Source organism: Passer montanus, unplaced genomic scaffold (genome assembly GCF_014805655.1).
Source record: "Passer montanus isolate IOZ18808 unplaced genomic scaffold, ASM1480565v1 scaffold36, whole genome shotgun sequence".
NCBI classification, from domain to species: Eukaryota; Metazoa; Chordata; class Aves; order Passeriformes; family Passeridae; genus Passer; species Passer montanus.
The window spans coordinates 5,694,230-5,755,177 of NW_024368374.1; the positions used below are offsets into that span (position 1 = coordinate 5,694,230).

The following is a 60,948-nucleotide window of genomic DNA, read 5'->3' on the forward strand; positions in this document are numbered from 1 at the left end:
AGGGGAGGGCAGAAGTTGTCTAGTAAAATTAGCAACACATTTTCCTGCCTGCCTTCCAGAGAGCGTGCCCCCTTCCAGCAAGCCAGGGTCTGCACAGCATAAATTATTGCTGTCTAAATTTGAGCCTGTGCTGTTGTTTCTGCCAAGTGTTTACTCCTGAATGCTATATTTTTTCAGCCGCAGATGACACTGGGTGACATGTGTCATCACAGTACATGCCCCTGAAAAATAGGCACTGTGAAATTGCTCTGACACTCTCCAAGACAGGCTGCTCACGTGTGCAGAGACAGGAGTCAGAAGGTCTTGGTGAAGAGACGAGTCTGTCCCACTGAGGCAAAACCAGACAATGGGCTGGGGAAGATCCCCGCTGCACGTGGCATCGAGTTTGTGGGCCACCACTGAACTCTGCTTGTAAGAATATAAGATTTCTGGGCTCCTTCTTCAGATAGCTCTGCACTGCTGCTTCCCCCATGAATGAGACCTGTCCTCCTCATGGCAGAGAGTAAAGCCACAGCTTCATCATCTGTCTCAGGCCCCATGATAACCAGAATCTGCATCAAGCGCAGCACAGTGACTGTGCACCACTAGCAGTGACTGCAAGGATGAAAGGGGTGCTGAATAAATATATGACAGCTATTTTTATTCTCCCAAAACCATGGTACCATTAATTCTTTTTGGCCACATGTCACCTACCAGCAGCAAGTCCAGAGCTCTTCAAACAGATTGGATGGTCCCTTTTTGGTCATGTTCAGACTGCTGAAAGCCCAGATCTGTGTGTGCAGTGTGATTGACAAACCAAACCAGTCGAACAGCCAGCTTTGGTTGTGTCAGGCAATAGGCTTTTATGGCTGTGGATGCAGTGGCTGTATCCTGCCATTGAAACAAAGAGCTCTGGGCTTGGCACACTCACCTGGTTCCTAATCAGCTTTGGCCTTCACTTACAGGTTTCTGTTCAACCTAAAGCACACAGATTAAAATAAACCACACATTTAAAGAGAAGGCTTTATAACCCCAATTAGGGAAAAATGTTTTACGCTGGTATCTTAAGCCCTGGCATGTCAAGGTTAGAAATGTTCTTGTTTCATTGCTCTGACAACATATGGCCAAAGTCAACAAGAGGCTGATGTGAGCATTTGATATATGGCAGCCCAGAATGATCTCATCTTTGGCAGGTCACGGGATCAGAGCATAAAACAGTCAGATATGATCAACATTAGGTACTATATCTGTGTGGAGATGTACGGGTCTGTCACCGTGACCATGGATAGAGAGCCAAAGCTGGATGAAGGTCAGGCTATTCACACGGCCAAACCTGTGACATCCTGCCCTGTGTGGTGCCACTCCTAGGAAAGCCACTTGTCCTGAAATGCCTCTCACTGCCATCAGCATTGCTGTGCTTTGCAGCTCAGGTTCACTCAGCACACCTGTCTGCTCTAAGAGCACGCAGCAAATTGAGCAGGACATCTGTGCCAGGGAACTGGCTCCTGCCATCTTCTGCTATTTTTACATGGTGGCTGTGAAAGCTTCCAAAACGAGACACATTGCCACAATTAAACTGAGCGCGTTTAATAGCAAACTCTATTGCAAATTGCAGAGTGAAGCCACTTCATATTTCCATGGGGCTTGCTAGAAAAATAGCTCCAATTAATGAGGCACATTGTAGACTTGTTTATATTCAGCTGACTCTGTTTAAGCACCAAATTATCTGTGTGTGATTATGAGGCCAAATTCACCCTGTAATTTTTCATTTAGCATTATTTTACTGCCTGGCCTGTTCTGCTGAGCTGAGGAGTCCATACTCATGGACTCACTCCCAAGCTTTAGGGGACTTTCCAGGTGTTGTACAAAGTCACAGCCTCCTGTAAATAGCCACCACTTGGTAGTATCATCTTCCAGGCTCAGAGTTAGCAGGCAGAGGTCTGGGTCACCCTTCTGGCTTGATTAACTTCTCCCTGGACTCCGTAACCAGAAATGAATCTGGAGTCATCTTGGATTGGTAAAATTAATTTCACAAGCATGAAGAAGCTCCAGGTGGAATTTGGGATTTGACATTTGGAGGGAAGGGCCTGATTTGCTTTATGACCTGCCCCATGGCATTCATGGTGCAGCAAATTCCCAATATGCCCAGGCCATCCAGGTCCCAGTGCTGTAAGTGAAACCACCATGCCATGAAAAGCATCAGAGGCTACATTTCACCCCTAATCTGGCACTGCTGTTCACAGCAACAAGTTGCATTCCCAGTGAGAGAGGCACAGGCAAATTTTTGTGTGCCCTTTGTACAGCACATGGGAGGACCTCTGGGCAGAAGCTTGTCCAGCTTGGAGTATTTTGGGACAATTCAGGCCTTGTGATGATGTTTCACTGCACTTTTTAGAACAAGCCATATCCCAGACACTCACCGCTGTGGGCACACTGGGGTTTCTGTGCAAGCCATGATGGAGCAAGGAGGAACAGAGACAGAATAGCCCTGTATTGCAATTCCAAGTTAGGACAATGTCTCCTGCCCTTGTGTAGTGCCCTCACTTGTGCCACACAAACAGCACCAACCTCAAAGCATCAAGCTTCTCTTTTCCCTCCTCTAAGCTGCTGGAAGGCAGAGCCCAGCCGCAAACCCATCCATGAGAATACCAGCATCCTGTGCATACCACAGGCACCAAGCACAGGGACAGAGACCCCTCATTTCCACAGGTACAGTTGCACAGGCTAGATATTAACAGCCTCCCCCAACTGCTCTGAAGAGGAAAAGATCACATAAAAGTGCCAACCACAGGCTGCATCTGTGTGATTCCACTTGTTGCTTGGATGCCTTTTATTTTTGGTGCCTGTCCCAGCAAGCAATCTCCCCCTATCCTATTTCTATCCCAACCCTTCAGGCACAAACTGCAAGGACAGAGTCAGGCCATGAGTACAAACAAGCCTGTACTAATAATCTGAGATGTGTGGGGCCAGGCCACACTTTTCTGAAAAACTAAAAGGTACCTGAGTGGTCCCTGGGACAATCAGGAATTGCCAGTGCAGTCCTGCAGGGCTGGGTCTGCAGATTTGCACCTCGCAGAAGGCATGGGTGGGGAGACACGTGGTGGCTTCACTGCCACTGAGCACACATCATCCCCTCCTCGGGCAAGCCTGGGCCTCTCAGCAGGGCTCAGCAGGGGACAGGCAACACTGCCTAGTGCTAAATTCAGGTCAGATCTCGAGTCTTTGCTGTTTTGTCTGTTTTGATTATAGTGGAAACACTCCCATTATGTTATACTGGTAAAATCATGTCAGATAACATTTATCATTGTTTCTTCCACAGGATTAAAGCATGGGTATTTTTTAATATTTAAGATTTTCTGCTGTATCACAATTTGTATAGTTTATCCATTTCTCTGCAGCACTAAAGTAAAACACAGGCAGATATTAGAAGACGTACCAGGAGCAAACTTACTCAGGAGCATTTCTGCAGGCAAAACACAAAAAAGTACCTCCTTTGTTTTTAAGTAAATGTATCTTAGAGACGTTTTAATGTGTGGGGAAAAAAATTCACCTCATACCCTCTCAGGTTCTACAGGTTCTGTCCATTTCCCTCTTGGAGCCATAATCCTTTCCAGTGGTAGCTAGTTGGGATGTTACAAATAAAGGATTATACCTTCAGGTGAGGCAGAGCTTCTTATGAGCTTACTGCTTAGCTATTATAGATCCTGTTCTCATGCAGAAATTACATGAACATAAGGACGTGTGCATTATTTAAGATGGAGCAGCAAGACTGCAGATGGATAGGTCTTCTAGCTGAGGAAATCCTAATTATTGTTCCTCCCGTGTAGCCATCCAGTGCTGAGGTGGGGGAAATGATGCATGGGGCATTAGATGGTCTCACAGACACACTTCTAAAACGTTCTGTCCAGCAGGGAAGCAGAAGTTATTATCAGGATATGTTTCTCATAGTCAAGTGACCGATGCTGAATTTAGGTTGATGTTTTGACAGGTTGCAGTTGTTAACCCCACAGTCAGGTTATTCCATTTGGATATTTCTGGCATGTTGCAAGATTTCAGGAAGAAAGTGCACTTACATTTTTAATGTGTATCCTGCTGACACACCACTTTTCCCTGGAGGAGAAGCAGTGCTTGAGGAGGGAAGACTAAGAAACAAGAAAAGTAATTCCACTCACTTGGATAACTCATGGATTTCATGTGCACAAGGTTAAAAAAAATTAAGTCATTGTTGTAATGTGTTTATTATTTCAGTGAGTAGCAAAATGTCATTCTAAAAATAATATCAATTTACCATGGGAAGTCACATTATTTTTATCAGGGAAATTGATAAATCAGACCTCTGTCTAATGCTTCCCCTCACAGAAAATTACAGCCTTGGAGAAGAACATTTATTGCAGAGAAAGAGCACACAATGAAGAGTTGACAGCCCAGGCTGGAGACTGAGACCGCTTTTCATGGACAAAACAATGTTTTAGCAGCACTAAACTGATTTGGACTGCATGAAAATCAAAGTAACAACATCTACAGAGCTCAATCTGCCCTTCAACCCAAAGAGTTACAAGAAGATTGCCCTTTCACCACCACACTTATCGTTGAAACATGTAATATATATAAAAACACAAACAAGAGGAATTCTCCAATGATCTGTTGTTTTCCGTCCTCTCTCCCCTGGATAGGAAGGATCTGTCACCCTGACAGCAGATGAAGCCATTCCTGGCTCTTGTTTTCTTGCATCACCTGGGCAGAAAGCCCATTGTGGCTGGTCTGCAACCACTCCTGACAGCCTCAGCCACGGCTTCTGTTTTCCATTTCCTCTCTGCAAAAGGGAAGACAGGCAGCTGTTTAGGGAGCCTTGAAAAAAATCTTGTGCAAGAATTTAAAAGTAGGGGACAGTGTGAGAGTGTGTGCATGTGTGTATCCAGGGGTTGGCCCATCTCCAGCTGGCTGATGGTACGGCCCTGGCTTTCTTCTTTGTTTCCAAGATGCAACAATAACCATAAAACCCCCAAAACCTAAATAATGCATTAATGGTGTGATTAATTTAACTTTTGTTCATGTATCCCAGTACGTGTGCAGCCTCAGAAATGTTTCACTGTGTAAATCTAAATAAAGGAGTTCTGTAATTGTGGAAGAGTACAGAAGCCCTGGTGTGAGTTCACAATAGCAAATAACACTCTGCTCTTCTACAGCTACAAACTGTAAAAAAGGAAAAAAGACATTTCATTTCAGGGAGAATTTATTGTTCTCTGAATTTTTTTCCTAAGTGCCTGAGAGCAAAATAAAATGCAAATAAGCATTTCTAGGAACACCTGAGAAAATGAGTATATGCTTCCTTGGATTCCCAAGCCCATTCCTGTTTCTGCGTGGTCCTGGATGGTGCACAGTAAAAGAAAAAATGGATTTGTACTGTGCCTGATGATCTTAGGATGGTCATTCTGAAGGCTAGGACAGCTTTTGAGAAACTATTTTCTTTAAAAAAAGTCCCAAAGAAGGCAGTAGGGAATAGTTTTTGTTTTGCTCCATTGCTTAGCTGAATTCTGGTTAATATTTAAAAAGATCAATCCAGAATCACTCAAAATTAATGTCGCTGTTCAGCTCTTCATAAGGCAGCATGAATGTTGCATCTTGTCCTTGACCTGCCGCTTTGTAAATTCACCATGAATTTACAAAACTAAACTAAATTTAATTTAGTTGAGGTCTTAGCTCTGTGTCCAGCAGAGCATGCATAACCATGCACATGGCATTTTGAGTGACACAAGGAGCCACTGCCTCAACTATAGGCACGACAGGCAAATATCTTTCAATGATGCTTTCATTTCTTCTGCTTGCAGATGATCGCTTCCTATGGTGCATTCCCCAGATCTTACTCTTATCATGTCACCAAGCTGCAAGAAGTCATCTGTCTTCTTTCAGAAGAAATCTGCAAAGAAAGACAGACACCCTAAATCCTGACTCTGGTCCTCCCACAGAGAGTGGCTGTGCTAAAGAAGCATGGTTAGACATAGCCTACCACCCAGCTGTATGTTGTGCTTTGCTGGCTTTATTGGTAGTGAGATGTCAGTGCAAAGCTCAAACACCCTCCCAAGCACTTTATTTCCTTTGCTGTGAGTTTTTATTCTGCAGAAGACCAAAGGTAGAGCAATGCTAGATAAGCTACTCAGTCTTCCTCAAGATATATTCTGGTGCTTTCACTTTCAGAGTCCATAGGAGCAGCTTGATGCCCTTGCCTTTTAATTAGTTTAAGCCAGAGGGAGCAGAGATCTGAGGTCTGGGGCTGTACCAGAGAGAATGAAAGCTGAAGAGCTGAGGCAGAGCTGCTGCCACCTGCCATAACCCCCCCTCACCATCAAGTCCCCATCAGTGTGTAAAATCAGAACCTTCGTGCAATTTTTATCAACAACTACTTGATCACCCTATTTTTGTGCAGGTTGGTGATTGTAGTGCTGTCAGGGAATGGGTGAGAGGCTAGAAGGGATCAACCTATTGCTTAAAAACAGAGTGTAACAGCTAGAAGAACTGCATTTTTTGCGGAGCTTTTTTATTCACAGACTAAAATTGTTTCACATTAAACAAGCTAGGCTAATAGATGTAGCAAATTAAATGCTAAGTCAAGCCTGCCTTGACCCACCACTGCAGCTGTGAATCTGATTTCTGCAGCCACCAGCTAGCTGGGCAGCATGAACACAGTTTGCTGGATGCCCTCATGGCTGGTGGTGCAATGTAAGCACAACACTTGGAATACAATCTACCAGTGTCTCCACGCCAGATCCCAAAACCTACTTCCTAGGCCTGCTGCCAGTGTTGTGCTATGAGTCACGAAGAGAAACAAACACAAGGAATGTCAAATTAAATAGGACGCAGTGCTTTCGCAGGATTTAAAAGCAGAGCAGTTGTGCTGTGGAGTACAAACCTCCCTGGACTCCTCTTGGACTGCTTCTCATCTTGGTAATAAGAAACATCCCTTTAATTAGTTCCACCTAATGAAATTCATAAGTCAGGGAGTGGGAGTTTTGCTCCTGGGTAGAAACCGAAAACTTCTCTTCACTTGATCTGCCCATTTTCTGCAGCAGTCATTAGCAAATTTTATCAAATCTCTGCATTAAACAGTAACAACTATTGTTCACTCAGAACACAAGTCCATTTATGAGCTGCAATATGACACATCTTGGAAACCCCAGACTGAAAGGCACTTCTGAAAAAAAAAAAAAATTAGGACTGGCAAGAAAAAATAGTTTCAAATTGTCAAGAAGAAACAATAGAGAAACTTCTACCTGATCTTTCAGGCTGCTGAGATCAGAGAAGTTCCTTTACTTTTCTGGGTTTGGGTAAAATAATTTACAGAATTTATTTGTCTTTCCTTACAATTAAGGGGTACCCATTACCTCTCCAGCTGAACCTCTGGGTTCTTCATTCTCTTTGCATTAGGGACAAGTAAAATAATACGAGGAAGCCTCAAGCTGTGCATTTGCTCCTGTGGAAATATTGACCCACAAACATCTGTTTAAATTCATTTTGGTTATGTGTCTCTCAAGACAAAGCGATATCCATGGCAACAAACAATTTCACTGCAGAAGAGGGAGCACATCCAGAAGGAGTGTGGAATCGCTCTGTTTATCGATGACTAAAAGCACAAAGTCAGGCACAACACCAATACTCTGCAGCAGACCTGGGCCTTTATCAGGACACTTTTGCAAATGTCTGTCATAGAGGACAGAGAGGGAAACTGAAGCCTTGCCTGCTGTTTTAGTTCCCAGTCTTTTTTGCAAAGAGACATGTCTCACTCTGCAGTTGTTGCTGCAATTGCCCTTCGAGAACTTTTACAGAGGAGAAGGGGACAGAGGGAGAAGATGCTCTGCTACATTTGGAGACAGCAAAAGCACAAATCACCACTAAGACAAACTGTTAGGATAGTCTGGATTTTGGTACAAACTGTTTTCAGCACCCACGGGGGCCCCTTGGTGTATCTGCGTGCTTCCCTCAGAGTGGCTGCTGACCAATACATTCCTCCTGTTCCTCCACACTGGGCCCCATAATTACAGAGCTGATTTGCAGGGCTGGTTATAGCTGCTATTATGGGAAGGTACAATGTTGGAGAACTGCAGTGTGCTGATGGGGGAAGGAAGGAGGAAGGTGGCACATGGCAGCTCATGCATGGATGCTTGCTGCACTGGAAAGTGTTGGCAGAGGAAAAGGAGGAAGGAAGCCACAGCCCTCCTAAGGTCTTCCCAAGAATCCTTCCCACTTATAAAGCTCTCTTTGATTTGGGCTGCATGGAGTAATTTTCCAGTTTAACACTCAGGGGAAAGAGCTTGAGCCACTTCTGCTCTCAGGGTCTCCTAGAGAAAGGTGCAGAGTGCACCTTGCTACGGCCCTGCAGGAGCTGATGGATTGCTTTGCAGGCTCAGTGCATTCTAAGGAGTGTCTTTCATTGCCTTGCATCCCTTCCCCTCCTGGATGCCTGATAGCATTTGCTCTGTTCTCCAGTCTCCACTACCTTGAGACAAAAAAATTCCCACCAGCATTGATCAAGGTCTTCAAGACAATTTCCTGAATTTTTGGGCTCCTGCTACCTGCAAACCAGACCCAGCACTCAGTTGTAGCCTTAGACATCTGTGGAGGCAATATGAGTTTGCCTGACAGACCCTGCTGTGGAGACACCCTGAAAGAGACCCAAGGATAGATTTTTCAAGCAATATCTCTGTGCCATAACCCATGTAAACACTACACAGCCACTTGCAAATTGTGATTGATTACAAATTACATCCACACCATCCCATCAGACCTTTTTGCCTACAGTGGTGCTGACAGGGCACTCACCAGCTTAATTTCTGAGAACCCATAAATGCAAGAGCTCTAAGGTCATAACTCTCACAGGCAAAATAAGGAACCCTTGTTTTGAGAGCCAAAGCAGCTCCATCAAGAACTCCAGGTCAAGGTCCTCAAAGGGGTACACACTGTCCCCTGAAGGTGCATGTGAGCTGAGCATACCTCCCACAGAAAACACAAAGTGTGACACTTGGTTTGTCAGGGAGAAAGGACCAGGCTAATGGTTTCTTTCAGGGAGTTGGCTTCTTACACTGCAGTTTCCTGTCCCAAAGAGAAACAGGTCCTACTTTCTGGAAGCCAAACCTCATCCACTGAGGACAGCAAATTATTTGAAAATCAACACTGCATTTAGTGTCTCTAGTTGAGATCAGGAGGAGATTTTAGCGATTAGCTTCACCTGAGTGAAAAAATTGCAGAGGCACTGCCTCCCATGCACTTGCTACCTCCAGCTGACCCTCTCATATCTACCTCCTTGCCATCACCATCCCTGGGAGAAGCCCTGTTTCTGCAGGGGTTTCCATTTCAGCAGCAGTGATGTATTATCCACCCAGGCACTGACCAGGCTCCACGCATCAGCTTATCTGCCAAGGTCTTCTTCCATGACCCTTTGTCCCTCTTTGCCTGCTGAATTTATGCTCCTCCTCTGATCTACTGCTGCATGTAGCTGAAGCAATGATGAAGGGGGTGCAGCTAAAACCACAGAGAAAAAAGCTAAACTGTCTCACTTTACCAGGATCAGGTGGGATGCAACCTTACTCTCTTTTTTGGAATGCAGCAAATATCAAGTTGATCAAAATGGCTTCAGGTACAGCATTTTTAACACTAATTTGAAAAAGCTATAAGAAAACATCCACACTGTCTTGGGAGGATGCTGGCCTGAATTTAAAGAGACCTCTAAGTGAAATGAACTCAACCACATGGGCCAGAGTGAAACTCTCTCCTTCAGTGACTCTCAGTGGAAAGATACAGTGCCAAGCTAGGGTTTTATTAGTTAACCCTTTTGATGCTTACTGCTGGAGTTATGGATTCAGATGCATATTTAGATGCTGTTGGGGTAAACACCATCTTCCTGAGTCCAGAAACTGGGGGCTGGTTGCACAACTGTCTCTTGGGTCTTTTCTTCCCAGATATAGTGGGTATTTATAAGCCATCACTCTTTCATTCACTTGCCCTTAATAGGGCAATGCATTCCCAAAGCCATCTATCAGAGCTGGGCTGGCCCTGGAGACTGTGCCATCTCCTTATTTTCCCTCCCCTCCTCTTCCACATCATGCCCTATAATGCTTCTCTTAGAGGTGGCCAAGATGCTGCTGAAGGTGACTGAATTTCAGACTACTCAGCAATCCCAGCTCCCAGGGGAGCACGAGATGCAGACTGGAGAATCCTTTTCTGTCATTGCTCCCTGGAGCTGTTAACAGCCAAGGCGTGTTTTTGCTGGATCTCAGCTCCTCTCCAGTTACATCCCCACCACCCGTGACCCTAAGCAGAAATCCCAGGCTTATAAAATTAAACAGGCCTTTCCCATGAGTCACCCTGGGACTCCATGCTTGGATGGGATCAGGGAAAAGAGCAGAGACACATCTGCTCTGGGAGCAGTGCAGAAAAAGCAGTGTACAAATACAGGCTCCAAGACTCCCTAGTCCCAGTTTTTCTCATAGCTGCGAGTCAAACCGGACACAGATATAGCACAGTAACCTATTGAACCAGATCTTGCTAGCTAACTACAGAGGAGTCTAGCAGACCATTAAAATTAAACTAAATATAGGCACACATCAAAAAAGCAGTGACTCTAAAGCTCTGTGCCTAATTCATCAGGGAGCAGAAAATCCCAGCGCATGGGATGCTCTTCAGACGATGGAACTGCGGCTCTAGTGAGACAGGAAGCTTTAACCAGATCTCCCCAGAACCGCAGGGAGGATGCTGTGCCTCTGCTTTGCTGCCAAGAAGACCCAGCTTCCTGCATGCCTGGTTATTTTCCACGCTCAGACATGTGCAAGTTCACACAGCATCCTAGGGATGTGCTACCCTTTCCAGCCTCCGGAGGCTCACTCCTGCTTTCATGGCTGCTCCTGCTGGGTAGCCCAAAGGATGAACAGTTCATTTCCCTCGAGAGCAGGAGTGTTGGTGGCAGTCAGTGATGAGCAGGACAGGCAGCCATGGACAGCTTTTGAACAGCTGGTGTCACCAGGACAACCTCCTGGTCTAACCCTGTGAAGCCACTGATGTCACTCCTGCTTTTGTCTCTCACTGAGGCAGTAAGGACACCCAACTAACAGTGCAAAGAAGGCATCTATTAACTGAGAGTTGTGCAGTGGTCTCAAGCACAGGGCCTGGCAGCAAGAACTGTCCCACCTACAGCCTTTGGCTTTCATCAGGCTCTCATGGGGGCAGAATGAACGAAGGAGACTGAGGAGAGACTCTACCAGAAATAAAACACAGGACCTTCACAGTGGTCCCACAAGGTTAAATTATTGTTTGTGTGAAGAGGTCAGAAGCACAAATGATCTCCTGGTTCAAATCCCCAACATTACGTGAGATGCAGTGCTTTGACAAGGGCTGAATTACTCCAGGAAACTTCAAAGCCATCAAAGAGCTTGTGCTGGGTGACGTTTGTGTGCAGTGCTTTGAGTGAGTTCTCTCTGCTTTCCCCAGTCACCACGCAACAGTCAATTAAAACTTCTGCTCTCTTTGTAGCCTTCAGTGCAGTACCAGATTTATTGTCCTATTTATCACCATTGACTGCCTTGGGCTGAATAATTTATTGCACTAGAGGAGATGAATTAAGTGGTAAATTCAAACTGGGTCAGAGGGATGTTGACTTGGCCTTGAGACACAGACGGGTCAGTGGGCTGATGTCTTGGCCTGCCTTGCTTAATGGGATGGAGCATCATCACCTGAACTCCCATCAAAACCTTCAGCTGCCTGCAGTGCTCCTGTCCCCTTGAACCAGAGTGGCAGCAGGCAGGTACCAGTACCCTGCATTTTCCTCCATTTTCCCCCACTTTTTTTATCTGTGCATGCTGTGGTACTTCAATTAAAAACATCATTGCAGCACCCTTATCAAAAATCTCCAATACAGAGCTGTATTTTTAGCACTTGACGTGGCACATCAGTACATCACACTGCCATTGATGTGATGCAGGGTGAGCCAAAACACCCCAAAAATTTAAAGTGGCCCACTAGCCTGAGGATTTTAGTTTTTAGTGTAGCGACAAAACAACTACTCAAGCACAGGGCTTTTTAAAGGAAATCCTGCATGTATTTCCGTCCCTAAATCCCAACAGAATCTTGTAATCCTCCACCAAGAACAGTCTGTGCTCCACGTTGCCTCCAACTTTAATGATGACAATGAATCAGTTGTTTCCCCTAGAGGAGACTCACTTTTCGCATTACTGCTGTTTTTATGCCACACCTGACTGCATAACAGAGGCTCCAGCAAGATGCTTATGCCAGGGTTCCCCCAATATTTACCATGATAGAAAGTGAAGAGCACTCCTGCAGGCAAAGAGGATGGGGGTTCTTGTCTGGCATGGCCCTGGAATATCCAATATGAGGATATTAATTTCATAAACATTGAAAATTTACATTATTTTACCAATATATATGTTCAAATACAATACACAAACGTTATTTATAGCCACTTTAAAAAATTAGTACACACAGGAAGTAAAATGCTGCTCCCTCCACACACCCTAGCTCTTGGAGAGCACCAGACTTTGATTCTGGTCATCTTGGGGTTTTCTCAGGGGGTGTCACAGAAGTTCAGACACCAGCTCTGAGCTCCCATGTGTGGGTGGCAGTCACAGGATCACAGACACCAAGTTCTTTGAAAGGGTCATCTGAAGCTGAGATGGAAATTGTGCTCCTGGCCATGAAACCAAAGGACAATAAGAGAAGATTCTTTTTCCTGTATTGTTATTTTCTCTCCATGGTGCAAGGACAGACAAATTTCATTCTCTCTTGTGAGAAAATATCTATCAACAGTATCACCTAATAACATGAAAGACCAAACAGGCACCAAAATTCAGAATTAACTTTAGAAGGGTGGGGAGAACAGCTCTACTTTTGGAAATCTGCAATAACATTTTGCTGCTATATGATGCAATCAGCTTCCCTCCAATGTTGCCTGGTACAATACTGACATCTTGCCCTTGAAAGTCAAAATCTCTTTGCTAAGGGACCAAAAGAAAATAAAGAGGGTTTAGATTTAAGCACAGCAGAATTAAGAGTTTTACAAACCGTGAACTTGCTGAGAAATGTGGTTTTAAGTAATCCCACTGCTATTTTCCAATTCAGGTTGGATTTACTAAGTAGCTCCAGCAAATGAGAAAGTGTTTACTATACTTTCCATCCCTGGCAGAGGAGGAGCAGGAGGAGGATGAGGAGGAAGTGAAGGAAGCAAAGAGCTTTGAATAACAAGAAAATTAATAAAAGTACTTGCTCAGGAGATGGGCATCCCAGTGACATGAAGCCTCCATGTGTCCCTGACCAGGAATACTCCAAACATCACCTTGACTCTCTACAGCATCCTCTGGCTTTGTTTTTTTTTTTTTTTAATTCCATTTTGCAGAGGTCTAGCCTCCCAGGCAAGAGATGCAGCCCCTCAGCAAAGCATCCTGGTCTTCTCCATCAGGAGACAAACATTCTGGCCAAGTGGAGCCACAGAGAGGCAGGAGATGGGACCAGCCAGCCCTGCATGCTCCAAGGAGGCCACTCCAAGCAGCCCTCTCTTGGGAGCCTGGGACTGGGGACTCACCTTCTCCCATGCTGAGGAGGATCTGCTCTGGTTTCTTCATTTCTGTTTTAACAGAAACAAAATGCTTTTGTCCCAAGTGAAATGAAAGGTTTCACCAAGCTAAACCAAATGTTCCACAAAAGTTATACTCTGGACAAACACAAGAAAGAAATCTCTTCTGAAATCATTATGAACAGGTGTACTTAGCATGTTTCAGGCCATTTCTGGAACTGAAAAAATATCCTTTTTTCCCAGGTCCATCCATAAGTCAATCCAGTGGGAAATCTAGTTATTTCACCCCAGCTGTTTGCCAAGGAAACAGATTTTAAAAGGCATCAGCTCTGAACAGATATCCACTAGTCAAGAGAGCATGGATCAGTATAGACAAATATTGGTGCAATTTTCTTTCAGCTTCCCCAATGCCAAAGATATACTTACACCATACAAGCACATCAGCCTGTGTTTAGAAAGAAAGATGGTGAGACTGCAGGGGGGAAGCAGGTTTAACAATTCAGTACGTGGCTTGCTGTGACAAATAGAAAACAAACTTGTTGCTTCCCTCCAACTACACATTGCACTTGTTCCAATTTCTTGTTTCTCTTTCCTCAACAAGTACCCGTATCAGTGTTTTCATTAAGACTTTAGTCAACCTGAAAGAAAATTAAATCCACTCTGGATTTCCCCTTACCCAAAACAATTGTTCCTGTGACCACTTAGGGGCTTCGATGTGTCATATACTCCCCAGTACACAAAGTTTTATTTTACTGAGCTGGTATCACTTTCATACAAAAGCTGATTCTCATACATAGTCTATACAGCTTCCTTTATGTATACAAGAAAAGATGGAAAAATTATGCCTTGCCAAGAAAGCTGCCTTGCCAAACAAGAGCCACCCCCTGAAGGGTATATTTAGAAATCAGAGGACAATTTAGGAAGAGAGTCACACAACATAAGCCAGAAGAGTAATGAAGAGTAGGGAGAGTGGGAGTTTCTTTCAGGTATTGAGCACTCCCAGACTATGCCAGTGAATACCCAGACCAACACGACTCTTTTTCACCTCACCAAGTAACAGCAAAACCCAACACTTACACAGCATTTTTCATTCATCCATCTCAAATTGCACTGCAGGGAGAGTTAAAGTGTTGAACTTAGCATCCCTCTCTGCAAATTGATGCGCAGAGCTGAAGTTCAAGGTTGCACAAGGGCAAACACTAGGGACAAATGTAGGCCATGGAGTCGTGTCAGCTGTTGCGGGTGCTGAGCTTGGACCTTCTCTTCAACACTCGATGCAGTCAATGCAGTCCATCAGCCTTGTGCAGCCCGTGGGCTCTGTCTGCTCTGTCATTTCGTTAGGGACAGTGCCTTCACAGCAAGTGTTTTTCACCAACCAGCAAATCTGAGCAGCACTTCCACTTCGGTCTGCAGAGTCCCAGCACAGCTGAGGCTGGTGAGGAACTCTGGAGATCATCCCTCCCAACTCTCACCTACAGCAGCCTGCTCAGGGCTGCATCCTGTCAGGTTTTGAATATCCCCACGGATGGACATGCCACAACATCTCTGGGCAGTCTGTGTCAGTGTTTGACCCTTCTCACAGTAAAAACATTTCTTCTGATGTTTAAAAGAAATTTCCTGTATTTCCTTCCATTAGGGGTGCTTTTGTCAAGTCTTCTCCATGGGCACTACAGAGGAAATCCTGGCTACACTTTTACTTCTCCCATCAGGTGTCTATCCATATGGATAAAAGCCCCCTGAAGCTTCTCTTCTCCAGGCTCTCTCATCTTCTCCCCACAAGGAAGATGCTCCAATCCCTTCATCACCTTTATGGGCCTGCACTGGACTTGCAGTATGTCCATGTCTCTCCTACACTGGGCAGCCCAGCACTGGACCCAGCACTCCAGAAAGACATCACCAATGCTGAACAGAAAGCATCACTTCTTCCAACCTGCTGATGACTGATCACATCCCTTTCACCCTGGCACTTCAGCAAGTGTTCAATCTACCTCATCATCCACCTACCCAACCCATACCTTATCTATAAGGATTTATAGGACACAGCATCTATAGCCTTGCCAAATCTACAGTGAGCAATATCCACTGCCCTCTCCTCAGCCAATCAAGCAAGGAATGTCTCTGTAAAAGACTAGCCAATTGCTAAAGCATTCCTCCTTCATGAAACACTGCTGGCTAAACCCAAACACCTTCTTGTATGTCAGATAGTAGGGAGAAATTCTTTGCTGTGAGGGTGGTGTGCATTAGAATAGTTTGCACAAAAGAGCTGCGGATGCTCCATCCCTGGAAGTGTTCAAGGCCAGGTGGGATAGGGCTCTGAGCAATGTTGTCTGCTGGAAGGTGTTCCTGCCCATGGCAGATGGTTGGAAGCAGCTGATCTTTAAGGCCCCTTCCAACCCAAACCATACTATGACTGTCTTTACAATGTCTGGAAATAGTTTCTAGGCTCATATGTTCCACCTTCAGTGGGGTCAGGGTGAAGCTGATGAGCCTGTAGGGCCTGAGATCCTCCTGAATTAATACTTGTTTTCTTTCCAGTCCTCATGAGCTTTCTCCAGTTGTCTTGTGCTTTCACAGATAGTCAGAAAGACGCACTATACTGGATAGACAGCTTGGAGAATGCAGCACTCCAGTGCAGACTTCTGTCTTTGACAAAACAACCAGCCCAAAGAGCCTGTATTTATTCCTCAACATTTTTCAAACATCTAAGATCTGCAAGGACTGCATGACTGTCATTCTGAATAATGCTTGCACCACATGACTTGGATTAGCAGTCACAGGAACAAGGGTAAACACGAGGGACACCCGGTTGTGACACAGAGCAGCAGAGTGCTGGCAGCAGGGCCAGCACCTCCCTTCGGTGCAGGGCTAACCAAACCACCCCTCTCCTGTGCTCTCAGTGCAAGGACTGCAACATCAACACGTAAAATCAGTTGCAAAGGTCCTCACTGACCAAGCAGTCACAGGGATTAGAAATGCACACACCACTTGTTTCCCTCACCATCCCAGGAGCAGCTGTGCTGTAGCACAAAGGATTTTGTTCACGGGTAAGGCTAAATTGCCTAAGCTGCACCTCCACAAATGAGTAGTCTTGATTTTTTTCTTCCCTCTCTCAACTCTTCTAGCTCAGTAGGTGAGATGGGTTTAAAACAAACAAAAACCAGCAAAGCCCAAGGGAACTGAATTTAAACTAGACGCCTACAACTACATTTTCAGTAGCTAAGTTATAAAATAAGAAAGATAAAAAATAAAATTTCAGAAGTGTGAAGGTTGTCACTGGAATATTTTTATCTAAAGTGAGTCACAAAGACTGAGCAGTAGGATTCTTTTTTTCTTAATAACACTGCAAAAAAAAAAAAAACTTTAAGAAACTACCACCCCAAATCAAGACAATGAGAAAGCTAAAAGCTACACAAAGCAGTGGCTCCAGCAGCATGGCAGAAACAACAGGCTCTTCTTACAGACACAGAGAGGTATTTTATTCGAGTGAACAGAACCCACCTCTGCTAACCCAGAGCAGATAAAACTGCATGGACCAGAAAAGCCTGCAGGCATTTGAGAGTACCGGAGAAGGTCATTATGGCACCTTTCCTACACAAAGGCTGAATCTAAACTACTGAGAAAGCACATCCTTGATGAGCAGGAAGGAGTATGTGAAGTCTGAATGTGGTCTGGAAGAACACAAAAAGAAAAGTGGGGGAAGAGAAAGGGACAGAGACCTTCTACCATTGACCAAGACTGCAGTTCAGGGTTTGACATCACTGCAGTGTCTGTCTCCACATGGCTGCTATATGAGTTGGCAGAAATGGCTTGTTATGAGAAAAATAGCAATTCCTCATGTATGCAACAAGTCCTAGGTTAAAACTTCTGGTTTATCCCATGTACAGATCTCCCCATAAAGAAACCTACTTCTTTCTATCTATATGAAACAGACTTTTAAAAAGACTTTTTTTCTGACAAAGTTTTTGGTTTTATGTGAAAGTTTAATATTCTTAAGTCATAGTGACAACAGTATAAAGTATTCTTGGTAAAGGTTTTGTCTTTTTAAACACAAAGTCAAAGGGTACAATCAAAGAAAGCTCTGCCATCACCTTGATAGGACACAGGGTTGTTTAAAGTGCAATTTAATAGCAAATTTAAGACATCCATTTCTCTTCCTGCAGCTGTTACTTATGCTTTCAACAGCACTGGTACCACTCCACTCTGAAACCAGGTTCTGCTTGAGTGCCAGATCTCCATGGCTGAGTGTTCTTCCTTGGTATTTTCATTGCAGTAAAACTGTAAGAGCCAGAGGCAAGTCAGTGAGATTGAGATGGCTCGTGAGATCATCATGGGAAGAATGAATCATCTGCCTTGGAAATATAAATGTTTATGATCACTGCTTCTATTCTGCACATATATCCTTGAGACACACAACTTTTACAAGGGTGTTGGTATTTATATAATTCCATAAATTTAGACAGTGCATTACAAACACAATATGCAGTTGTAGTTATAAATAGTGGAGCAGCAGGATAGAATTTTCAACTCCTTCTTGTTTCCTGTACTCCACAAATGAGATGTGTGGCACAAGTTAAGGAACTAAAGGAAAGAAAATATAGTTATTAGGCAATAAAAAAACCCCACGTGACTCTCCCTATTTCAGGTGGTGGAATGGAGGGCTAGACTTCTACCAAAGAAAAAGAAAATAAAGCCAGTCCCTGAGAGTTAACGACAACATTTAACCATGACTAAAAGACAAAGAGCAGATTCTGAAGTAGAGGTTTTGAGAATAGATTATTTTTGTGGTGTGTTTTCAGTGTCAATGTCACAAACTAACACCTGGCCTTGATAAGAAGCACTCTGACAAACAAAGGCACAATATAATCAAAAGACTAAATTTGTTTCTAAGCCTTGGCTGATCCTTCTTTTTTAGTGCTCACAAAACTATGGAAGTATGCACAAACCTATGAATAAAACCAGTCACTGGGTGCTGTAGGAGCATCATAACAATGTACCAAGGCATTCTTCCAGAAGGCCAATCAATAAATTCCCAATGTATATGCAAAAGGTAACCAGTAACTCTTGGTAAGCTTTCTAAACTTTGATAATGATATTGAGGGCTTGCTTCAGGAGTTAATTTGTCAGGCAATAACTGTAACAGAAGTTAAAACTCAGTATTGGGTACCTGAGCTCAACCAGCAACCCAGCACTGATGCAAGCAGTTATAGTATCTTTTCTTTTTAATAAATAAAACCTGTACCCTCGTTTCCATTTCTCTGCTCAATTAACAACTTAATTCAGGGAGGAAGAGGCCTCTGGTACAAGCTATACTTTTTGAGACAGGTCAGTTATATCTTCCACACTTTACACTGGCTATATTAGATTTATATTGGATATATCTTATAACAGCTGAAGTGAAACAATGTGTGCACTGCACTAGCATTTTGAAACTACACTGAAATACTTCTGGACACTCAAGATACTCCACACACACTGGACCATGACTTCACATGAAGAAAATCCATCCTTCTTGGCTCTGAGAATGGACTTGCACATGCTTCATAAGAGGGTAAGACACTCAGAACTCTGAAGCTCTAGAGCAGGGATCTGAATCTACTCTAGGGAAGGTCATACTCTGTGCCACTGCTACCTTTGTGCCATGTGGATTTGGAATTACTAGACATGTTTTCCAAGGAAACGGCCACCTAGGGCAGAACAGATCAGGAAAGTGGTTTTAACAGCTCTCAGTATGTACTTTAATGATTTTTTGTTACACTGATGTCTTTCAAAAAGCATCAGTTTAGTAGAAAATGTGCTTTACTGCCATAACAGATATCCTCTACGGTGCTCCTTCACACTGAATTGATGGGGTTTCCCACGTGTCCTCATCTGCCAACTGAGCCATCTGTGAAGTCTGATCCACAGGTTCTTTCTCACCCTGGGTTATTAATAATGCATCTTCTTGTCCTCCTTCTAACTGAAGGTCAGAGCTACAAGAACAATTAGATTCTTCAGGTTTTTCCATGGAAGGCTCTGCTGTAGGTGCAGAGGACTGTTCAGTTTCTGCTTCAGCCTGTGGTTCTGTTTTAAGGTGAAGTCCAAAGAGGTTATTTCTGATGAGGTATCGAACACACTGCAAAATCACATTCCTTTCGTGCCGGATGTCCTGGGCCAGTAACTGGAAATTAAAAAAAGGAGAAGATGATGCACATTTCCCTCTATTGCTCTGTAGCTGATACAAGCATAGCATATACTGATCTACTCAAGTGATTTCCAACATCTTTTGATTTAAACAGTCTCTCACACAGGTCCTGGACACATGGGGCTGGAGACTGCCATGCCAGAGACAATGATGTTCTCATGTCATGGACTGTGATACCAGGCCATGCATTCCAGTACATCAAGGTAGTAGGTCTATTATCATTTCTTCACACTTTGTGAGTTACACTATATCTGCAATTTAATATCCCATGCATTTTTAATTTAAACCCCCTATGAGTAAAAGATAAATACAAGGAAAGGGCATCTTTTATCAGGTACCAGACCATGGATTTAAACAGCAGTAACTGGTCTGGGCTATAATACATACACCAACCTAATTCTAGTAGCTTAATCCATGTGCTAGAGGCCTTCCTCACTGGCTTTAACCTCACTGAAGTTCACTTTGGTAGCAGGAAAAAGAAACCTATCAGCCAGAGAGCCAAATGAACCTTTTTCATTGCGAGTGTCAGCAGAACTAGTAGTATGAACAAACACAATCTGAGCCAAGAGGCTAAATCTGTAACTACCTGATCATTTGCAGGAGAGCTGTATTACACCCTGCAGGAGATTTGGCTAAGTTTGGCTTGTAATGCCACCAAGAAGCTTTTTTTTGTTGTTACAAACTTCAACGGTGGTTTAACCAGCCACTTTTAAATCTGAATATTTCTACTTAGATCACTTCCTAAGAGATGTTACCAGCAGCTGACTCCTAAAATGAGCTTTCAGGAACCTTCCATCTGAACCTGGAGATGTACTTTCGGGCAGACAAGGGACAGCATGGTGATGTTCTCTTTGTTTGACTGGGAGAAACTGGTGAATTCCCAAATGGCCAAATTAGGGCCCAGCAGGGCTGCAGAAATTACCCTATCACAGACTGTATCTTTGTATTTCCTTTTTTAAGGCAGGGATGGCTATCAGTGGAGTGACAGTACACAAGCTTTTGATTTTGTCAGCACAGAGAATGACTAAATACACATTAGTGTTTGCAGGGCCACAATAAATATGTTTTAGTAGTGCCCAAGCTCACTGCTGGATGACTGCCAAGAGACACCTGCAGCAATTCTCCTACCTCCCTTTCTTTTTCTTTTAAAGCATCATTTTATTGATACAACAACCTTTTTTAGCATTCTAACACACCTTCTGGATCCATTTTGTAAAATTTCAACCTTGCTCCCTCTCAAGGTTTTTGCACACTAACCATTTCTAATGACAGTGGAAGGCTACCTGCAAACCTCAGGCCCTCCTCTATGATTCACAGCCACAGTACACATTCTTTAAAAACAACTCTGAGCAATCTGAAAAGGTAAAAAATCCTCACTAAAATGCAATTTTAAAAATGGAATATACTGGCAAGCTTCAGCTCAGGTTTCCTATGTACTGCCAGCTTCTCTCAGCATGTGGGACTTCATCTGACTTTCTTCCAGAGTCGTCACTGCTTTGATCATCAAAAACTTTGAAGAGCAAGTGATAAAGGCATCTGCAGGCTTAGGGAGCTACACAAGGGACAAACACTTCCTTTTCAGTCACTAGGAGCTTGAATTCTTGGCAGCAATGGTACTATGTGCTAAAAAGACTACCGAGGGATTTCTCCCACATCAGCAGCTTGGGTCGTACCTTATCAGGTATCTCTTGCTGAAACATCCTGTGCTATTTCAGAGCTCTGATGTCAGTGGCACCCTGCTTCCTCCTGTGTTTTGCCCACTGCAAGTTCTCCCTTGATGGAAGAGCTTTACGCCATTTATAGAATCACAAGAGTAGTGCTGCTTTTGAGTAATAAATACAGTAAAAGCACCAAGGTTTTGTCAGAGCTCTCTAAAGAAAGACAGCAACCTTTGTGGCCAAATGGGTTGCTCTGCACTGCTACTGGGATTCACCCCAACAAACCTCCTTCTACCCTTCTGAGACACCAACCTGCTGCTCTTCAAGGTGCTGTCCCTTCCTCAGATTGATCAAAACATGCCTAGAGAAGAAACCCTTCTGCAAGCAGGTTGCAGCTAAACACCACTCTGTATTTTAAGTCACCAACACACTTTTCAACAAGATTTCTTTGCATGTGCAAAAAGAACTGCGTGCTCCTCCAGCAGAGGAAGGTGGCTGAACAGCAAAGCTGGGAGCAAAAAATCAGATCATGGCTGCTGGGATTACATACAATCCAAACCTACTGGATACTGTCACAGGGAAGGGAAGACAGAGGTTTGTTCCTTGTGCAGCTCATTTCAAACACATGATTCAGTTGTCATCTCTTACTTACCAAAATGAGTTGTTACCTGAATACTTGCCAGGGTATTTCTATTGGTCTATTAAAGCATCTTCACCTTCTCCAAGTGAAATGCTCACTTTACTGTTCTTAAGCCAGGCCCTGTGCTAACAGACTGCTCTAACTATCCACAGGGAAGAGGAGAAACATTCACAAATAGTTCTACTCCTGCACAGGAGGCATTGTTTTAGCCTCTTACCATTTCCAGCAGAGTTGGGCGGCGCTTGGGAAGGCGAGGTAATGTTTTCCTGCCCCTCTTCTCAGGCCCTCTGGGGGCACGTGCGTTTGAATTCGAGCTCCTTAACGTTGTGCCTGCGCGTTCTGGGCGGTTTTGATTTGGTTTGCGACTCTGAGGAGCAGGAGTAGTTTGAGGTGTATTTCTGAGCACAGCCTGGTTTCTCTCAGCTTTTGTTGCAGTCTTGACAGGGATTTCTTAAAGAAAAAGAACACACTTTCATCTCAAACTTAAAAGCCTCTTCAACATGCTCATATCCCCATGCACTGGCAGTTCGTTAGTACTATTCTTGCTCACACAACCTGATGTGAAGATGTTCAAGGTTTACTTGGAGAAAGGGAGGGTTTTGTTTGGCTTGGGTTTTCTTTTTAAATACAAAGAATCTCTGAACATTCACAGAAAGGAAAACAAGCTATTTCAATTCTACAGCACAAAAAAAAGAAAAGGAATAACACCTGATCAAGATTTTTCAAACCTTTGCCCTCTTATCACTTAAGAAGTACCGTGCTTCACATTATAGCTTGCTGCAAATTTGGCTGCTGAGAAAATCATGACACAGTTAGGGCAGAGGATGCCCAAGTTCAATTCACTGTCTGCTAGATGCTCTCCAACTTTGGGTAGGCCACCCAGGGCAACTAAGGCTTAGTAAATATTCGCAAAAACAAGCAGCAGCAGCAATTCCTCCCCACACACTGATGCATACACTCAGAGAAGCACAAAATCCAAGTAACAGACAGTTCAAGTCCTACAGCAACACCCAGCAGCCTTCTATGGAAAAAGCTCTTAAGGATGTGAAAATTAGTTCATGGAGTGACAATAACAGCTTTTTCCTGGCACTATTCAAACATGATTTGAACCAAGGCTGAAAACAGGTTCCTTATTTTCCCCCAGCTAGGGGAGAAAAGGTTTGGGAAATCTGATGGCACACACCTAATCAAAGGCATTTTATGCTTCCTCTCTCAGCCCAGGACATGCTGCTGAAAAAAGGACAGCAAAAAAAGCCACAGTCCTGCTTGCAGTCCCCGTCACTGCAGTGTGACACAGGGTAGAAGGGGAGAGGAGAAGGGCAGAGGTTGTTTCCACACACCTTCAGGCTCACTGTCGGATGCGCTGCCATAGTTGACCGACAGCGCGCTGAGGGCAGAGGTCACCTGCCTGGGGACAACTGCCGTTCCCAGTCTGCCATCCTCCTCAGCTGCCTCATCCTTGTCAGATTCTGCAGGGAAAGAAAAGGCAAGAGGGATTTTTCCCAACGATCCTGCCAACAGCCAGCCTCGCTGCCAAATCCCCATCGCAGCATCACACACACCTGATGTTGGGCACCATTGCCCAGTGGTGCTGTGGACTGATAGAAAACCCCCCACATTTGTTTACCCTCTACAGGTAGGTGGTGGCAAACTGGTGCCTCCACTGGTTTATAGTCCTGCCAGCAAAGTTACTGAAACAAAGTTTCCTGAACACGAATTTCCTGAAGCTCAGCAGAAAGCTGAGCTTTCTGCTTCCTTCTTTGCATACCAAATATAATCATAAGTTTTGTTATCAAGTGTAGGTCAAGAGAGAGAGAGATTTCATAATATGTCTTGCTGAATTTAGTTCTGAGATGGAGGAGAAGGATTTAGAAGCCAATCAGGGAGCATTAAAAAAAAATACTCAAAAAGATGCACCTATACAGTAAAATCATAGGTTTGGGCTGTATTTTATTTTTTTTTAATTCTACTTAGTTATACTGTGTTTGTCATTATTTGTTCTGGCTATATTTCTCAATTGTTTAAAAAGCTGCATCTAGCTTTAATATGGTGTAATTAAGGGGTGCCACATTCCTTTTCTACCTACTATAACAGAGGTCACTAGCTGCACTTTGGCATAATTAGACCTTTTATCATTAAGTAAAACACAGATGCTGCAGGGAAATACAGAGATATTTAAGCATACTTATGTTTCCCAACACGCAAAGATTAATGGAATAAACAAATTGCATAGGGATGCTGAGTTCTTGTTCTCACTAATTGAAGATTATGTTTTCAAGAGGAAAAATTCAGCATCAGACATCTTTCCAGGGAATGTATTCTACCCTTGTTGCTAAAAATAGCCAGAGTATAAGTCAGCTTACATGCCATATTCTAGGAGTACTGCATCACTGCTGACTATATTATAAATAGTTAGATCTGAAGAATTTATATTGCTGCCAGCATGAGGAAACAAGACATGCTCACAAAGAAAAACCCAACAAAAAAACAAACCCAAAAAACCTAAGCAGGAATACTTCAGAGAACACACACATATGGAGAACATCAAGAGTAATAATACTGCATAGAACAGAATTAAAAGTAAAATACTGACATTTTAAGTAATTCACTTAACTCATAAAAGGAAATCCATTTGTTTTCACTTTCTAAATACTGTTGTTTCCAAAACCACAAAGGGATATTTAACAGCCTTTAAAAATAATTTGGCTGTTGAAGTACTTCATTCTTCTTCTGGTTTTATAAATACTTTCTTATTTCTCTTACGTTAATTTAGCAACCTAAGTTGGTGCTGCATGGCCTTTTCACTACTGTACAATATTTACATCAGAACATGCAACAAACTTCATGTCAGACTTCCAAACTGGTAACTAGCAAGCACAGTCTCAGCCTCTAAACGTAAAACAACCATTTAAAATAAAACTTCTCCAAGTTCCTTCATCTTACCAACATCACCGTTTGCCAGAAGACCAAGAGGGTCCACATCTTTCTCATATGCTTGGCCTGCCAAAGCATTTTGCTGTTCATGTTCCTTTTCACATGTGCTGTCTTCTGGTGCATTGGCTTCATTTTGAGTTCTAGGTCCATGATAATCGCCACCATTTTTCCTAAATTTCTTCCAGAACGGGCGCCATTGTCTTCTCCTGTGTCTTCGTTGATGGCCAAGACCCTCTCCATTTTCTGAAGGTTTCCACATCCCCTTCATTTTGCTGGAGAATAGAAACAGAAAGCTCATACAGATTATAAGGTATGAGAATAAAAACAACTGATGTAACCAAATGGCTCAGGTCCTTGTTTAAGGTTCAGCAACACAGAATGATGCCAGGACTTACACCAGCTCGGCTAACACAAGGTGACAGACCATAAAATCAGTCACACCTCATCTCAGGCAGGTCAATGGGACAAAGCAGGAATTGAATGAACAGTTTGAAGCTCAGGACTTTTAGTGTTTAGCTTTCAACAAGGCCAAGGGTACATGGGCTAAGAAAATTCCTCGATAACCTGCAGCTGGAGAACATGGTGTTTTCATTTCAGATAATTCATTTCAGAATTCTCTCTTCACTTAAGCACTAAAGTCATTCAAAACAAAGGCAACATGAAGTTAAAATAAAAGCATCCACTACAAACATTCTTTCACTGCTGAAGTCTCTTTTCTAACTAGAGCTCTGAGAAGCATCTTGCTGCACCAAATCCATTCAGCCATCTGACACCATCAGCTGCAATGACTACCTACTCCCGCCTCCAACCAACATGCCATTCATCTTTTCCATTCCAAGGAAAAGGAATAAAAGAAATGTCCATCAGGATAATGCATTTTTTTAAAACCTAAAACAAAATAACAAGTCCTGAAATACAAGAAGAGCACAGCATGCTGGTTCCACTTATCTTTCACAGCTCTATTATCTTCCTATAAACACATGTTGATAGGAAGATACATGGAAAGCTCAACAAACTCTGGCTGAATTCTATAGATACGAGAATAAATGTGACCAAGAGAGAAAAGCAAATATGAAAGGGACAGCTGAAGCTTTCCGAAAATATTTATTTCCAAGCAACAGAAACTTAATTCAGCAAAACAGGACTGTAACTAATCATCAGTACATTACAACAGCAGAAACTGCACAAGATCTCCTGTCCTGAATGAGCGCCATGGTTTGTTCTGATCCATTCTGCCTCAGCCTCACCCACAGCACAGCTGAGGTCTTATTATCCTCATGTGGGATGCTGTGTTCATGTCTGGCATTGCTGAAGTCCTACAGCAAGGTGTTAATATTTTGAGACAAAGGACTTTTTTGTTTGTCCTCATTCTGAGGTCTAAACAAGTCATTTAGTAACCCGTCCTTCTTGTGTTACAAGAATCAGTGTGTAATTACACTTTATTCACCTCTCCCACCTATGCAATCTTTCTAGGCCTCCATGACACAGCCTTTTCAAGCCACCCACTACTTTGTTCAGAAATGTTCCCGTTACCAGCATTCCTCTCTTCCATGCTTTTCTGGCTTTATCAAGTCCTTCTTTAGAGAAGAACAAGGCCAGTCATAGCACTCAAAATTACTTTATATCACAGCAAAACATATTTAACTTCATTCTCCACTCACTTCACAACAGTGTCTAACACTGATTGCTCATCCCTGATGGCATCACCCACCACAGTGTTCCTGTGGCACAAGTGGCAAGGCACTGCCTTCCTGTGCATCAGTCCCTCACCCACAAAAGAAGGCTAATATTATCTCCTATGATTCAACTCCAACAACAGAGATAACTGCATTTCTGAATTTGTCCATCCACGCTCTATATTCAGTATGTTGTACAACCTAGAAGATATTAAGCAAATGCAGGCTTAATTAAAGCTGTTGTCCTTGACCAAGGGTTAAAAACAACTTTCTAAATTCTCTGGGGCCTCAAACACGCAGAAAGAAACCTCAAGGTCAAAAACGTGTCCCAGCAAACATCAGCCTGCTATCTGCCTTCTGCCATTCCCTTGTGGAAGACATCCTGCTCTTCACTCTCCATTCAGAGGGCATGGAGAGCTGTGCACTATTACTCAGGTGTTGTGAGACACCAGAGAGGCTTCCAAAGCAGTCCTTCTGCATCTCTGATCTCACACGCAGGGATGCTGAGACTTAGGAGTTGCAAAGCACTTCAGACAACCACAAACAGAAAGCACCATGGAAGTGTTAAGCATCTAATTTTTTGTACATCTTACTTAGCCATTTGCTTTAATAGTACAGCTTGCAGAGAACAAGCTGTATTCTATTTTTTCTTCACACATCAGTAAATTTGCCAGATAAGCACCAATTCCAGAATCTTGACTGCTGATATACAAAGCAGAAACGACAGATTATGGATAGTTCACCAAGTCTAGAGTGCTAAGGGGAGGGAGGGAGGGAAGAAAAAGAAGAGATTTCTAGAATGAACTAGAATAAAAAGTTGCTACGCAGAAGTGAAGAACCTGAAGTTTTGAGGATGGTTTTTCTTTTTCCAAACAGTTTTCCAGATATAAACCTACTAACAAATGTAACAGCATGGAATTGCTGACAGACATTTAAGGCTACTTGATGCATCTGACTCACAGCCACAAAAATTAGCAAATAAAGCCTGTAGACATCAAACAGTTTGTTACTGTGACAAAGAAATGTCATAATATATATGTTATATATACATGTTATATATATACAATATATATGTTTGCATCTTTAGTTTCAGTGTCCAGGTTTGGTTCTTTGGGTGCAAAGCACTCCTGCCGCTTTGTATCCTTTAAAGGAAGTTTTACTTCAGTCTTCTATAAACCTTTCCTTTCAGGCATGAAAGGCAACTGGTTGAGTGGGGCCAGGCAAGTGCTGGATCTTCTGAAGAACATGCAACAACAAGGTAATTTGCACTGTCCACATTTAATAAATTGTACTAACTTCTTATTCTGCACTAACTCAACCATTTTACCATGGTGCAAAAGTTTGCAAGTTTTGCTTTGTTTGCTGTCATCTCCTACACAAAAAGCTAGGCAAACCCCAGCTGCAATTCCATGCAGCAGAAAATGGCATTTAGCAAGAGCCCCTTAGGACTGAGTCTGCTCCTGCCTTCCAGCTCAGTCATTCTAGTTTAAACAAATTATATTTTAGGAGTGTGGTTCATTATAACATCTTTTTTTAAAAAACAATCTTCCCACAGGTCCTAAAGAGAGCTAATGAAGTTAACTGGTTCCACCTAACAATGAAACTGAGAGAGAAGAACAAAACTGCTGGAAAATAATTTATAAGACAGCAAACAGATAAAAATCCAAGTAAGCACTAGCTCAGAACAATGGTAGCAGATAGATTTAACTTTATTTTCATATAGTTTTCATTATAACTTATATAGTGCTGCTTCTTTTTTCTGCCTTCCATCATCTTTATCTTTTTCCCCTTTTCATTTGACTACTGATTTATCATCAGAAAGGAGAGAGAGTAAGAATAAAATCTCTGTTGGCCATTTTCAGGTAATAAAGGATTAAATCATGTGGAATCATTATTGTTGCATGACTTCTGCCTGCATTACTACTTCTTCAGAGACCAAGGTTATGCTGATCTAATGAATGCCCACTAGAAAGTGGTTTTCTCAAACAAGCCAGAATACCAGATTTTTAATGTAGTTATTCTTTCATTTAACTGAAGAGGACTTTGGAGCACTATGAAGTAAACAAAAGAGTATTACATCAGCAGTTTGTCAAATGGCCTGTCCTCTTCTAAAGGGCAGCCAGATTCTGTATACAGTGGAAGCAGCAAGTGTTGGGAGACCACAGTAAGACAGCATACTTTTGAACTCGGTGGGAGGAATGCAACAAGCTTGGTTCAAAACACTTACCCAAACTGCTGGGTAGTCAGCACTTCTCCCCTTTCCTCCTTCTGAGTCTGCATTTCCTTCTTCCTTTCAATGTTTGCCAAAGTAGGAAAATTTCTAGAAGAAAAAAAACCCAGTTTCACTGCTCTTAAAGGATTCACTGTAGTTTCTCAATTCCCCCTTTACCAAATCAGCTTCCTCTATAAGCATTACAGATTTTTAAAAATTTTCAAGGAAGTTTAACAGACTGTTTCTTTATTAAAAAGGCATTAGTGAGGAAAAGAAACCTGAGAGAATTTAGGCTGACATATCCTCATGCAACAAACAAAACAAAAACTTAAAAAATGTATCACATTAGCATTCTTAGATTTACCAAACCACCAAGCAAGGTACATACAAAGTTTGGTTATAGTCATGGACCCTCTCCTTGCCCTAACACATGATTTAGTCCTCTTATATTATTTCTATAGAGCTTCATTTGGATTATTTGAATGACATGCCTTTAGCAAACTAACTGCTGAGTTCTTGTAAACTTAAAAACAACAAAAAAAAAGGTTATATGAACAGCTTCTGGGTGCACAAGATTCCTTTAATGTGAGAAGGAAAAGCACACAAGTTCCTTCTTAAGCAATATTTAGCATTGTGCTCGCACACTGACCTCAGGTTCACCAGAATTACTGCCCCTTTTTAATTCAAGGTTCAAGAAAAGTTACCATATCATGCAGATGAAAAAAAATCTACAGTTGCAACCATTTCCCAAACCATCCCATCTCTTCCATTCCCCGCCACCCTTAACATCCTTCCCTCCAGACCAATGTCTCACTGGTTCTAACACGCAGAGCCTGGGTAGCAGGCTTTTTACCACCAAAGCCCAAAAATGGCTACACTACTTGCTCTGCTTTGAGATAAAGGTGGTAAATGAGAAACACATGCACATGCTCCCCCAGCTTCTGGATAGAAACACAAAGAATAAATATTTGATGTCTATTAAAATGAAGTAAAGAGAAATATAGAACAGCTTCTCAGTAAAAATAGCTAACAAAAAAGATACAAATCTTTCTTTAAATATTTAATCTTATCACATGCATTTCCCCCATATTACAGCATGAATGCTAAATGTCACATTGATTCAAGACAACTTCAACCACATACCAAGGGAAAAAGAAGCAATTTCTACAAGACAAACCTAAACACACTACAGAACTTGTCTCCTTTAAGAGGATTTGAACATGAGCTGTCAACATCTATTTTCTTTGGATTTCTCCCAGAAATCTGCCATATATCTCAAGTGAGCACAAGGATGCGATGCTTTACCTCTGCTCCTCCCTGTTAGTTAGATTTGTTCATCCATGTTACAACACTCCCAGCACACAGCAAATGTGCAATGAACTCTTTAATCTCAAAAGCTTTGCACTGACAAAGACCCCTGTGTGCGGCAGTTTTAGAAGGGGTTTTCCTTCAAACACAAAGGCTCCCATGAGGACATCAAGCCATAAAACAAGTACTTATGCTCAAAAAATCCCCAAGCTTATTGTAGAGATTGCAGGGGGGAGAGTGTTTTAAATATAAGGGAAGACCCTAAATACTAGAGCAAAGGAGTCTTCAAATGCTCCAGCACTTATGCTGATTAAGGACATATTCAGACACGCTCTCTCAACACGGTTTGAGACATGAATGCCTCCCACCTTCATTCCTGTGAGTTACCACTCCCTCCACGAGCCACCGTAATGGACTGCACCAAGGCTTTCAGTTCCATTTAAACTGCCAAGACTGACAGATTTCTCTTAAACCACCCTTCCAGCTGACACAGGCAGTAACTGACAGCTGGCGAGAGCTCAAGTCACAAGTCCCAGTATGCCTGCAGAAGCACATCTGAAGGCATCTGTAGTGGCTGTGTTTATTTTCTCCAGCTCTTCTCAAATGTTAAATGGCATTTTACTCACTGCCTTTACTGACTGAGCCTCTCCATGTAAAAGGCCATATGCTTGAATCCCAAGAGCTGACTTGGGTTTGCACCCTTCTAAGATGGCAAGCCATCCTCCTCTCCTAAGAAAATGATGTTCCTAAAACATTACCTACAAACACCACTGAAGTAGAAGTACCCCAGCACTTATGCCTTGCAAACAACTTGTCAGAGCTTGAATACAAAGAGCTTCATCAGCCCCCACAGGGCTTTACAAACTGAAGCAACTTTTTGTAAAAGGGAGAGTTAAACCAGGATTTGATGGTCTGGCACAGCAGACTTCATGAAGCCAGTACAGCCTGAGAAGGCAGCCCTCTTTCATAGCAGCTGCAGGTCCCAACAGTACACACTTCTACAATTCAAAGCTTTTCAAAATAAACTGATAGTATCAGAAAACTGCTTTTCAGGCTAAGATGGGTTTACTAAATATATCCCAACAAAGTGAGACATGCAGGTAAAGCTTCTAGGGAACAGTGACACTGAGCCTAATCAATAACACATGTGTCTTAGTGAATAGGTTTTTTTTTTTCCAATAAATGAGCACACTAGCCAGAGCCATGCATTTTTTTATAGGCCAGCATACTTTATCTTGCTCTCATAAACATTGGAGTAAAGCAGCTCTTAGCAAGCAGTGAAGAAATAGAGCTTTGCCAACAGCTAACACAAAAGAGACCTGTTTCTATAGCAGTTTATACAATGAATTCCTGAGTCAAGAGGTATACAAGTTCATCATTTTAACAGGAACAGCACTGTGAGCAAAATGCCTCAAAAATTTCTTGAGCTGGTCTTAATTGCATATGCACAGCAAAGGAGACATAGATAGCCCAAAGGGAACAAAAATGACCCAACAGAGCTGATAAAATCTTGGCTTTACTTTCCCACATCTGATTTAACCATATGTTAACTGAGGCAGTTTCATTGCTGATCTATCCCAGCAGATCAGAGTAAATTTATTGCATCTATGTTTACCTTGATCTCCTGACACATCCCTTCTACTTTGCTTGGTCTTCTCTCCTTTTACCAAGTTACAAGAAATTATTTTCCATATTGCATTCTTCACTACTATGAACGCAACACCAGGGAGGATTCCAGACTACTCTAGGATTATCATTATGCAACTAGAAAACCACAAATTAATTAAAAGTGGTGTCTTTAACAGTACTGGACTTCAAGAACTAAGTACATGCTTAGCCTGTGAGATGTATTGCAAGGAATACAACAGACAATTCCTATCTGAACAAACCAATGCCAAGAGAATAAAGACAGCAGGGCAGAAAGGAGAGAATTTACAAGCAACACACAAGCTCAAGAAAAGCCCCCAGTGTTATATTAGGAGCTAAGCAAAAGTAAATTAAATTATTTGCTTTAACACTAAAGCAGCCTTGCCACATTCTTACTAATAACCATTGCTCAAGAAATGTTGGTGAGAAACAGATGGGCTGGCAGGACCCAGATCTCACTTGTGAAGTAGGGAAGACAGCAATACCTCATTCTGACACATTAAGGAAATGCATTGCAGATAATTCTCTTTAAGCTCATGTTAAAGAAAAAATATGCTGAAGACAGCACATTTCTCAATACTTGGAAGGGACAGGACAAATCAAAACAAGAAAAGTTGATGTCAGACTTCACAACCATCTGTCTGCAAAACACAGGGAAACCCTGAGATCCCATGGAACTTCATCTCTATTGCTCTTTACTTAATTAGATTTCTTGGCTCAGCAGGTTCAACAGGAAAACAGCATTCCAATTCAGCATGCTTCATCCAGAGATACTCCTTACCAGCTCTCCTCCTCCCCTTTCCTCTATGAGGGTAAGGCTACACTTTAAACCCAAGCTCTTTCTTGAAGATTTTAAGCAGGATACACAATTGAGCAACACAGCAGCTAATTAAGAAGAAAAATCTCAACTCTGCAAGTAATTATTTATAACGGCTGAAAGAACAAGCAAGACAGGATGCAGCAAGGAAACACACATATTAAATCACTGCAACCTAATTAGGAACAAACTATTAATGACCTAAAAAGATTCATTCTTAGCTCTGATTGGAGCTTCTAGAAAGAAAAAGGTTTTTTTCCTGTCACTGTAAACCAAAACTGCTTAATAGCTCAGACTCCCTCTGGTGTCCCTCTTTTCTGTACAATGCAGTGTTTACTGTGAGTCAACAACAGACCTTCAGTACTAAACTGATGCTTTGCTGGTGACCCAATTAATGCTGCACAAAAGTTCCAGCTGGCTTTCTCTCTCTGCCTGCCTACTGCCCCCTTTTTTTTTTAATTAAAAAAAAGAAGGAAGCTCATAGAGCTTCCTCGCTGTACAAAGAGTAACAAAAGCCACCCAGGTAGTCATTCTACACCCATCCATCACAGCTAAATGCGATGCCCACAGAAGGCTTGAAGTACCAAGATAAGGCACTACTCCATCTAGTGGCCTTAGCTCAGACAGTCCTAATCCCATTCTGCCTTTTCTGGTTGGTGGCTGTGACCACACAACTTTATGTCCCTTGATTTTACTGTGCTGCAGCGAGCAAAGGCTTTCAGCAATGCTGTATCACAGCCAAATCACATTCATCTATAAAACCAACATGAGATCCTTCAGAAGCTCACAAAACCATCTCAGGCAGGGCATCACCCTTACAATTAAGTGTAGATAAAGGCTGCTGTGATTTGCAGCACCCACTCCCCACACAAACAATATCCGTAATTTTGCATTCAATTCCCACTTTCCTATTGTTCTAGTAGAGCACATAGTGACCTAAACACCTTAAACATCATTTCAACACTTAAACCTCAGCATCAGATGCTAAACAGAAGCTCTCCTGAACAATTCCCAAAACAGAGAAGTGTATGAAAAGTTGAAGAAGAGTAGCAAAGCCTCTCTGGGAGACTGCATACCAGTATGGATCTTCTTCCTTGGACCTACCATTAGAAAACTAGGTCACAAAAAACCCACAACAGTAATATGCAGACTGAAAGCAAATAAAAACCAAGCCCTCAAGCATCTTTTGAATAAAAGGAAATCTTAGAATTAAAATTAATCTAGTAAGAAAACTTGCCTAATCTAACATCACACTTATATTTGCACAGATCACAACCAGTTTTTTTTTTCTGGTTAATGATGGCATTTTAAAAATGGGAGAAAATAATCACTTGTTTCTGTATCAAAAAATTGTTTTTTTTTTAAAGAACCTGTGGATTATTTTCATTTGTGAAAAATGAACAGTGGGTGCTGTTCATTTCTTCACAGAAGAATTGACTTCTGTGATGTGCCAACAGAGTGGCAAGATTTCCCTTTGCCTTTCTGAAGTTTGCAGAAAAAGCTGAAACCATGTCCAAAGAAGAATTAAAACCTCCAAGAATGAAATTACATGGGGATAAATTTTGCTTCACCATCCAGGAAAAAATGGATGGGAATTCTATAATAACTTCCATTCATTTTTCTTTTTTCAACAAAAACAGTGTAAAGATGTATTAAGGGAAGTGAAGCTCAAAGCAAGAACACATTAATGTTGCCTTCTGACATGGATGCAAGGTGGATACATCAGTAGGATTCCATCAGACCACTGGGTTTTATTTTTACTAAAAAAACTCCACATGACTAGTTCACAGCCCTAGCTTATCACCACTGATCTCAAAATTAAATTTATATCACTTCCCATTCTGCATACAGGACTGTTGCTTGTGGAAACAAAACACACATTGATCACTTGCAAGACTATATTCTAAATTATCAACAGATGTGAGGAAAGCATGTAGCATCTTTCTCCTGCTGGGAAAGTGTGGATTTTAATTTATTGAACTCTGAAGGAAGAAAAATCTGGGAGATAAATACTTCAACCCTGGTCAAGATAAAAGTTACACCCTGTTAAATCACAGGCTAAGAAATATTGAGAAATACTGCTTATAGTAGAATTTTACCTTGCATCCTGCATAAAATGTAAGTTAGAGTACCTGAGAACAGCATCATTCATGGTTTCTGCTCTCTTTCATTAGAAAAGTATCGAGCAACACAGAAAGCCCTTAAAAATCAGGAAAACTCCCTGGTGTGTTCTACTGGGACAACTTAAGCTGGGGAAATGTGCACACAGTATTACAATTATAATCAGTACAATAGTTCTGGATTTTTAAGCTACTAAAAACCACTACACAAACATTTCTGACCTAAAATATGATCTGTGGTGAGGCTAAAAGGAATGAGGCATTCACCTAACCTGGGACACCACATCAAGCATCTGGGAAAGCTGCTTCCCTCTGAGCTGATACCTTGCCTTCTATTATAATCTTTTAAGGTATTATCATCTCTGCAGCTCACACTCTCCTGGCTCATACATTCTGACACAGATCACTGCTGCAGGAGTTTTATAGGGTAAATGGAACAGCAGAAACAGCAAGTTATGTGCTGCTCCTGCCCTTCAGCTGTCATCTTATGCTGCCACAAGGAAAATACAGTAAAACAAATCCATAGGCCACAAGTCTTACCTTTTTCTTTCTTCTCTCCATCTAGCAATCTCTTCTGGACTATCTAATTTTATTCTTTTGGCACCAGGTGCATGTGCCTAAGGAAAAAGTATTTCATAGGTGTTTAAAAGGGGAAGGAAAAAAACCACAAGTTAAAAAAGAAAACATCACTATGTCAGGTATAGTGGTATCACATTGTTTTCATCTCCAAAACTGGTGAGACTGTACACAGAGATGATAAAATGAATCCATTAAGAAAATCCCATAGTATTTAACAAATTTTCATCCATGATATTGTCTTGAAACAGATTCTCCTGAGAAATCATACATTTTCTTTCCAAGTGAATGAAAGGAAACCACTGAAGAATGAGTAAGGGGACTATGGCAAAGATGGCACAGACTCCTATTTTGGGCCCAGAGGGTTACCTACATTCTTCCAGTGTATCTGAACAATCTTCTCATGGGCACTGAAATTGCAACCTTCTTCTGAGCACTGCAAGACAAGAGGGTGAACTTAAAACATACCAATTTACACAAATTATAAACAAGCTTTTGAGCACACTTCAAATAAACTCAGTCAGCTGCCTGTACAGTTTGTTGCACAAGCTGTGTAAGTTACCCTGTTTGCTAACAAAAGTGATTGTAAAAACAGCAAGCAGGGATAATGCACTTTTAAATTTCATCTGGTTTTAGAATAACCAGTGTAGGCGATGTATCTGACAACTGAAGAGAAAGTGAAGTTTGCCTAAGATAAAAATTTGCAAGACTTGTCCATTTCAAATTTTGATACTTGCAAATTTTGATACTTCTCAAAGGAAATTTTTAAATGTTTTCACTCAACAACTCAAGATAAAAATTTGCAAGACTCGTCCATTTCAAATTTTGATACTTCTCAAAGGAAATTTTTAAATGTTTTCACTCAACAACTGTACATGCAATAGTGGCGTCAATTAATGAATTAATTTTAATGAATTAATGAATTAATTTCCATGGCTTAGTAATACTTCACAAGAAAAACTGTTTAAAAGGCTTTAGTAATAAAACCAAAAATACAGCAGAAGCCTCCCCTACATACAGCATTCATAACAAAATCCTCTACTAATACTTGACATAGCTCTGGAATCTCATTCCTGTGTCTTCTGTTCAAAGAGTGACTACAGCTAACAACTTGTCAGGCACAAAGCAAAAAATCAGTGTGAATAAAAAAAGCCAAACTCATTAACCTGCTTATGCTGTGAAATGTGTTCATCGTACTTCTCCTGGTTTTTATAGCCACGGTCACAGGTATCACAGTAATGAGAAAAAACTGGCTCTTTTTTCTTTCTGGTCTGAAAAAAAAAGAAGAAATAATCTCAGGATTGCAGTTACAACATATTCCCGTGTTTAGTTAGTTATGAAAAAATATTAGTATTTTTGTTAATAAAGCAGTTACATGTTTCAAAAGTTTCAAAGACAAGCTAACATAATATGAAAGTTAAATTCCAATTACTTATCTTCTAAACAAAGTGCCCTGCACTCAGCTCTTCCCACTACCACCTTTCAATCAATTATTGCTTCTGCAAACACACCAGTCTGCTGGCACAGACTTCTGAGGGCTGTGAGATTTAGGCTAAAGCTCCATGTCTCTTCCCTACCAAGACAGACCATGACTGGTACAAGTTCAGAGGGCAGCACAGACCCTTCCTTCTCCCACTACACACATCAGGGTCATCTGGCTGGCAGGTCTTGACCATGAACAGAGCACTAGTGTAATTCAGGCACCATCACAGTAAGGTGACATAAACCTGTGTAACAATTTGGTTGACATGTATCTTTCAAGAGTTACAGACTGTCACATGTTTGCTCTCTTCTAAGGGCACCAGATCAGACAGGAGAACCAGACCTCTATAGTGCCTTGGGACAAGTCCCATAAGACTGACACCATGACAGAATGGTTTTGGTGGGAAGGGACCTTCTGAGATCACCTGGTTCCACCCCCCCTTACCATGACCTATGACCACATCAGGCTGCTCAAAGCCCCATTCAATCTGGCCTTCAACACTTACAGGGACAGGCCAGTTACAGCTTCTCCAGGCAATGCGTACCAGTATCTCATCCCCTTCATAATAAAAAAAAAATCTCATGTCCAATCTAAATCTATTGTGCTTCAGTTTAAAACCATTACTCCTTGCTCTAACACTACAGGCTGTACTATGAAGTCTGTCCCCATCTTTCTCCTAAGTTCCCTCAAAGTACTGCAAGGATGATGCAGGGTTCTACCTAAAGTCTTCTCCAGGCTGAACAAAGGGCTTCCCCAGTTCTCTCAGCCTTCACAGGAGAGGTGCTCCACCCGCTCATCACTTATGTGGCCTTTCCCTGGACCCATGCCAACACGTACATGTTCCTCTTACACAGGGGACCCCACTCCGTACCTTTGGCTTGTTATTTTCTTCTGGACAATGTTTACTAAATGGAGGCGCTTGCTTGCCCTGCCACTTCTGGGAGAAATTACCATTTCCACCTTCAGAACAGAGAAAGGAAAAAACAAAGATGAGCCATTCACAGATATATCTGGTAAAACACCCCCCCTCCCACCTCGGTGGGGAAGAGATAAGAGCGGGCTGAATGACCAACGTGCTTGGAGGAGAGCCCTGCAGCCCCACGGGCTCACGACAGCCCGCGTGTGTGGGAAGGAGCCCAGGGGCCCACGACACGGCTCCTGCCCTGCCCTCACCAGCGTGCGGGCCCTGCGGCCGCGCTCCGTAGGCCGGCGGGAACCAGGCGGCAGGCGAGCTGTAGCTGTGCGGGGGAAGGAAGCTCTCGGGCTGCGGGTAGCTCTGAGCCGGCGGGAAGCCCTCGGCGGGCTGCGGGTAGCCCTCGGGCTGCGAGAAGTTCTGGGCAGGCTGGGGATAGCTCTCGGCGGGAGGCACGCTCTGGGCGGGATCCGAGTAGCCCTCAGCGGGCGGGTAGCTCTCGGCGGGCTGCGGGTAGGACGACTCGGCGGACGCGTAGGGGCCGTCGGGCGGCGGGTAGCGGCCGGGCGGGGGGTAGGGCACGGGGGCAGCCCAGAAGCTCGTGTCCCAGGAGGGCGGCGGGCAGAAGAAGGGTGGGGGCATGCCCGGCGGAGGCAGCCCCGGCGGCGGCGGCGGGTACCAGGCGAAGGGGTTCATGTCGGGCCCGGGAGGCCGCCCGGTGTGCGGACCCCGGTGCGCGATGCTCTCGCTCCACCACGTGGGGCCCTCCGGCGGCGGCCGCTGAACGCGTCACGTCCGCCCGAGCAGGGCGAGCCCTCCCCGCCTCCCTCCCTCCCTCCTCCCCGGCGGGCGCCGCGTCATCCGGGAGCGCCGCCGGGGCGGGAGCCGGGAAGCGCCGGGCGCGGGGAGGGCGGCCGGGCTGCCCGCGGGGCCGGCCTCGCCATGGCCCGCCAGCTCATCGGGCCCGCGCTGCCGCCCGGCTTCCCGCGCCGCGCCGAGGCCGAGCCGGGCGAGGACTTCAGCCAGGGTGAGAGCGCAGGGAGGCGCCGGTCGTGGGAGAGCGGCGCCTGCGGCCCTGATGGCGCAGCGCGGGGCGCTCCGTGGGGAGAGCGGGGCCTGCGGCCGGTGTTCCGTGGCGTGAGGCGCTCCGCGGGTGGGGTGGAGCGGCTGTGCGGCCCGTGTTCCGCGGCGCGGGATGCTCCGTGCGTGGGATAGCTCCGCAGCCCGGGGTGTACACCGCTAGTGCGGCACCTGCATGGAGCTAAACTCACCATTACAGGGTCATTGCAGTGACTTTTTCAAGGGAAAAAAGAAGAAGAAAAAAAAAAAGCTCACAAGAAATAAGCGCCGTATGCGATGGAATGCCGCAGAAATGGAACGCTTTAAGGCTCGTTTTAGAAGAATACTGCTTTCGGTCGCTTACTTTTGTCCCGCTCAAGTCTCGTGTGCTCTTTGAACCTGTGCTCTTCAGCAGCTCCAAGTGTGGAATTAGCGGGTAGGAAAGGAGGGGGCTGGGCCTGTGCAGCGTGCTTTCCTCTGCCAAGCCACTTCATCAGCTGTGGTTTTCCAGGCAGAGCCCCTCGGGATGTGGAGCAGGCTGTGGTGCCGGTCAGTGGGGCTGTGGTGCCTTGCCTGCCAGGGTCTGTCATGTCGAGAGCCCTCACATCAGAGCTGGGATCCCACCGAGAGCAGCTGACTGCCAGGCTGGCTCTTCTGCAGTGGAGCTCAGCTTCCCCTCTAAAATTCTTGCATGTTCTCTGTCAGTAATATCTCTGGGAGCAGCACTTTGAGCGTTTGCACTCCTTACCTTTAATCCAGGTTTAAGGCACTAGTTCATGTATTCCGTTTCTAGCAGAGTGTCCCTCACCGTTCGGTTGCTCCAAAGAAAGCAGCTCTGATAGGAAAGGTTTGTTGTGTTTGTCTGCTCTCTAATTTTTTAATCCAGAAGAGGGAGCAATAGCAAGAGGGATAAAGCTGCTGCATCAGCTGACACCATGGCAACATCAAGCTCTGTGTCTGGGTCTCAGCTTTGCTTTGTGCAGAAGCCCTGACTGCACGAGTGGTGCTGCCTTTCCTGGCCATATCTGTGTTAATGGCTTTTTCACTTGCCATCAACACACTGATGGGTGCTGCAAGTATCTGTATCGTGTATGAAAAAAACAAGTTAAACTTATCCTTAGGCCATGAGTTGGTGACATTGAGTGCTTCAGCAGTGTCTAGGTTAGGTTCATCAGCTGAGTTTGTCCTCTCTTTGTCCCAGTGTAAATCAGTTCCATGGTATGATAGTTGCTCTGGCAACTGATCCAAGATCTGCTTGGAAATTTCTGTGTGGAGTGGATGAAGGAATTTATTTGCCTTTGAAAACAAGCAAACAAAAACCCCAAACTCCATCTACTGGCAGGTTGTTTGTTTTTATAATTTTCACAAACCTTTTCTGACTTTGACTTACATCAGTTCAGTGTCCCTGCTCACCCCATGAGGCAGACTGCTGCAGTGCAGAGGAAGACAGGAGAGCAAGTACTTTGGCATAACACACTTTGCTGTACAGAACTGCAGCTCCATCTGGAGCTCTGCACCTGGAGTGACAAAAATCACACGGTGGGGCTGCCACCAGCACCTTCTGTGCTGCAGCACTTGCTGAGTCTTGAGTCAAATGGGCCTAGAATTTGTTCTGTAACAATTTCCCTTGTGTGTTCTAGCTATTTTAAGAGATGCTTCACCTTTTAAAGCTGAACAGCTTTTCCAATATTTTTCCTGTCACAGTAGTCTCACTGATATTTGAGCTGCTCATTGCTTTTCTCGGTTTTTTTAGTCTGCTTTCATAGTTTCTGTCTCCCAACAGCAAGAAAGTAGGACTTTGAGCAGACTGTGGCAGAGAAGACTCTCAGGCAAAGAGAAGGCTCTCAGACAGACACAAGAAATAGGAAAATGACTGTGTATGATTATGATTAGATTTATTGCTAATACATTCCTTCTGGGGACAATCCACCTGGGAGCTGTCTGCAGCCTTGGCAGACTAGGTGGCTCAGTGTCCAGCCACATTTTATACCCTTGTGCAGGCTGATGTGCCCCACAGTCAGTAGCAAACACCCACTGAGCCCCACTCCCGCCACCCCTCTGGATACAGGCATCCAGACACTTTGTCCTGCAATACCCACTGGTGTTCTTACCATGGGACAAACCACACTTTCTTTGGTATCAGAGAGGTTGCTAATAATACTTCTGTGACCCTTAATTGGGAGCAGGATGGAAGCAGGTGGTAGCTGGACAGACCCAAAAGCTCATCCCTAGTAAATCTTTACCTTCTTCAGCTTGTCCAACCCATGGGATGCACTTATGTCTTGATTCATCACTTCATGATGGTGCTCTGAAGCTGGACTAACTGTGCTCCTGCTGGAAGAATTGTACTTCCTTTGGCCCATTTGTCCCTGTCTCTGGGCTGTCCTTGTACCAGCAGGACAGAAGTGCTAGGGAATGGCTAAAATTAACCAGAGACGCAGAAGGGAGTTTTGTCTGTTTCAGCATTGAGGCCACATACAGATATGTTGATATGTCTGGGTTGATCTACCACTATGCTGGAGCTGAAAGGTCTTGTCTGTCCTTGAGAGCTTCCCAGGTCACGTCTGATGGTGTGGTAGTGTGCTTAGAATCCCCAGATACAGCAGAAATAACCCTAACGAAACAAAAAGTAGCTTTTAATTTGGTTTCTGAATTGAATTGACTTAATTTTCAGGCAGATAGTCACCAGAGCCAGCTCATTAGTAGGATGGTCACTTTTAATAGTTGTGAAACATTCACTTCAGTCTCACTTGGTCCTGTTTCTCTTCTCACTATCCCAAACATTTTCTCCTCATACATTTTTATCCCATTGCTCTGCTCTGAATTGTTCTGAGATCTGGCTACTTTGTCATTTTTCTGTTGCTCTGCCATTGCTACATCCATTTATCCTCCTCACCTCATTAGGTTTAGTTTCCCGACTCTTTGAGCTCTCCTCTGTTCTCCTTTCATCTGTATTTTTCCACATTTCCGTGGCTTTTGGGGAATTTCACAGACTTCTGATTAAATCTTGGCCTCCCTGCTCCCCCTTTTCTTTCTTTGCTTCCAGAATTTATGCTTAGCAATTTCCACTCCTACCTTTCTCCTCTTTTTTGTGGCTCCCCAAACCATCCTGATCCATAGCTGTGTATTTGCCTGTGCTGATTTGCTGGTTGTTAGTCTCAGTCAGCACCATGGTCATATCAATTTTTAATCCCAAGTCTCTTTCCCCTCCATTTCTTTCCACCATGTCCAATGACTTTTTCTTCCTCAGGCTTAAAATGCCGTTTGCCCTTCATTAGTCAGTCTCAGTCTCTGTTTAATTTCTGCTTGTGCTGCTTAGGCTGCAGTTCCACTAACAAGCAGTTCTTTCAGGGGAGTGCTGTGGTTTGCAGTGTTGTTTTCATGCCTTTTAAGTTCCCTGATCCAGCTTATTGCATAGCCCATGCAAACAGTTTTGCCAACATAACGGAGAGGAATTGGCATAAAAGTATGTATGTTAGCCCTGGTGTTGAACAACATACCAGTGGGATGAGTCTCCTTCCTCACATAGTTTTGGTTTTACTAGTTCTGTGCAGCTCACAAAACTGCTCCTAATTTCTCTCTTCTTCTTTAGTATCAGACTCATCAGATTGTATCTGAGTTTGTTCCTTCCACTCCAAGTCTTGTTTTTTGCATTTAGAGCAGATGAAGTCTGCTTGCATGATGTCAGGGTACCAGGTGGCTGGAGAAAGCAGTTGTGCAGGTTTTGTGTGGGTTTTAAGTGCTTTCATTCAAGTGGTGCTTTTTGTACGGAAAAATGAGACCTCTTGATAGCAGTTTTTATTCCTACTTATCATTAATCTGTTTGTTTGCTTTCATCTTGAACTTATTTTACCTTTATAGGCTAGGGTGTTGTGTTTGGGTTTTTTTAGGGCGAGAGAAGTGGTTTGTTGGGGTTTTTTTCTTTCCTAGTGCTGAAATGGATTTGTCCCATTTAAAGTTTTTTCCATTAGAACAGGAAACAAAGAAGTGGCAGATCTGCCTGGATGCTTTGTAACTAGTCTTGTGCTAAACATGATTAAAAGCTTTGTGAAGCTCGCTGGAAGGACTTGATTTCTGCCTAGCCTTTGTCAGCTAACAATGGAACCATAATATGCATTAGGTTGTATTTTGTACTATCAAAAAATTGTAGTTCTTCAACTGGAGATCTAATTTCCTGGTACCATTTATCTTTTCATCTGACCCTTGACTATTCATAAAGGGAACAATGTCTTTTCCTCACCAAAGCACCTCTCTGTCCTGCAAATCTTGTACTCAGTGCTTGAGATATTAAGAGGAGGAATGGTGTCTGTGTCTCAGGATGTTAAATCATCAGTAGAATCAAATCTCCATTACATGGGAACATGGGCTGTTTGCACTGTGTTTGTGTAAATGGGTGCCTTGCCCTGGATTGGGAAGGCCTCTTACTTGGGGAGGTAAAGCCATTGCTGGTTTTTGCTTGCTCCAGCTGACTCCTTGTAGAGCGAGCCTGTGAGGGTGGTATCTGTGTTAGGGGTCTTGTTTGGAGGGCATTTGCTGTTAGGGTCAATGGCTAAGCTGCTTCTGGACCCACTGCATGTGGTGCTGTAGCCAAATAAATCTATAAAGATCAGGCCTGTTAGCAGTGTTAGTGTCTGAGTTTTAATTTTGCTGAGATATTACCCCAGAGCATGAAGGTTTTACTGGAGCATGAGAGCTCCATCCACTGTCCTGGCCTTTTGACAGTAACAATTCTTTGAATTCATTCTCTGAATGCTTAAATCATCCCTTTTACAGCAGAGTACTTAAATCTGTCCCTGCTGTTCACATTTAGCTGAACTGGGAATAACCTTTATCATTAAACCATTCCCAAAGCAGGCTGGCAATTAATTTAATACTTTATGGTCACAAATGCTCCCATTTAATAATTTACGGTCTCCCACGCTGTGTATGTACAGATGATGTGTTTCTTCACTAGTGAGCTTCAAATGCTTCATTAAAGTGCTTCTTTTAAATATACTGGTTTATGCCACATCCATTGTTCGTTAGTTGTTACACCAAACAGGGATTTCTAGCCCTGTTCCAGAGAAATGCTCATGTAGGAATGGATTTGTAATGTCCTAAGTCAGAACAGTTCAGCATAGGTTGTTGATGGAAATAAGGTGCTGAAAGAAGTAACTTCTAGAAATCTGTTTAGATATCTTCTCTAAATGCTGGAGAGAGCAGTGATTAAATAAGTTTAATTCCAAGTAAATAAGTGTTTTGGAAATGCCATGGTAGGTCATACTCATCTGAAACATGTGCTAGGTATCCTTATTTAACCTGGTCTAGTAGAAGGTTCCCTGCCCATAGCAGGGGGATTTGAACTAGATAATCTTTAAGGTCTTTTCCAGTCCAAACCATTCTGTGATTTTATGATCCCAAATAACTCTGGATGTTCAGTTGCAGGACCAGCACTGCCTCCAGACTACAAAAGCAGCTGTAGCTCAGAAACTCCCGACAGTGATGACGACTCAGAATCTCTTCCTCTACCCAGAGACACAAACAGAGATTCTGAAGAGGAGACAGAAGGAGATCCAGCACCCAAGTAAGTATGTTTTTGGATTGTTTGTATATTTAAAATTGTATTGCAAATGTATTGTGTCTAACTTATGAGAAAGGGACAATGTTGTATAAAAAAAGGTAAACTCTGTACCTGTGTAAAACTTTTGGTTACATGTTCTCCATGTTCTTCATGGCCAAGAATGTTCAGCTGACCTGTTTGACGCCCTACGGTGGAATGAAATTATTTGGGACAGTCAGATCTCTGTATTTATATGTTTTATTTTAGTTCTGCAAATTTGCATGTTTATGCTAAGGACTGATACCATTCTACCATGTGCGTAAGTATTTGGTACTTGATTTTTTGCCCTGGTTTTGGTATACTGACTCTCTTTGAGAGGCTGTAAGACCTGTTTATGGACATGAATTTATGCATTAAATGAAGTCAACTCATGAAAAAAACCTGAATTGTTTAGCAAGTAACAGGAGTCTGCAGATACTCTCATTTGTGGGGTTGATTACTCACAATTGCTGTGTTAAGAATTTGTGTGTGTTTGCTCTAAGCCTTTTATAAGAGACTTGAAGGCCCTTATGCCATCCTAATGAGTGCTAGAGTAATTATTATTCAATTTTTTTCTTGTTTTCTTAGTCAATAGTTTGTTTTTCAGCTAATTAGAATTGAACAGGAAAAATACTACTCAAAATGCAGACGGCATACAAAAATGGAGAAAGTACTGAATTTTAAATTACTTTGTGACTAGAAAATGGTATTTCAACATTATACTAAACTTCTTTCTACAGAAAAAGCATTCTTAATGTTGTTTTAATTTTTTTTTCTTTTTTAAATGTCAGAACGTTTTTGAAGTGAATCTTATACTCCCCATTTTTTAATTGCTTCAAATCATTTTGGATCCTTTTGCACTGTTTCCATGGTAACAACAGGATATTTAGTACAGAAGACCCTATGAAATAATTTTATGTGTTTTTTTTCTTTTTTAAAGCGTAGATAATTGCTATGCTTGTCAAGGTAATTATTAAGTGAAATCTGTATTTGCAGAAAGCCAAAAAGAATTCATGAAGACGATGATGATGATGGCTTTTTTGGGCCAGCTCTTCCTCCTGGATTTAAAAAACAGGATGATTCTCCTGAGAGGTAATTAAAATGGAATTATATTCAGATTCTTTTCCTCAAAACACAATTATTTTAGATTAAATGTTTTGTGTCACTATTACAGAACATTTCAGTTGTGCACTTGAGATTGATATGATTAGTGGTAATGCTTCCTCCATGTTCTGAGAACAAGAACAGCATTCCCTTGAAACAGAGCACCAGCCCTCCTAGGCCAGGTTGGAAGGAGAGTAAAAGAACTAATGTAAATTTTCTGAGATGTGTGTCAAATTTCCTCCATTTCTATTGATAGATCTCAGATCAGTGGAGAAAAAACAAATTACAGGTACGAGGACCTGTAGTTCTGTAGTGCTCATTCTGGTCTGTGAGGGACTGGGGCAGTTACCTCGTGTGTGGTGCAATACCCTGTCCTTTGCTAATGCATCAAGGATTATTGTTCACGTATCTCCAGGTACAAAACTACTCTGAACACTGTAGGTTTCTAGAAAAGAGCCTGTCAGGTCTACACAAATAAACACTATTTATGGTCTTTATCAGGAAGCTTTCCATTTGATTGCTTACAGTTATAAAATACTTCCCACCCAAAATATTATATGGATTTTCTTTATAGAACTCAACCATGTCTCACAGCCTTTCAGTCTTTACATCAATCTGGGCACTTCCTTCTATAATTTGAAATTATAGTCCATAGTAGAACTGGTGCTTCCAAGGGGATACTTCCTGATGAGAAGTACAAGAGTCCTTTGATCACTTTTATCTTCCTCAGAGCAATAGGAGTTGGTAGATAAAATAATACTTGCCTGTCAGGTATGAGTTTTCAGTTCCAGGAAAGTGACTCAATTTACTGTTGAGCTGTGTGTGTAAATATACCATCTCAAAAGAAATTTTGAAGTTAATTCTTTTTTTTAGTTTGCATAAATTTTTATGATGCTTGGCAGCATAAAATGTATGTAACTAAGCAAGAATTTATGTAACTAAGGTTATTTGGAGGTATCTTTCTCATGTACATTTGGTTACACTGCTGTAATCAAAAACCTCTTGTAGTTGTGGGTATCATGCTCAGTGGAATCATTTGGTCCTTTGATGGTCCCACAAACAACTAATTTTTTTTCCTTGTGTTGTGTATGCACAAAGTATTATTTTAATTATAAAATTTAGCAGGTCATTAAAAATAATGTATTCTCTATTAAAAAAAGGAAATGCTTGTAACTTCTGATATCAGCAGAGGTAGCCTTTCTTTATTTTTGTCATGAATACTCGTGGTAAAATGGAAGAGGAAGGGGCCATTCACTCAAGAGCTGTGCTTGATGATCCCTGTGGTTCCCTTCTAACTCAGAATATTCTGTGATTCTGTGACATTGAGGCAAGAGTCTGCTCTGTGTCTGTGATAAATTAAAGCAGTAAAGGCACTTGGCACTCACTGTATTGTTTTTTCCTACCTCACCATACAATTGCTCCTAGCACGCACAGAGAAAGCAGATTGAGGAGAGCTGTTTTGCACCCAGCCTGATTCCCTGAATAGGTGGGAACAGTGAGATGTGTGGGAAGAGCCTTGTCTGTCTTCCACCCCCGCACACCTGGGAGTCTGGGAGGTGTGTGAGCTGTGCAGGGCTGCTGTCTGCCTGCTGCATTGCCCTTAGCCTTGAGCAGATTGCCAGCTGACACACCTGGGAGTCTGGGAGGCGTGTGAGCTGTGCAGGGCACAGACACAGTGCTGCTGTCTGCCTGCTGCATTGCCCTTAGCCTTGAGCAGATTGCCAGCTGCCAACTGAGCCATGAATAATTGAAACAAATGCAGGTCGTTTGTTTCAGTGTATGGACAGGCTGTTTATCACTTCTGTGTGACATACTCGTTCTTTTAGGAAAGATCTTATTCTCTTACATCTTTTCCAGACTTGTCAAAGCAACATGTTCATGATTAGGGGCAGCTCGTGTGGCAATCTGGAGCTTGTTGAAAATGGTTTGAATCATTCCATCATAATATATATATATGTGAAAATATTTCCTTCAACTTTGAATATTATATTACTGTTTACCAGTGTTAGATAGAAGTACACCACTCATAAATATTTCTGAAGAGTTCACACATCAAGGTAAAGAGTGAAGGTGATCTTAAAAAATTTTACATTATACATCAGAAGAATGCTGAAACATCCATCTCAAAATGTGCATTAGCAAGGACTTCCAAGTCCAACAACAGGAGAACAGTCTTTGCCATATATAAAATGCAATAGTCCTTAAATTAAATCTTAGTGCATAAGTTTGGGGGGTATTTTTGACATGGTACATGTCCTGAAGTTACCTACAGCAGTAAAATGTGTTTGCCAGTTATTTTTTAGTAGTTAATATATTATTAAAGTAAATATATTATCAGAGTTATAATATTACTGGTGTTTAGATTCAATTCACTTGTTCAGAGACCCTCTGGACATCCAGGAAACTATCAAGGATCACGTCACCTCTGTACTGCTGAGGAAAGGCTGAGGAGTTACTCATGTAGTGGAAAAGAAAAAGCATAAGGATGGGAAGGATGAATATATAAACTACTTTTCTGTTCTCTAAAGGCCCTTTGAGCTGTGACAGAATCAAGACAGAGCATGTGGGATTGGTTCTTTTTCACAGGCTGCAGTGATACAACCCACAACAGAGATGTTCATATAGATATATATATTTCAGTAGAGAGCTTTTTTTTATAGTTTATCTGTCTCTCCATGCAGAATAAAAGTACTTGTGTACCAAAATAAAAGATTCATTTTGCTATATCTGTATAAGTTTAAACTCTATTTAAATTACATTAGGAAATTAAAACATGGTCTTAACAAGAAAGTGGTCAGGAAGGAAGGAAGATAAAACTGTAGCAGCTAGGTGGAGGTGGAACTTCAAAATTAACCCAGACTTCTTGCCTGGGTTTAAAACCATGCCAGTGCCCTTATCCTGGCCTGAGCTCATATTCATTTCTCATGTCTGTATATCTGTGGTTGGTTCTTCAGTGAGACTTTGTGTCTTTTATTTCCCCTCTTTAAACCCTGGCAGCAATATCACTACAGCAGGGCTGTCCTGATTAGATTATTGGAACTGAGTAAAGGCCATAATTAGCAAATTCAATTCAGGTGTTGTTACATTTAATAAGCTAAAGCTCACAACTGAAGGTCGTAATAAACAAAGTCTACTCTTACATTGTGACAATACTGTCACCTGGATGTGTCTTCAGGTGACAGTTGTTTAAGTTTTTAATTCGTTTTTATTAGCTTTAAAGAATTTTATGGTGGATTATTAAGAGGAGCCCACATTTTAAAGACTTTCAATACAGCAAGCGAAGTTTCTTTGAGCTCGGTTTGTAGTATTCTTTTCACCACTGAATAGAGATTGTCACCTTTCTGCGTTTGTGGAGACAGCTGATTAATATTTCTTTCAGAGCTGCTGCTTAAAAACAATTCAGTGAAGTTACCTGGACTCACAAAATTTTCCTTCTCTTTCCCACTCCAAGGTAAAATAAAATTAGAGCAGTTCACTGTTTCTGCTTATTAAAGGACAATGAAACTGAGGTGCAAGACAAGAACGAAATTGGGTTTGTTGATTGTGAAGGAGTGTATATTTGTCTTATCACCTTTCATTGCTCTTGAATCTGGTGAAGAAAGCTATGGAAGAAAAAAGTGGATTTCCTTGACTACATGCTGCAGCTTTCCTGGTTCTGTTTTTTTTTTTTTCTGTTTGTTTTTTTGCATTAAAATTGTCTGCACATATCCTCCTGGAAAATGGAGGCACTCTTATTCAGTTATTTCTACAGTAGGTGTGCACAGGGGCACACTTGGTTTGGGGAGGAAGGAAAGTCATACTTCTCATTGATGTTTGATTTTATTTTTATACTGATCTATTATATTTTCCCCCCTCAACTGAAAGAACAAAATTTTTTTTAAATTTTTTTTCTCTCTGCTGTCAAGGCCCATTATAGGTCCTGCGTTACCACCTGGCTTTAGGAAAGCTTCAGAGGACACCAGAAGTAGCAGATGTTTCATAGGACCATCTGTTTCATCAGAATCCCGTCCCCAGGTTGGTGCAAAGAGAAGCTTTTTGTTTTAGTACAAGCTATCTGAAATGGTTAAACAAGTTGCAGCCTGAAAGAGACTACCAGACACTTCTAAGGATGACAGTTTAATTTTGGACCAGAAAGTGTCTGGCATATTTTTGCTGGAGTCAAATACTTGAGCATAAATAAGCCTTTTTTTAAAAAAAGAAACCAAAAAGACTGGCCTGGTTTGTTGTGCTTTTGCTGTTAAATAGATGGTGCACTCACTGAACACAAGCAATCTTGGCATCCTAAACTGCAGGCAGAAAACACATCTTCACTTCCTTAAAGATGTTTACTAGTGGCTACAACCTTTAAATAAGTTTATCCAAAAGAATGTAATCAAGAATGACATTACAGTGTCACTGAGTTGTTCTTGGCAATTGCAGGATGATACCTATAACTGGGAGTGAGGTGCAGGACGGTGACACTGACGTGCTTTTTTGGTTCATGGATTTTGAGTTTTCTGGTCATGTTAGGTAAAAACTAGCTAGAAGTTCTGGTTGCAAAGTAATGCATGTGCTACTAAAGAACATTCATGAACAAGATGCCTGATAAAATACAGCCGTAGGGAAGCTTGAACTCCCTAAACATGGGCTTCTAGTACCATTCTGAGGGATCCAAATTGCCTATGGGAGGGCCTGGCAGGTAGGGAGTAGCACTTTTAGAGAAAGTCATGCCCTTCTTGAGCAGCACCTTTTAACACCACAGCACCTAAGACACCAAAAATGGTGCTGGATACCAGGGCTTCAGCAAGTGAATCTCTGCCATGCCATGATAAACTGAATATTAATTCCTTGTGAGAATTAATGTTTATTCTGTTTATTTTAAAAATACTTACATTTTTACATTTAGCTCCCAGATACTATGGGAAATGCTAGACACACTAGGAAGGAGGAATGCAAAGGCTGCTCTGAAACTTCACTTTTTTGGTTAGCAGTTGCAAAGCATATAATTCTCCAGCCTCCTACAGTGAGTGGTGTTGTAATTCATCGTGCAGAAAGATTATCTGACATTTCTGAGGTACTCATCGTCTTATAACTCCAAATAATGATTAAGTAATTTATCATAGTGACAAATCTCTTGAGGCAGAGATGTCTGCTGTCTGCCTTTATATTTTGCAAACAAAAAAGTCTCTCTTCTCATAAATACATCTTCAAGCAACAGCTTTTTTACAGGTATTACAGAACTTACTGTTTTTCTCTCCCTAATAGTTATCTTTTTGTTACCTTTTCCTAATAATACTCTTTTTCTTATTTTTTAATATGAGTAATTTCTTGTTGGCTTTTAAAAAAATGTATTTAATTATGTTGTGTTCAGGTACATCTTTAGAGGCATGCTGACTCTTCACTTTGCTTTAGTGAATCTAATGACTCACCACCTTGTGTATTCTCAAGTAATGCTTTGTGCTTCCTGGCTACACAGCCTTGTCATCCTACTCCCATTGCTTTATCACGCACAGTCAGACTGTAGCAAAATCTTTGCACTCCCTTCTGTAGATATTGGACACCTTAGCTTTGTGTCCAGGGCACTGTGGCATCACCATTTTCTGTCTAGTTTTGCTTCCATCCACATCTGTACTGTTTGAACTTGGAGGGAGGCACCGGTGAGCTTTCTGTACAACTCCTGGCAAGTAGGAAAATTTTTATTGACATCTAGTCCCTAACAAATTTAAGTTTTTAGCTCTTCTCCAAAAAATTCCTTAGAATACGATGTCAGAATCATGTAATGATTAAATTGGAAAAGACCTCCAGGATCATTGAGGCCAACCTTTGGACTCACCAAAGTCAACTAGACCATGGCACTAAGGCCCACATCCAGTCGTTTTCTGAACACTTCCAGGAATGGTGACTCCACCACTTCCTTGGCAGCCTGTTCCAATGCTTGATAACCCTTGCAGTGAAGAAATTCTTCCTGAAGGGATCCATGAGGGATCGAAGAAGTGAATGACAGAGCCAGGGGATTAGTTGGAGATGCTGTACTTTCAGGGGCATAGTACCATGCGTGCCACTGGTACCCTACCTTGCACTTTATTCTTTCTGACATCCTTACAGCACCTGAGCTTGAGACAGTTCTTGCAGTGTGAAACTGTGATCCTTAATAGAGAAATGCATCCAAATGTTGCTGGTGATGGTAAAGCCCAAAATACGGAAGTTGTATGAATGTGTGTTCCAAATTTACCTACAGCCAGAGAGGCTGTGTGGCTGTGTGCAGAGCAGTGTAAAGTAGCAGGGCTTTGTCTGCTGCCACTGCCTTTACCAGCAGTCTTGCCTCAGACAAGAGATGCTGCTTTTGGCAAATTAGAGACAAAATATCCATGTTCAAGCACTAGAACAGGTCTCATCTGGAGTTCTAATCTAGGTTTTTATTGTCTGGGAAATGCCTTACATTAGGTTTATGTGCTCTTCTGGACAAAGTAATTTTAATTCTATAAAGCTGAAGTGTTCCTTGATGCTCTTAGCACTGTGTTTGAAAGAAATGTTTTCTTTTTGGAAGCTGACAGATAGTAGTGAGGACGAAGACAATTTAATAGGCCCAATGCCTGCAAAAGGACCAGTGGAGTCTGATGTGGCTAAAGAGTTTGAACGCCGAGCTCAGAGAATGAAAGAAAAGCTTACTTCAGCAGACAGCGTAAGTTGGATTTCTTAATTTATAATGTTTTGTTGCTGGAGTGTATTTGTCTTTCTCTTTGCCTATTTCTGTGTAAACCCGGTTGCAGTTCTACTTGGGATGCTATGTGTAGCAGGTGTTAAAGAAAAAAAGTCTATGATTTCTGCTGGAAGCCAAGAGATTCAGACAGTAATTTTTGATTATGCTTTTTTCACTCTTCCCTCCACCCCTACTTCTTTGGCAAAGGATGAACCCAAACAAGTTACCAGGGAATCGTGGATGACAGAGCTTCCACCCGAGTTGAAAAACTTTGGATTTGGCCCAAGAACATTCAAGAGACGAGCTGATGACAAATCAGGTGATAGATCTATTTGGACAGATACTCCAGCTGACAGAGAGAGAAAAGCCAAGGTGAGCATTTATTTATCCATTCATATACACTTGCAGGCAGTTGGTGTTACTGATGTTCAGTGAAAACAAAGCAAAGGTACTGTGGGTTGGTTGGTGAAATTTTCTTTCCCAGGTTTTTCTTTGTTATTAAAATTTACTAATTCAGGCTTAAAGATGAAGGCAATGAAGTAACAACATTAAATATCATTGATATACATTTATTTCTGCTCCCTTTTTGCAGTAGTCAGATACTCTGTATCAGCTTATTGACTTTCCAGTTAGCATGTCCAGTTTCTTCTTCCATCAAGCTGAGCAGAAAATATCTGATCATGTATCATGGTCTTTACCCTCTAAATTTAATTAAAGTAGATATAGATTTGCTTGCTTTTCACTTCAGACATTCTGATTGCTGTAGCATGTGATTTCCTTCTACTCATCAGGAAAGAGAAGAGGCAAAAAAGTCAAGCAGTAAGGATAATGAAGAAATGGTATTATCTGGGAGGGACAAGAGGCTTATTGAGCAGGTGACTTCATACAATGTAAGTGTGGTCACAAAATACTTCCTCTGTTTCCTTTAGTTCTTCACTCTTCTTCTGGTTCTCATTTCTAGTGCTGCTGGTTTCCATGGTGATGCCACTATAGTTTTCCCTTTTAGTGCCCAAACCTACTGCTGTTTTATGACATTAGAACCCTTGGCATTAATGTCAACAAGAGCAGGACTGGGTCCTCTGCAAAGTAACAGAATTTGGGTTTGTGTATATTGCCTCAGTATTAGATAGTGCTTTCCTTCAATCATTCTCATGTCAGGACATGGTTGCTGGGACCTTAGTTCAAATATTAGCTTGCTTCACCCAATTACTGACATCCAAGAATAAAACAACAATGCAGGTTTAAGTTTTAGGCCAACATATGCAACAACCTAAAACAGGGTTGATGGGCTAAGCAGGTCACTGCATTAATTACCCTCTGTCATTAGTTACATTAACTACTCATTACAGGAACTTCATTTCATGTAGTTTTTCTCCATCTGTACAGGAGCAGATAATGTTCACAGACAGATGTTGATTACTAGAAATCTGAACTCCATGTCAAATTCCCTCTCACTTATCTGTCTGTCAGCCCTGTCCCTCGAAGTGTGTGGACCACTGCCTGCCTTTTAAAGCTCCTACTTCCAGTTTTTCCCTGATGTATGGCCTAAACTCTTATGGAAGGCAGTCTGTCTCTTGAGAGGACAATTACATTGAAAATCACATCTTTGGCTTATTTTACACATTTATCTGGCACTTGTGATAATTTATTTGTGGTTCATTAAATCATATGTTTCTCCTGACTTGCAAATCCAGAGCTATTAGCATTCTCTCTTAAGGTTCTTTTTAAGGTCTGTTTCTCCTGTCACTATGAAAACAGTAGAATAATTTTCATGTAAAACTATGGGGTTTGTTCTCTGCCATTGGTGGAATAAAACATACACATGCCTTTGCTGTTTCTAAGATTCATGGAGTTGTCTCCAAGTTTAAGAACACTTGTTTCTTGGGTTGTTTTGTCGTTTGTTTTTTCTCTTTTGTTATATCAGTTCTTTTCTGATTTTCTGGTGGTTGTTGTGGGTATTCTTTAAAAGTTTTTTTCTCTATTCTTTCCTATTTCTGCACTGACAATTAAGAAGGATACTTCACTAGAACAGATTTCATTCTTAAAGTAGTTTCTTCTTTTGATGCTGATATGACATACATTCTCTGGTGCAATTTTGTCATTGCTGGCATGGTTGCATCATGAATAACTATTGTCTGTTTTCCATGATAATCTTATCTTAACTCGTGAATAAGCTATTATTTGCATGTGTGATGTAGTAAGTGTTTGCACAGGAAGTGATGAGAAAAGAGAACTGTTCAACTTTTGCTCTTTTTGATGAGAGAATTAGTTTAGATACACAAATGCACTGTACCTGAGTAAATGAGGGGCCTCATGATCTTGGGAGTCTGATCCTGCTCCTGTGTGAAATCAGCAGAAGTTTTATCTTGTGTTTGAGCTGGATCATGCTCTCTAAGAAAGGCAGCTAAAGCCACTGAGCTGGCAAAACACATGCTCCAGCTCAAACCTGTGACTTTGTCCTGTGGGCTTTCAACAGATGATTCAGAGTTGGGAGCACACATTTAAAAACCTATCGTACTGCATGAAAGGTTGAAAGGGTCTCTAGCTAGTTCCTGCCCCTAGCAGTGACCAAATCCAGGTGCTTAGGGGATGTGTATAGCAAACGAGGCCTGTACTTTGAGATATTTCTTTTGACATGGTGTCTTCATTCTGCCAGTAATGTCAGAGCAACTTTTATATTTCTTTTGCATTATCTTTATAATTTATCTGTATTGTCTGCGGAGATTCAACAACATCATGGCTACCCATAACATTATGGCCATCTACATCAGAGAATTATTAGTATTTTAGCCTAGCCAAGATTACTCGCACTTTCTACTCCATGTGTGCTAAATTTATCATTCTATATACAGTTACTAAGCTGTCTTCTTTTTCTGGAATTTTTAGCCTTCCTGCCTTCAGTCTTTCCATTTGGATTTTCTGTATGTTGTTGTTGATATTCTTTAATACTTCCTCTTCCTCCCCATTTTTTCCAGGAGTCAAAGAGGTCAGAGTCTCTCATGGACATGCACCAGAAAAAGCTGAAGAGCAAAGCATCCGAAGAAAAGAGCAAACCTCAGGAAAGAAGGCCGTTTGACCGAGAGCAGGATCTCAAAGTCAACCGCTTTGATGAAGCACAAAAGAAAGCTCTTATAAGAAAATCCAGAGATCTGAATAGTAAATTTGAGCACAGTAAAGGCAACATGTTTTTATAAGATGAAAGCATTAAGCTTTTTTGAAGTGAAGTCCATAAAAATTTGAATACTTAATTTTTGTAAGTATTTTTCTGTAAATATTTGTATGCAAAATAAATATCCTGATGTTTAACTATTTTTCCTTGTCTGTAAATACTCTCTTAGGGGGAGGATCATCTGTACTAAAACTAAACTAGTGAAGGAAAGTCCTGATATAAAAAAATATATAAATTTGCTACTTTAAAACTTTGATGTGTGTATTTTTTTGTTGTTCACATAAAAGTAATTAATTAAAATAGGTGGGTTTTTAAGGAGCTCTAGATTTCATCTTGCAATGGAGTTGGCAGTTTTCCCTCTTCTCCTGCCATGCTTAAGATACTCTTTCTGAGCCTGACCTGAAGGCCATGGAAAAATCCCCATTACATTTGTGTGTAGAACATTGCTTGACTGGAGTTCCTGCTGGGGAGTATAAGCTCAAATGGCAGCTTTTACATTTGCCCAGTGCTTTTATTTCTCTGGTTCCGTGTCTGTACATAAATACAGGTTTGTATGTATGCAGTACAGTTTCTGTTCTGTAGCAGGAAGAGCTACAGAACTACAGAGCTACAGAACAGGGGTAGCAGGAGTAGTAAAACCTCAAGGTTTTCAAAGTTAGTTGTAAAATGGTAGTATATAAGAGAAAATCTAATTTGAGTTTCAATTTGTAGGGATTGTCATCAGAAATCCATCTTTTTTTAAGCACATACAATGTGAAAATCAAAAGAAGTCTTATTTTGTCCATTAATTTGCAGACCAGAGCAGCTCTTCAGTAAGGAAGGAAATAAATCTGACATTTAAAAAAGTCTACATTCGTGTTGAGAGTTCTTTACCTCTTCTGAGGTAACAAAGCAGCAGAAGTGGTTGTTAAACCTTGCAGTGGGCTGCTCAAGGAGTCAGTGCAGTCAGCATCCCTGAAGGTGTTCAAGAAACAGCTGGATATGGCACTTGATGCTTTGGTCTACACCATGGTAATCAGTCAAAGGCTAGAGTCAATGATTTAGAAATCTTTTCCAACCTAAATGATTCTGTGATTCTGTGTTAATTATTTAAAATTAGACCTGTGCTTTTGCCCTTTGCCTCAAATGCTTACAATCCTTCTTAAGCAGTTACTGAAAGTACTTATAGATGAAAACAATTTTATATATGAGATGCTGGTAATTTGTTTGGAGGTATAAATACTGTGGGGTTTGCCATAATTTGGAAAAAATTCCTGTAATTTGGAAAAAGGCTACCCTGAGAGAAGGTGTCTGGGTTACTTCATGTTTAATCAAGCAGTGACTTAACAAGTTCCAGAAACGAATATTTAAAAACTTGGTCTTACTTTATTGCATTTGTGTGTGAGCTGGGGACACAGGCTTCATGTGCTGAGAAGTCTTGCAGTGTTTCTGATGTTGCAAATGACTGCTTACGTGGAATGCATTTAGATACCGCTTTTTTTTCTAACAGACAATTTATTTTGCCAGCTGAAAACCCTCCTACCTTCTGGAGAAAGAGAGATTGATTTTGTATTGTGTTTGCTTTTTATCACTTCAGTTCCTGAGCCTTCTGTTTTGAGGTGAGAGGAAGGTTTAAATAAGGGCTCTTTATTTTTCTTCTCCTAATACAGACTTCTCTTGCCTCATGCTTTTTTAACTCAGCAATCAAGGCCTCATTAAGATTCTACTTTCTGAGCAAATGTAGATTTCTTTATTGGAAAAGCAGTATTAGAAATGTCTGGGACTTTTTTAGGCAGCTAAAGCGATGACAGGGTGAGCATGGTATGACTAGTTAAATCTTCACAGCTGAGAAAAAATTACTTGATGAGCACATCGTGCAGTCCTTGCTCATTCAAAGTCTGGAGCAAGGATGAGGGCTGCTTGTATAAAAAATGTTGTTGTTGTTGTTCTGTGCTCTGTTTTGATTTTTGTCCTTTGGCCCCTCCTCCAAACTGAGGACCAGTCATCAGATGTCACAGATGGCCAGATCCAGTTGGCTCCCTGCTGTTTGTCTCTGCCCTGCCTGGCCCCATCGTGGTCTCCTGCCCTGCCCAAGGCCATGCCTGAGAGGAAGCTCTGCAGCGTTGCTCGAGAGGAGAGCTCTCATAACAGGAGTGCAGCAGCCCCTTTGCCATTGTGCACTATTAATCTGTGAGACTCGTGGTTCTAATTAATGAAGCCTTGGTGCAAGCTGGGAACTTGGTTTTGACTCCTTTTTTCCCCGCATTCTGCGGCAGCTTCTTAAAGACTTGATGATACCAGTGTTATGAGCTTGAGGTGGGGGCAAGTGGAGTTGTTGAGAGTTCAAGTTAAGCTTTTCATTACTTTGTGTAAATTGCATGAACCTTTGAACTGAATTCATACACAAACTCATCTCTTACTCATGCCAAGCCATCCCCTCAAGTAGTCATTAGAACAAGCAGTAACTCAGTAAATTACAAGTTCTGTAAGGTTTCATGGGAAAAGATGAGACATCTACAATTTGGAAAAGTTGTAAAGCTTTTCTGCTGCAATGTTAGGAGGTGTTTTTTTCAGAATCTCATTTGAAAAACCAGAATCTATTTCACAAAGAATCTTCACCATAATTACTATGCAGTGTTTCTGGTAACCAGCTCCCAACACAGATTTAATGTATGCTGTTGCTATTCTGCAGTGCCAGCCCAAGTCACACCATACTGACTCCAGGCATATCAGGAAATCCTGTTTTGTAGAAAGAAAATGTCAGAGAGGTTTTCCTGAATGTGAAAAGTCTACCAGCCTAGATTTCAGTGTGCTTGCCTTTGATTTGGGCTGCCATAGGTGTTCTCTATTTATACTGATGTTGAACATTCCTGCTCAAGAGTGAGGTCTCCTCTTCTGAAACGTTAAATAGGTGTGTAATTCATAGTATAGTCAGCAAAAAGAAGGCATTTGTGGTAGGCGTATAATAAATTGGGTGCTTAAAAGGAGTTTTAAGGAACATTATATGTTAACCAAAAAAGAAAGGGAAAAAACAAAAAAACAATTGTTGAGTTTGCTGTTACCAATGAACAATTAAAAGCAATAAAGACATTTCAAGAAAACTTACTGATTGCTTTGTATATGTTTTCAGGACAAATGTCTTGAGCTACCATGCTGTCTGAGATGCAAAATTTTGTTAGAATATGACACAGCAATACCTGGGTAAAATCTCTGTTTATGCTCTCCCAGTGCAAACACCTATTTGTGGAGTTATTTTTTGCTTTTGCTGTTGCAGAATGGATATTGGTGAATGCCCTGTGCATGCTGGCTTTCCTGGAATAAAATGCATTTCCTAAATAATCAACTACAATAGAAATGTGTTTTATTTAGGGCTTTGACAGCATCATATTGATAGCACCAAAATGGCCTTGTAGAAATATCTTTCTTTTAAAAAAAAAACATTGAGATGGAACATTAATATATTTCTGTCCAGTAGGAAAGGGGGTTTCCACATAAAAGAAGATTTAAAATGCTCCAGAAGGTTCCAAGAGTCCAGGGCTAATTGAGCTCGGGGACTTGTTTTGTTTCTGATATGTAAATTTATTGTGATTCTGTCCAGCCAATTACAAATCACATGTTGATTTAAGAGTCATACAGCATTAAAAATCAGAATCTGAAAACTTTCTGTGCATGCATCCTCAGCTCCTGCCACCCACATTGCATACAGTGCATATAGTTTCTAATTGCATAATTACCTAAGTCTCAAATAAAACACATGCATGTGTTTTCCTGTCCTTATTAATTGCATGCAGTTATTTACATGCTGGGGGGAAAAAAAACCTAACAAGTTCTGCAGTGTCTTTCAGACACTCCTCAAATTTTTCTCATGTGCTCACAAAGATGGTTGAGGAACACAATTGTGGCTCCCTGTTGTTGTGCACGTCTGAAATGCATCTTTCTGATGCTTCCAGCTCTGGTAGATGTATGGGAAGTGATGACCTGCAACAGGAGCTCACACAAATGTGGCATTTCTGTTCTTTTCAAATATGGCATGAAGGCAGAGGCATTACCTGTGCAGGGCTGATTTTCTCATAGCAGCTGCTTCTGGGTCCTCCCAAAGTGGCTGTCACTGCAACAGCCACTGGTTCAGTTCATCTGTTTTCTTACATTGGTCCTTAAACCAGTAATAAGTCCCACTGCTCTTTGAAATTACATCCATTGTGAATCAGCATGGAAATCAAGCCTTAGTTTTGAAAAACAGTCTTTCTTTCAGAGTGGGAATTTAAGATGTCTAGGAGACAGCAATGCAAACTGTCAGTTCAGCAGGAGCAGATGCAGCTGTGACTTCTTCCAAATAATTATTCCAAACACAAATATTCACAAACTATTTTCATAAACAGAGGAAGGGGGAAAAATGGCTGACCTAGGCTCTCAGCTGCTTAACATCACAACCACTTGCTTCACTTCATAGGGCTGTAGCCACTTGTCCTTGCACATGTGACACCTGGCCAGGAGTTTGACAACTTGGGGCAAATTACATCTTCTCTCTGTCCTTGCCTGACAGTCTCTGCCAGAGGGCCTTGCTGGTACCTGGACATGCAAGCCCCCAGCTCGCAGCCCTGCTGCAGCTGCAGCACTCAGCCCTCCTCTGCTGCTCGCCAACCAGACCAGCATCACGTTGGCTGTGCTCACACACACCCACTCAGACCAGAAAGAACACTCTGGTTTAAACCAGACAAAAATAGGTTTTAATGAGAATACAGAACAGATTGGAGTGATCAAGTGCGGGCAGGACTCAGGCACACTGACCTGCCCTTTTTATACTCTTTTTTTGCCACGCTTGCTCCTTTCCAATCTACCTCAATTCCTTCCTTTCCCCACTTTTAATCCATCCCAAACATCCTAAACTAAGTCTTTTACATTCCCATGACCCTTGGAAAACATCCCAAAATAAACTGTAGATCCCAAAAGTGTTTTTCCCCACCACATCCCTTAATGAGCCTTATACCCATAATCTCACTATAAATACCTCTAGATGTTTCCCCATGACCCACAAGAGGGTAATGTATCTGCTCTGCAGGGCCTCACATGCCATTGGCACTGAGGCCATGGAAGCCTGATGATCCTCTCCACTGCTTAGAGTCCCCTCTTTTCTGTTCAGCTGCTTTGTACCTATGCTGTCAGGGCAGTGAAGGGTTGCCATGACCTAGGGGAAATCTGAGCTGTGTGAAATCGAGGAAGCCAAACTCCTACTGCTGCTTCCCAGTGCAGCACTCCCCATCTGATGCCCCACAGCACCAGGAGATGGTAAATCAAAGTGCCCGGGTCCCATCGAGGGAGAAAAGGCACAATGGAAAAATAGCAACTTTGGGAAAAGGAGACCAGCTGGCTGCTGGTGTGTACAAAGCCTGCAGCCAGGGGGAAGCTGTCTAGAAGCAATGAAGGTGTTCCTGTTGTTTCCAAGGTAACTTCCATCTTCTGCCACCCAGGTGAGGCTCAGCCTTTATCATCATGTGAGCAGAATACAAATAACGGGCCTGATGTGGAAAACAAAGTGCACACAAAATGCCATGTGTTACCCCAGCTGCTCTGCTAGTCATTTCTCACCTTCCACCCTTCCACATCAGTCTACTGAGGCAAAGTGACAGGAACAAGGAATTCACCCACTGCAGCTGAACCTTTCTGAC

General features: G+C 42.1%; 2 protein-coding genes across 3 annotated transcripts; one reads left to right on the top strand and one right to left on the bottom strand.

The window, feature by feature from the left end:
* Window positions 1–17,121: 17,121 nt before the first annotated feature.
* On the bottom strand, window positions 17,122–38,539 carry NUFIP1 (nuclear FMR1 interacting protein 1). Of its 2 annotated transcripts, XM_039716672.1 has the most exons (11): window positions 37,975–38,539; window positions 37,673–37,761; window positions 36,485–36,589; window positions 35,692–35,754; window positions 35,283–35,359; window positions 28,866–28,958; window positions 24,972–25,234; window positions 23,369–23,497; window positions 22,246–22,478; window positions 19,466–19,706; window positions 17,122–17,824 (listed from the first exon to the last, which is right to left on the bottom strand). In XM_039716672.1, exons 1-11 carry the CDS (start codon window positions 38,408–38,410, stop codon window positions 17,811–17,813), a joined length of 1,743 nt encoding a protein of 580 aa, XP_039572606.1. In that variant the 5' UTR covers window positions 38,411–38,539; the 3' UTR covers window positions 17,122–17,810. The 2 variants fall into 2 exon arrangements, with proteins under 2 accessions (XP_039572606.1, XP_039572605.1); XM_039716671.1 differs by having other exon boundaries at window positions 17,568–19,706.
* A 21-nt stretch (window positions 38,540–38,560) lies between these two features.
* Window positions 38,561–58,294, top strand: GPALPP1 (GPALPP motifs containing 1). Its single transcript, XM_039716673.1, has 8 exons — window positions 38,561–38,741; window positions 44,192–44,336; window positions 45,348–45,443; window positions 49,361–49,469; window positions 51,982–52,116; window positions 52,342–52,506; window positions 52,926–53,024; window positions 55,110–58,294. Exons 1-8 carry the CDS (start codon window positions 38,657–38,659, stop codon window positions 55,326–55,328), a joined length of 1,053 nt encoding a protein of 350 aa, XP_039572607.1. The 5' UTR covers window positions 38,561–38,656; the 3' UTR covers window positions 55,329–58,294.
* The last annotated feature ends 2,654 nt before the right edge of the window (window positions 58,295–60,948 follow it).

Bases quoted from the DNA above. Each gene is read 5' to 3' on its own strand.
- NUFIP1 (XM_039716671.1), bottom strand. From the start codon at position 38,410: ATGAACCCCTTCGCCTGGTACCCGCCGCCGCCGCCGGGGCTGCCTCCG. The intron at 35,360-35,691 runs GTAGGTAACCCT...CTTTTTCCTTAG, and splicing joins TTCAGATACACTGGAAGAAT to GCACATGCACCTGGTGCCAA. The intron at 23,498-24,971 runs GTAAGATGAAGG...CTTTCCCTGCAG, and splicing joins TCTGGCAAACGGTGATGTTG to AATCTGACAAGGATGAGGCA.
- GPALPP1 (XM_039716673.1), top strand. From the start codon at position 38,657: ATGGCCCGCCAGCTCATCGGGCCCGCGCTGCCGCCCGGCTTCCCGCGC. The intron at 44,337-45,347 runs GTAAGTATGTTT...CTGTATTTGCAG, and splicing joins GAAGGAGATCCAGCACCCAA to AAAGCCAAAAAGAATTCATG. The intron at 45,444-49,360 runs GTAATTAAAATG...TCTGCTGTCAAG, and splicing joins CAGGATGATTCTCCTGAGAG to GCCCATTATAGGTCCTGCGT.